The following is a 70381-nucleotide window of genomic DNA, read 5'->3' as shown; positions in this document are numbered from 1 at the left end:
ATATTCCATTTTTACTTTTTCCCCCCAGTACAAAATAATTATATTATGCTTAATGCTTTGACACAAGGAGCTACATGAAATAAGCTCACTAGTGTCTTTTCAACTTGTGTGTTTTACACTTCCATGTTTTACACTTTCATGAAACTGTCATGAACTGTGTTTCGTGTATGACTGACAATCAGCAGGGTAATTTCATAAATGGAACCCAGCTCCCCTGCTGAAGGGCCTCTCTTCAGCAGCCTTTGAAGCCTCCAAATCTCCAGCTTCTCAAGAATTGCTTCAACTTAATAAACAAATAATGAGTTCCTTAATAGGTCATTAAGGGCTCAGGTGGGAAGAACATCTTAAATGTTCTGGTCCCCAAAGATGGGAGCTGTGCCCCCCTGCTGTAGCTGACCACGAGAAATCTGATGGCACTGCCGGCCAAACTGTGATTTCATTATTTTACTGCTATGATAAATGTTCCCCTTATCTGCAATAATTTCCAATAAGAGTGTCTATCGCCACAACGCCTTAATCTTTCTCCTGACAATAGTCTGGCAATTTAAACACAAATCAAGGCTGTGTTACTAGTCAAATAGTCCATCTCATGGCTTCACACTGATGATGGAAGGACCCCACTTGAAAACCCTAATGGCAAACCCCAAACCCCCAACTCAAGACTCAGGATTATGGCTAGAACCAGTGAAGTTCTCAGCATCTCCAAGGGACTGTACCTTCATGTTCTATGCGTCAGAATTGCTGAATCTGTTTCTCAAGTACACATCTACATTTTGTGCCCTTGCAGTGCAATTTTAGCTATGCCTTTATGGTGTTGCTATCTTGAGCCATGTATTAATACTTTTATTTAATACTTACAGTAGGTTTGTAATAGCTGGGGGTGAGCTCAGTATAAGCCATGACCCAACAGTGTTGCTGTAACCATTTGACAACCTAAATTCAAGTAATAACTAATTCAATCTCAGAATCAGGACTGAAGTATGCTTTTAAAAAAAAGAACCCCTGTATATCACCCGACATCAGCCGTTCAGAGACCATTTCTAGCTGCTTGTCCATAATCCTATTTTAATCAAATAAATAAGGATTCATTATACAGTACGAGTCAAAGCGGCTGTTGTCAGTTGTTCTTCAGCCTGAATTCCTAAACTCTAATTCAAATGTCCTAGTTGTGTCAATGCCACATCTTCTCCTGAATTACTTACAGCTGTGGGCCAACAGCTGGAGCAGGTTAACATTTGTTTTAACTAGAAACACAAATGAGCACTCTGTGTGCCTTGTATGTTAGGCAACACTGGAGCTGGCACTGATATATCCTTACCTGCAGAGTGTACTGTGTAACCTTGCTCTTCCTATGCTTGTGTTTCTTAGTGCTTCTTTATTACAAGAGCAACTACAGCATTACTTTGCAATCAAACTTATTGTTTCTGTGGAAGCCATTGAAAGATATGAACAACAAATGCAATGTCTATCTTAACACTGAGGGACTGAAGTAAGGAGGACTGGAAATTGGAGAAGGTTAAGATGTCTATATCACAAAGCCCTACCCACAAAGTGAAGTAGTCCTGTAACCTCCGCTGACACATTAAAAGGATCATGAAGGACCATGGAAGCAAATACGTTCATGCCAGTTTTTTGGTTTAGTGTAGGAAGGTCTCTAAAACCTAGACATGTGAATTCCCAGTATTCCCAGCCATGGATTGCTATACAAGAGGAATATATTTATCTTGACTATAGACATGTCAGCAGCGACATGTCAGCTCAGCTCACTATGTGCTTAATAGTGTGTATTTCACATCCGGTGTCTGGTGTTCAGCAATTATGAGCAAACTTGCTGTTGTGTCAATGTATGTTTTTAGAGTAGTTGTGATGTCTGTGTTGTGTTTTTGTGATTATGTGCTGTATGTCTATGAGCTGTCCTGGCATCCCTTGAGATGAATAAAATCCTCGTGCTTGAATGCATCCTCCTTCTTTCTTCGATTTCTCCTTCGAACCCTTAGCCAAGGCCAAAAAAGCAGCTGAGAAGGAGGCTAAAGCAAAGAAGCAGAAGGCGCCCAAGCCCACCAAGAAACCCAAACCTCCCAAGCCTACCAAGAAACCCAAGTCCCCAAGGCCTTCCAAGAAACCCAAGGCCCCAAAGCCCTCCAAGAAACCCAAGGTTCCCAAGCCCACCAAGAAGCCCAAAGAGAAACCAGACAAGGGGAAGAAGGTGTTGGAGGTGGAGGAGGAGACAAAAAGGAAGGAGGAGGAAGAGCGAGTGGAGGAGCAGCCGACAAAACACCCTACTCTGGAGGAGGAAGAGGATCGTATCCTCAGAAAGTTAGGCTGGGACAACCGTAAGTACAACTGTAGATTTCCCATACACTGTGCTAGTACAATCCAACACCATGAAACAAACAAATTCCACACGGAACCTCTACAGGGAATATGCGGGAATATTTGCCATCATCATCCTGCAGTTCAGAGGTCTTATTAGTCACAGATCTCAACAGGCACAGCTTGAGAGGTTTTCTGTTACCTAGGAAACATCTCAAGTCACGTACAGCGCTGATGTGTGCTTGTTCACAAGAAAGGGCGAGGGATGACTCAGTAATGTTTTTTTTTTAAATCAAGGATTTTCTGGCTGGTATTTTTTTCCTCTTTTAAAAAAAGGCACAAACACCATGGTTAACGATGGGAGCCACTGCTCGAGCTCTGGGACAGAACAGCATTGTCAGAATGTTGCTCCTTCAGCACGAGACAGCACACACTTTGATGTAGAGGAAGGCTACATGACATAAGGAGGTTACAAAATTGCAAATACTGTGACTGTGCTGTCATTTAAGAATCTAGACACGCAGAGGTTAATTCTGAACTAAAAAAATACCGCTTCTCTTTAGTGACCCCCACAGAACCACCCACCGTGGCTGAGAGAGAGGAAATCCACACAGACCTAGGTAAGAGCTAGCTGTTCTTCTGTTTGGAACACCCCCTTGGCATTAGGGAACAATAAATAAAAAACTCATTAAAGAAAACTCAAATGCCAACCAGCTGTTTCTACATCTCCTAGACAACTACACAATTGGGGAAACTGCACTCCCTGGGACTGTATATTGAATTTAACCACAGGAATTATAAATGGGAGTCGAACTGCCAACAACTAGCAGTAAATATAAAATCACACTGATTTATTATTTGCACAAAGCAGTTAACTGTGGCAGAATTTTTGCAGAAAGCTAAAGAGATGTTTTGAGATCCTCAAACAGCTTAATTGAGGCCACTCTTCACTTGCACAAAGAGCAAGAGCAAGACCATAAATGAAATATCATACTGTAGTAAAGGACAATCACAAACACTTAGAACACAAGCACACGGTCTGCATATATGAAATCAGCCCCTGTCTGTCAACATCACACATTCTGACAGTATACTACCCTTGCATATTAGGATGGATGTCTAAAGTGTTCTAAAGTGCACAAAATAAAGATGTGTCTATTTGCCATGAGATTGGAATTAAATGTTTGTGTAAGTTTGTAAGGTGGGGTGCTTCTAAAACAATCAGCACAACAAAGCTTTAAACACAAACTCACATCGCTTTGGTGACATCTGAAGGGATGGTGCAACAAAACACTTACACTGTTGAGCAAGAAAAATGTAATGTTTCTCCTTACAGAAGAGTACTGTGTAGCATATTGGGTAAGTCTTTAGACCCCTAACTGACCAGCTGTGGGGTCAAGTCCTCATTGTGCTGTTGTTACCCTGTATGAAGCACTTCACCCCAGCTATGTGAGTGGGGACCAGCAATGCTTGGGGTAACCCTGTGATGCACTTTCCCATCTTTGGGGAGGAGTCAGGTGCTCCCTTTTCTGCTTATCACTACAAAAAACAGTTTTACTACTTAGAAGAGGGAACCTAACAGATCAAGGAATTTTACAGTCAAATCATTTTCCCTTTGGAAAGCAGAAAAGTAAAAAGGGATATCTTGTTACTAATGGTACAAATTCAATTTGAGGCTTCTAACCAAAATACACCCAGGAGGTGTATTTCACAAACTGTTCATGTACCCATTATTAACCATTGCAAACACTGCTGAACTTACTTTTTATTTTGCAGTGGATATTGTTTTGAAACCTGAAGTGCCCTTAACCCCTGATCCAATGAAAGAGACGGAGGAGAAAAAAGATGACTACTGGGATGCAAAGTGTAAGGGAGACTTATTCTGTTTTTATTTACATGCAATCTCATAAAAGAGCGAGATTTAAAAAATAAAAAATAAAATAAAATCATAAAAGAGTGAGATTTATAGGAGCCGTTTGTAAAATAAAATCTAGGAGCTAAGGCTTTGGAAAGTGCTCAGGAGCCTGTCTGTGTGGCGTTGACTGGGATGTATTTCTGTGAAGGCTGCGGTGACTCTTTCAATGTCTCTAAAGGAACATGTTGGAGCACAATATGGCTCACACAGGCACAGCAGCAAAGACACAAGACCACTTCTCTGGTGAAGCATGACCCTTTGGTACTCCAAAACCTTACAGCAGAGGGTTTCCAAGACTCAATCTGCAGGCCAGTGTTTGTACAGCTTTCCAGTCCAGCTGAGCCCTTATCAAATTTTATCAGTTTACTATTAGTATAATAGGACAAAATTACCAACAACTTCAGGCGCCTGCTGGTGAAGATACACCTGCCCTTCAGGACCAGGACTGGGAACCCCTCACTTAAAGGATTCAGAATCACAATGGCATTTATTAATCCTCAAGCCATTGCCTAACATGCTTAGAGCAGGTATCAAGCGAATTGTTTACTCATAGCTGCCCCTGTGAAGCTAGACGCAAACCATCAGGGAGAAATTCTGAGATCCCTGAACCCAGTCTGAACACTGGGAAATGAAAGGAGCCAGTTGAGCAGCAGTTAGAGGTCAGAGAAGTTTGAGGGCTGACTTCTGTCACAAAAGAAAACTCTCGCCCCATTCTGTTCCACCGCCAGTGACCTTTTTCTCCCTGACAGATGACGTTCCAGAGCCCTTGCCTGAAGAGAAAGAGATCTACCCTGGGCCCTACACTGAAGACTGGAGCCATGCAGTTACAGGTACTCATCACAGGGGAAGGGGAGTTATCACACCACTCTAATCTGAGGTCCGAGGCTCAGTTCTGAGACTGATGGAAGACAAATTCAGATTAGAACCGAGGGACTCAGTGAAAACACAGCCCAATTCAAAGGTTTGCGGTAGTACATTTGAGCTGATCTCTGTGCTAAGACCTTTGAATTGTGCTACTCACCTGTGTTGATGGCAGTAGGAGCGGTAGGTTTTTCATTGGTGTAGATGAAAGTTTTAGGCATTGGTACCGTGTATATAATAGTGTATTAAAATAATCATCCAAGGAATATGACTTAAGGGCAACAATTATTTTTTTCAGAACGGATTTTGATCGTGTTGAGCACCACATTCTTCGTGTATTAAACTGACCTTTAACTCTGCGGTTTCTTGTAATTCCGTACAATTAACGACACAGAGACTGGGGTAAAAAAGTATTCTCCTGGTTAAGAGAAAGAAGAAATTTCCAGCTAGATAAAACCGTGTGAAATCTCAAATGGAGGAAGAGAAAAGCATGAGAGCGAGCTCTCAAACATTATTTTACTGAACACTGTTGTGTTGATTTTCTGCTCTGTTCTGCCTCAGCGGAGCCGACCCCTCCTCCGTTCGAAGACGCGTGGTACGACATGTACGACTACGGAGATCGTAAGTTTCTGACAGTTCAGTCTACACATTGCCAGTAAGAAGCTCAAACAAGCTGTTGTTTGTGTCAGCTAATGTCCACACAAGAGCTTCTTAGTTTTACCCTCCCAAGAGGTTAATACTTGGATGCTCACAAAAATATCAAAGTCCATCTATTATAAAAATTCATGGCAAAATCTTTGCAAGAACGGCAAGTGAAAAGCACTCTTTTTTTTCCATGGAAGGTGCCTCCCCAGTCCGATCTGATTTTTTTTTTCACACATGCTTGAACACCTTCACATTTTCACACAACACTAATTTCTTTATTATTTAAAAAAAAGATTTGGGCACTTAAACATCAGATAAGTCGTGCTTTTGGAAATCATTGTTCAAAACTTTGCCTCACTTCTTGAGCTGCAAGGATGATGGTTGTAATATAGACTAACCGGTTGAGAAAATGACCAACAGCAGTTTTCTGCATTACTCTAACCCTGGGATTCGTATGTCTTTAGCAATCAAGAAGGTAGAGGAGAAAAAAGAAGACTCAAAAAAAGAGAAAGAAGAGAAAAGTGAGTAAATGTATTTATTCAAAGATACAATTTGCTCAATGTAGCCTGGGGCTACATTGTATCCATCTCATTCCTTTGTAATATAAAGCAGTGTCACCTGTTAGCATCTTTCTGCCTACTGTCCAGAGGTACTGTATTCTTACACACCACCTGGGTGTATATAGTACTGTATAATACTCAATGGCTCTGTAACATTGTTCAGTAACATCTCTGATCCCTGATCTCTGAGACTCTTCACACAATGAGTAACGGTAACCACATCAGAGGACACTTATGTACAATCAGTTAGTTCACATGCTGGTCCATGCGTTATTTTGAACTAAGTACAGGAAATATTTCAAATTTTTAAAAAGGCAGTATTTTGGGAAGGAATGTCGTGGGGTTGTGAATTGGAGCGTGCTGCCTTTTTTTCTACTTTATCCAGGCTGTGGAAGAGAGAGGGGAAGACAGGGAGAGAGGGAGAGAAGGGCAAAGGGAGACAGTTAATAAAAACAGCAGCTGCTGCCACATGTTGACTTCTTTGAGGACGGGGGTGAAAGGGAAGGAAGTTTTCGATTTCTCTCGACAGGCAAGGGCGGAAAGAAAGATGTCTAACGGATGACAGTGTAATGGTACAGGGTGATCATAGTTGAGTTTTACCAGATCTCAGGCAGCGGACAGTGCTGGAGGACAATCCTGTGTTAGATCAGTAACATTGAAGGATAGTAAAATGCGTGGGTCAGGCTAAAAACCCTCCCATCTTGCTATATCTCTGCACATGGCCTGGACAGAAATGAAAGGAGCACAACAATGGCGCTCTGGTATTTTGCGAACGAAATAAAACGTGGCCCCATGTTTCAGAAAACAAGCCGAAGCGAAGCTGTGCTGTTACTTAACATTTCAGGAATGCTCATGCTGTGCGGCATTTTACAAAGTTTGAATTTCTTCTCCTTCCCAGTTCTCATCTTCAGCGTAATTCTGTCCTCAAGAGTACTCATGTGGCTTCTCAGTCTGTGTTACATTTTCTGATTAAATTGCTGCTTATGAGCATCACATTCCTTGGCTCTGAAAGAACAAAACCAAATCAAAGGGATGCTGTTCTGCATTACGCTCACAGTATTACAAAACTGAGCTCTCCAGAAGCTTTTTCCCTTTCCTGAGATTACTGTCAAGGCAGTTGGTTTCAATATTACCCTACATTGTCAAATTCCCAACTTGGTATTGGCTTTTCTCCAGTGGGGCAGACAGCTCCGAAAAAAATGGCCTTCGTGCTGAAGGACTTCAACTGTCCATGTCGACAAAATAATGTTCGGATTGTCAGATTTACGCCCTCTCCACTTTTACAGAGCGTATCTATTTATAAACACAAACCTAGTTGCCGAAACCGCTGTTGACTGATGCCTGCTGCAAGGACTTCCCTTGCACATCATTTTTAAACTCCATACATAGTAAGACCAAACTTTTTTTTCACACCAAAACATATTGTACAGTACTTTCTAAGATCTTATCAAATCTGAGCCACTGAAGGATGAGCGCAGGGCTGCAGCCCAAGCCTGTATCAACAAGATCCAATAAACAGTATTATAGGTTTGAACAGGTCAGAGCTGAGGGGGTCAAACTTGAATTTTCACATGCAATACATGCAGGAATATAGTACATACTGTACAGTATGTGCCAGTTTAATGAATACTTCAGAGCTCCTGAGAGCTATGAGACCAGTACAGAATGGGAAATATGCCATACTGCGACAGCTACTGCATTTTATTCTGCTACATTGGCACTGTCATGGCTTGTTTGGAAAGGAGTCTAATCACAGGCGAGTGACATCCTGTTGTCCTCATCTTCCATTACAGACAAAGAGGAGACAAAGTGGGAGGAAGAGTGGGAGACGAAACCAAAAGAGAGAATCTACACTGAACCAAAGAGTAAGAGCTTTATGACTGTCCCTTTAGCCCTCAGGGCTGATATAAAGACTGTGAAATACAGAGGGAGCTTGTATATCAACCACTGTGTGTCCACTGTTTCTTTACTGCTCTTTGTGCTGAGTTTGTTCTTTTTAGGTGTGAGATACTGTCTGACCTATTCCCAGTCTGCTGTCTGTATGTGTGGATGAGGTGAGGTTTGGAATTGGAAATAATGTTTTATTATCCAAAAAATAGATTACAGATGGACATTCTTGAGTCAGCTTTGTGCAGTGAGTCAGACAGCTGGCTCATGCTGATATTACAATACAGCTGTTTTTCCAGGAAAAGAAAACGCACGACAATCCCTTTGAGGATTCTGCAGATATACAATTTGCAGTATTTGGAGTTCAGATGAAAAACACGGACAAGGTGACCTCAGCACCAGATCAGATAAAATGCGTAATGGTGCACAAATATCAGGATATTCTTGTAGTGATTGTCATATTCTGATCTTGTGGAGGTAAAATTATCACACCTTCAAGAAATGCTATAGGACATATGCTGTGAAAATATTAGATTCCCATAAATTTATTGTTTACGTGCTGCAGGTTCTTGTGCAATTTGCACCGTTGAAGCAAAAGCACAATGTGTCTCTCAATTATTAACTCTGTGTACATTCTCCCTCTATAGATAAATCACCAGGCACCTGGGGTTAACTTACATAAAAGCTTGCAGCTCACAAAACCTGTTCAGTGGGACTTCTGTTTGTACTTCTCCTGTGGCACAGAGCTGTGCCCTCATAAGGAGAGAAGCAACAGGTCTTTTATGCTGGAGGGACACTGGGAATTCGGTGAGGGAGGCTAACTGAAACTAACTAAAAGATGTATTTTTTGGAGTCAGTATTCACAGTTTTGTGAGTGACTTGAAACCAGTTGCGAAGAGTTAAAGACAACAGATGTTACAAGCACAGGCTTGACATTTCCTCTTCAGCCACCTCACATAAGAAACCACTGGACTGCCTGTTGAAAAACAACTGTGCTTTCCAATAACCAACACAGATCACAATTCCTGTTCCTGCAGCCAAGGTCCCAGAAGTCAGATTTTTAGGAAACAAGAGTTTGAATCCGATGGCAAAACAAAAAGAAATGGCGCTGAGAAAATAGCCTTTTGTTGGTTCAGATGGATATCTGTTTCCCACACGTTTACGAACAGGGAAACTGGAAGGGTGCTGGCAATCCCATCATAGCTGCAGGATGTAATGTCAGTCTTCAGCATTCTTCAATTAGCCAGCATCTTAGAGCAAAAACAAAAGCACGATCAATCATTGTAAATTTCAGGATCATGCTCACTTTATGTCCTGTAAAACATGATCTGGGCTGAGCTTCGCTGAATTGAATGGCAGAGAGCTCTAATGTCAACAGTGATTCTGTGCTCTTGGCGTTGACTGTGTTGTTTCTGGCAGTGCCTCCAGCCTGTTCAATGTAACTGTCTGGCACTCATTTCCAAACGGCAAACATGACTTGTTGATTACTAGATCAGAAGAGGAGTGTGGTCTATAAAATCCCAGCATACATCTAACATGTTCTCATAAGCCCTTAGCAATTTCAGAGCTCTCTGGAGATAGACCGCTACAGTGCTTTCCAAGGCAGTGCATGATAAATCATGATATCATGAAATCATGATCCCAAACACTAGTGGACTCCAAATCAGTTGTCCATTGGTCCAGGGATATGATGACATTGTTAACCTTTCTAAAAATCTATCACCTTCATTTAATGATCTACTCTTGTGCCTTAAAAAGATTTTTTAAGCTTGAATTAGTTTTCAAAGCACCAAACTTAATTGATGCTGTTTTGTACAATTTTGCTTACTTGCAGTTTTTGTCAAACTGTTTGTTAAAGATCCTGCAGATTATTTTATCCGCTTAGTTGCCATACCAATGCTAGCTTTATGCACAACACTGCTTCATTTGCAGCGCTGGTGTAATTTTACATTTGCATTTCTGATCAAAACTACTTTATTGTTTGAATATTAAGATACAATAATAATGGATCTAACTCACACACATTGGCGCTCTAACCAAGACATCTCAGTATTGCCCTTTAATAAACTGCTCTTGCTACACTGGAAAACCAGGTATACAGTAATTCATCTACAACATCTGCGGACTGTGCCAACCAAGAGGGAATATCTAGTGTTTCCAGAGAGGAATTACAGGCTCATGTCTGGTCAGGAATTAGGAGTGAGACTTACTTGAACAAGACCACGGTCATGAAAGCAGGCACAAGAGTCATGATTACTGCTAGGGACTGAGTGTCACAAAGGCTGGGGTTACAGGAAGGATTGGGGAGACCTCAGCTTGGTCACCCTGCCGAGTCACTGGGCTCGAGACGCTCCCCTGATCAACAAGCAAAAGAGGAAACCACAGCACCAGAACCTCTGCTGTACTTCTATAGACAGGAAACCGAGAGAGACGGTCCCTAGAGAATATAAAACATAAATCTCTTGCCACTCACCATCCATGGCTTGGCTCTGCTCCCAGTGTTTAAGGAAGGCAACACGTGCTTTGGAACAAAGTAGTATCCAAGTGAACAGACAGAGAGCAGCTAGGAACAGAATTTACGCTTTTCTGAAGAAAACATTCAAAATTGAAAATTTAGGTATTAATATAGAAGTTAGGGGTGTTGCTGTTCAGGAGCTAAATTGCTGGTTTTGCAAATATTATGTTCAAATACTCAAAGAATAAAAGCCAAAAAATGATGAACGATTTAATTATTAAAACAATGACAATATTAAGATATTAGTTGATTCAAAACCCAATATTCTCTTGGTCAATCGCTCTCAGACAATCCTAGTATAAAATAACATACTGTACTAGTGATTTTACATCATAGGAAGGAACATCCTGACCATAGAGTTGTGATTCATGTACAGTAAGTAGCTACAGATATGGCTACACATTGAACAGTTCTATTTTCTGTGCACTATCTACAACCACCTGGAGATGATGTAACATGGGTCCCAACATGTCTCAACTGCTTTTACTCCTAGAATGCCCCCCACTAGGCATGGAGTCCCACCGCATTGATGACGACCAGCTGCTAGCCTCTTCCAGTTTAGACCACAGCCTGGGCCCCCAGCGAGGACGGCTCAACATGCAGGTATGAAGCAGCACCTAAATCCTGTGGTTTAACACTGGGAGTTCGTAACGATAGACCGAACAGGAGGAGGTCAGTGCAAGCTCATAGCAATAGACTGAACACAGGGAGCTCAGCACAGGCTCGTAGCAATAGGCTGAATACCGGAAGCTCAGAGCAGGCTTTTAACGAACAGAGGGAGCTCAGCTCAGTCTTGTAGCAATAGAGCAAACACAGGGAACGCAGCAAAGGCTTGTAGAGACAGACTGAACACCAGGGGTTCAGCGCAGGAGCTCAGTGCAGGCTCATAGCGATAAACTGAACGCAGGAGTTCAGTGCAGTCTTGTAGGGATAGACCAAACACTGGGAGTTCAGAGGAGGCTTGTATTGATAGCCCACTGGCTGATATGGTACAGATGTTTTAACCAAACAAATACCATAAATCATGAAGATTTAGCATGACGGATACAGTTCAACATAGCTAGTGGTGCATGCAATGATGTTATGTTTGTTGCAGCAAAACTACAGTAATTAAGATGAACAAAATGAATTTCAGTGGAAAGGGAGTTCCAACTCTAAGGCCAACTACTTGTACCATCAATTTACTGGTTTTATGTGAAACTTCCACATCCTTGCAGAAGTGGACATCTGAATTCCTATATGTACACTACCATCCTGTAATGGTTGTTTATAAAAAGAGAACCTTTGTACCAGTCTTACCAGGATGTAGCAGATTAAAGAGACCTATGTCTGCTGAAGCTAAGCTTCCAGACCAGTTAAAATGATAGAATCTGTGTTGCTTTTATTGAATCAAAGAACTATGTTTTAGAAGCCTGTAGCAGAAACCAGAAAATTAGGATTGTGCGGAGAGCACAGATTATTCACTTATGTTCAGTTCACTGGACAACAAGTATTTATTTTTAAAGACACGTTTCTTAACCAATGGAAATGAGTAAATTTTGTTGGCTTTTTCGGTCCAACTAAAAACAGGAGGGACTAAGTTTAAAATGTAATCAAACGTGAAAAAGTCTTTCCCTTTTGCGGTGGAAGATAATGCTGTTTAGAATGGGCCTCTGTGGTCCAGATGGGGGAAACCATCAATACTCACTGCTCTGTGTCTCTTGGTTTCTTGTCTGACAAATGATTTCATGGCAAATGAAGTCATCCTCACAGGGTGGGGAGGATGAGACCGAAGTGTACGGGGGAGCATGGTGTGCTGAGAGCGAGGAGACACAGCACTGGTTCGAGCTGGATGCCCGCAGGGAGACAGAGTTCACAGGAGTTATCACCCAGGGCAGGGACTCCCAGATACAGTAAGGAACCTCCCATTACATCACACTGGCCAGCTGAAAGCTAGCAGTATTTAGAACAAACCAAACGCAAGCCACAGGACATCACACAAACCAACAGCAGATATCAAAGTCCCAAGTTTATGATGGACAAAACGTTTTCATTTTGCAAAACCTGTTGACTTTAACATTCGATTTATTCCACTCTTAAACTTGGGTTCATAATCTTTTGGCTTTTTAATGCATCAGTCAACTGTAATAAGGGTTGATACTGCAGGTGCATTGATTCTGGCTTCTCAATAGAGAAAAAAGAACTCCCAGTCTCAGCGCATACTGTAACTTGAGTCAGTGCCATTTCCCAAGATGACAGTTCATAGACAAGATTTGTAAATGAATTGCTAGTATTGGATCTCCCCTAGTCCTCTCTTCCTGTTATAAAGCACTGAACATCAAAAGCAGTCACTGTTGTATTAGCTATGGATATTTTACAATTTCATTTTTTTTTGGCCTCTGTGCATCAGCTGTATGTTTTCCATTCATCTCCCACCAGCAACGATTTTGTGACTTCATATTACGTGGCCTTCAGCAATGACAGCCGAGAATGGACAGTTCTCCATGATGGCTACTCCGAGTGGGTGAGTGGAGCCGAACCCCCGCCCCATTGCAGATCAACCACAGGCAGGACCCACACTGAAGAAGCCAGGAGATTTCACTCTCAGATGCATGTTTTGATGCAAAATGCAAGATGCAAGGGAAAACAAAAGAAGGAATGTGCATCCATGACACGCTGAGATAGGAATAATATTCATATGCTGTATAAAGGTGGAGAGCGTCAAGAGACAATAGCTTGTTGTTTCTCTCCCCTTCGTGCCTGAACAGATGTTCTTTGGCAATGTGGACAAAGACACGCCAGTGATGTCGCAGTTTGTCGAGCCAGTGGTCGCACGTTACATCCGGGTTCTGCCCCAGAGCTGGAACGGGAGTCTGTGCATGAGGCTGGAGTTCATGGGCTGCCCTGTGTCCAGTAAGTGACAAAGACACAGCCAAGAGATACGTTTTCTTTTACTATTACTTTTGTTTCTGATTTTGCAAAGGCACGCTCAGAGTTTGTCACTATTCTTTGTGGTAGATAGGATTGGCACCGGAGGCGTCATACAATATCTCAACCACCAGCACGACTTTTCAAGAAAAAGCTAAAACCAAGCACTAAAAAAAACTTTTATTTTTTGTACCTGACACCCAGAGTTATTTTTTCTTTTAATTTTATTGTTATTGGATATGCATAGAAATGTTTTGTTTTACTAAAAGAAAAGCAGGATGATCATAATTTTAGTTTACCAGGTGAGAAAAACTTTCCCCATTATTCTGTTCTTATGTCAAGACATATCATGAGCTATGATTATCTGAACATTCTGTTCTCAGAAAAAAAAAATGTATTAAGTGACTAAAAAAATCAGTCAGTAACATACTTGATAAACTGTATTTTTGTTGGAAGTTAAAAACAGAAGGGGAATAATAAATTCCTTTTCAAAAATGAAAATCTGCAGTAACTTCTTGTCCTCTATCTGTTTTTCTCTAGGCTTTATAGGACAGGAAACAATCCTTGATCTTTAGTCTCGGTTTCAATCATTTCTAAAGATGCTCCTTTAACAAAAGTTCTCTTTCTTTCCTCAGGGCCCAGCATATACAGCCAGAATGAAGTCACATCAACAGATGACCTGGACTTCAGGCATCACAACTACAAGGAGATGAGACAGGTAATTTTCTCATCAACGCTAAAACACCAGCCTAGCATGTTCTGTGCCTCTAGTATATGATGGTGAAGAAATGGCGGAGACTCAGACTGCACAGGACAACCCTTCCTTTACAGCACCATGTTCTGAACACAGTTCCTCCTCCTCTCTTGAAACCCAGATGATGAAAGTGATCAACGAGGAGTGTCCCTCCATTACCAGGATCTACAATATTGGCAAGAGCTCCCAGGGGCTGAAGATCTATGCCATGGAGATCTCAGACAACCCTGGGGAACATGAGACAGGTGAGGACATCGTTCAGCTCAAACCACCAGATCTCCCTTCGCTGTCAACCTGTACTGAGAGACAACTGAGTAATTCCAACACCGGCAGCCTATATCCGTACCTCTGGGTCTGGTTAGCAAATTCTCCCTATTCATCCCATTCATATTTGGTGTTCAAAATATTAGCTCTTGAGTTTTTGAGTAGGGCTGGTTTTGACATGGGATGCGAGGTTTAAGAAATGTATCACAACACTGTATACTTTACAAAACAGTAGTCACTTAAATGAAACACTGACAAAAAGAAAACTTTACCTCCCCTTACTATTAGAAGGGTAGAGGTTATATCTCTTCCTAGCCTTGTGATGAGAAATGCCAGGCGAAGCACAGACTTCAGAGCACTCTGGAGTCCAAATAACCCTGCTGTGGACCTGTTCTGTACTGTATGTACAGAGGAAGGTGCCTTGAGTGGGACCAGCCCTTAGAATCAGGCCATCTTCTACAGTTTTCTTCTCATGATTTGCAATTTCCTTGTCAGGGGAACCGGAATTCCGCTACACTGCCGGTCTCCATGGTAACGAGGCCCTAGGCCGGGAGCTGCTGCTGCTGTTGATGCAGTTCATGTGCAAGGAGTACAACGATGGCAATCCCAGAGTGCGCCGCCTAGTGGAGGGAATCCGCATTCATTTGGTGCCCTCGCTCAACCCAGATGCCTATGAACTCGCCTTTGAGATGGTTTGTGGCCTATCAGTTTGCTCGTACTGTCACTTATTCTGTGTACCTCTCTTTCCGAAATGATCTGTTTTACAATCTGGTTGCGTCTTCAAAAACTAGACATTAGTGCACAAACTCAAAATAGAACACTTCATTCTTTATTTCAACAGAAATACTGCAGTATTGTAACTATTTTGAAAATGTCACAGTGCATAGCAGAAAAGTGTAGTAGCATTGTTGTAACTCATGAAAAAGGGTAATGTGAAGACTCTGACATTAAATTTACAATTTTTCTCACATAATGACAATTTCATTATTTGAAATTTTATTATAATGAAAATCTACAGATGGAGAGGACATTACTTTCCAATTTCTCCTTAGGTATTAAGTTGAGGTAGCACAAGAAGTGAAAGACAAGTGGAACTGAAAATTCAAATGACTCAGAGTTTGAAAAATAATGCCAGACAAAATAAGAGTGGGCAGGCAAATGCAGCGGTTCTCAAAAGTCCAGCCGTCAATACATAAATTGTCTCTTTGTCTCTAAATCATCAGCTGAGTCAATGCTTGATTTTCTTACATCTCCTTCTCCCCAGGGCTCTGAGATGGGCAACTGGGGACTGGGGCACTGGACAGAAGAAGGGTATGACATCTTTCAGAATTTCCCTGACCTCAACAGCGTCTTGTGGGGTGCAGAGGACAGAGGGTGGGTCCCCCGCATAGTGCCAAATCACCATATCCCTATCCCAGAGAACTTCCTATCGGAGAACGCTTCGGTGAGTCTGAGGAACGGTCAAACATGGTCAACGGCCAGTTCAAGCGCCTAAAGGTGACAACTCCTGCAAGATTTCGGTTAAAGTAACAGTTATACAGCTTTCTCAGTGTAAATTTACTTACAACGAAGGTGGTGAACAAATAGGCACTGCATCATTTTCCGCAAAGTGCACCTTCTTTCTTACTTGTAACAGTCAACCATTCCACAGAGTACTGGTAATGGAGAAAAAAGTCTAAAAAAGTCCGAATGTTTTCTCTCTCATGCTCATCCAGTCAGGATTTAATCATTTCTTACGGCTTGCCTTCATGCCTGCAGCTTCAGTATCACATGGGGAGAAGGAGGGTTTGAAGCCCCGCTCCTCCAGACCCAGTCATTACTGGACACGCTGCAAGCTTCACGGGCCATTCCAGGACGGGCAGCACAGATCTAACTGGCATTGCTTCGAGCTTGCAGAAACCACTGCTGGACTGGGGGCAGAGAACACTGTCCAGCTAATGCCCGTCTTCAACCATCTGTGTGCCACCATTTGGGGAATTGTGATCACTGTTACGCATTGTAACTTCACTTTCCTACATTACTAGAACAGCGAAGGAAAGGAGCAGATCCATCCTCTGTGCCTAGATATATGTAATTCTGTGAAACTGAAAGCCTTCTTACTTAACACCAATTGCTGACAAGCTTTTAGAGCTTTAATGCAATTCAGCCAACTCCTAAGCAACAAGCATACCACATACTGGATATAAAAAGTGTACTACTGTATATAATTGAACTACATCATCCACTGAGCAATGGTGGGCCTACTGTTCCTTTAGCTTAGAGGGATCCTCTATATTTGTGTGTCAGGTTGCCGTGGAGACGAGAGCCATTATTTCCTGGATGGAGCGGAATCCGTTCGTCTTGGGGGCCAACATCCAGGCAGGGGAGAAGTTTGTGACCTACCCTTTCGACATGCAGCGCCCGGCTGGGAACAACGGGCGCCGGCGGGGGCGCGAGGAAGAGTACGATGAGGAGGCGTGGGCCCAGAGTCAACAGCACTACGACAGCGAGCTCCGCGAGACTCCGGACGACTCCGTGTTCCGCTGGCTAGCCGTCTCCTACGCCTCCACTCATCTCACCATGACTGAAACCTACCGGGGGGGCTGCCACACCGATGATGTCACCGCTGGCTTGGGCATCACCAACCGGGCCAGCTGGAAGCCAGTTGTGGGCAGTGAGTGCACACCGCATGTGACTGGAAAAACACTGCAGTGAGAAAATCCCACACAAATCTGTACACAGACATTCAAGAGGGGTCTGCAGCTGCTCCTGCTGAGGCACAGTTCTTCTGGGGTTATGCTTAGTTTTAAATACTGATTAAACAGAGGCCTGAAACATGTCATTTCATACAAAAAAGTAAAGAGCCCAATTTCCATCCCCAGCACAATGAGAACGTAATCCTGAAGTCAGTGCAGTTCTTCCAGACTAAAGATACAGATATGTTTTTGAGATTTTTGTACTTAATTTTTTAAAATGCAAAGTTTTCAGTAGTGTACCCAGAATAACGTTTTTGGGGCTATGTCCGACTCTTTCCAGTTCTAAATCTACACTGTCTCCATGTTCTGAACATGCATTAGGAGGACTAGCTTAGTTTCTGTTAAAATTCTGGTAGATTGCAATATAAGGTAGCCCTCTTGTGGCCTTACGGTATATTGGTTTCTTGCAGAGCCAATCAGCTTGTGCAATGAGGAATCTCAATCTTAATTGAGGCATTACAGTAAAAAAAAGAGGGAGACTAATATCCATTGAAAGCATCAACCTATCACGTAACTCACAATTTTAGTACTTCAGCATTCTGTCTGTTCTTGTTAGTCAGCTGTTAATGCCAGCTTTTCCACTGTCACTTAGGCATGAATGACTTCAGCTACCTGCACACCAACTGCTTTGAGCTCTCCATCTTTGTGGGCTGTGACAAGTTCCCTCATGAGAGCGAGCTTCCACAGGAGTGGGAGAGTAACCGAGAGGCCCTGCTGGTCTTCATGGAGCAGGTAACTGGGGCCACCAAGCCAGATAACTGTGCTGTTACCATCAGAATTCTTAATTTCACCTCTTTATGATGTCCTTACCAAACCTTGCATCGATATCATTGTTGCTCAGCTGGATCTGGTAAGGCTGGCTTCCAGTGTTCCTGTTGAAATACAGGTAATTGTGCTGAGAGATAATTAACTGTGTCTTCATCCCGCCTGGACAACAGAGCAAGTGAAAGCTCACAGCCAAAGCGATCCTCCAATTATATGGCAATAAACCAGTCTTCCAGCTGCAAAATCTTGCCAATTTAGATGCCAGATTTGAAGAAAAATAAAAATCAAGTTTGCCCACCTTTGTGCACTGATTTTACCACAAGATGACAGATGGGAAGAAGAGGCTGCCTTCTTATGGTTGTTTCACTGGTGAGCTGCTTGTGCCCAGGGCCATGATACCGAGCTCTACCAATCCGATTCACAGACTTGCCCTAACACAGGCGCGATTCTGATCTATACAGGTGCATCGTGGGATCAAGGGAGTGGTGAAAGATCGTGAAGGCAATCCCATCGCCAATGCTACCGTGTCTGTGGACGGGATCAACCACGACGTTAAGACAGGTGAGGATTTAAGGCTTTCGGGAGGCGGGTATTCTTGACAGTTGTTTGCAATCCTGTGTCGTACAGGATAAATCCTAATTGGAGTCATAACACATTAGCCTGTGTTCCAGTACATGTAATTCCAAAGCAAGCGGCTACTTTAAAGAGCCCTCAGCACAATAAGAGTATAGCGTGACCAGAGTGATGACAGAATAGTGTAATATACAGTATTACAATATTGCAATGGCCAGAAACGTTAGCATGAGGTCATAAGATGCTGAGGAATCTCATCAGTGATTAATCTCACTCGTTTAGCCGCCAACGGGGACTACTGGCGCCTGCTGAACCCCGGAGAGTATCGAGTGACGGTGCGTGCGGAGGGCTACTCCCCAGGATCCAGGTTATGCGTGGTGGGCTATGAGGTCGGGGCGACGCAGTGCAGTTTCACCCTGGTCAAGTCCAACTGGGACCGCATCCGCCAGATCATGGCCCTGAACGGGAACAGGCCCATCAGACTCATCCACAAGAACGGGAGCAGACCCGAGTCTGCGAACGGCAACGGGAAGAGGTACGGAAAGGGGAACAAGAACGGCAGACGGCGCCCGCTTTCTCGCCTATCCCGTCAGCAACTCCTCCGATTGTTGAGGCTCAAGAGGATCCGGGAGCAAAGGCTCAGAGCCAACGCCACGAGCACAGCGCCCCCTACCACTGAAATGCCCCTCACTACCACCCAGCCTCTCCCGAGCTCCACTGAGCCCACCACTCCAGAAGACATCCCCGTGGAGGGCACGCCATATGATTCTTGGTTCATCGTGGAAAGCCCAACCACACCAGCCGGAGCAGGTTCGTGGGACACGCCGGAGCCCACGGAGAACTACGAGTTCGAGTTCAAAATCGACGACGAGTACGAAAGCTAAGCGCCGCCTTTTTTTTCGTGTGCGGGCAACAGCGCAGTGGCGAAAGTCGGGAAATTCTGTAACTTCGTTAAAATCTATCTTATTTCCAGTTTTAAGATCTTCTTAGTTGGAGAAAAGCAACGCTTCACCCTGCCTCCACACACGCATGTGCACTCTTTCACTATGTTAATTACCGGCGCTTGCAGGACCTTTTCCAACTTTTTAGCGTGGCCAGTAGTGACAACTTGGTTTGAACAAATATTAACTGGGTGGGGAAGGCTTTGCGTCTCCGTTATTCGAACGCTGAGGAATGTAAGAAGAGTGGATTCTTAAGGCAGGTAAAGACTTATGTGTGAATGTATGAAATACCAATTGGTTATTTTAATTATCAGTTGGATCTGATTGTGGGAGACCTACTTTATGAGGGCAGGAACGTACAGTATGAGCATTTGAGAAAAATGTTTTGGAAAGCCTGTAAGGCTTCTGCACTCCACAACTGATGCACGCAGAATGGAATTAGCAAAATTTCCCCAAAGTTAAAGTAAATTTTTCTTAATAAAAGCACAAGAGTTAAGGTTGTGTTGGACTGATGAGTTCATTTCATTCTTTTTTGTCATTTTAAAAATGCAAGCACAAATTCTGAAAACGGGGACAAATTTCTTATTAAAAGCATTACTGGTAGGAACATAATAGGTAAGGTTCCCCAATAAATAAATAAATCTTATAAATTAATGCACTGTGTATTTCTGGTTACTTATGAATCACATAAACCAAGCATATATAGTACCAGATAATACACTTTTTTGCTTGATTCATAAGTCTTACCCTAAAACTAGAATCGTGTTCCTCCATTTATTATTTAGAAAGGATCCTTGTTTTCTAGTACCAATGATCCAACCTTTAGTACTTAAAATCAAGGTCAAAGTTTGAAAAAGTACTCTGCAAGTACAATGATCTAAATATTTACTTGAAATGTTTTGCATTTATTTTAATACATCTGAACAATCAATCATCTATCCAAGGCCAACTATCTTGAATGCAGGGTACAATCTGGGAGCAAATGACTCCCCTTCCCCAGGATGCTAATTCTTACTGACTGTTGTACTGTAAGTCTGATCATTTCTTTTTAACTGTATTAGCATGCATGTACACTGAAACACTAACACTCAATGACACTTCCACTTTCAAAGCCCATAACCATACATATGATAATGATCCCAAACATTGTCTATACGTTTATTAAAATAAAGAGTAGATTCATTTGTATCATACATTTAATCTGTTTCTTAGCAAGACCATTATCTTTGGACATTAAAAGGAACATAACTGTATCTGTCCTCATTTAACAAATATGAAATCCTTCTTCAACAAACAACTGACACTGCTATTATGGGGTTTAAACAAAACAATGTACGACAAGGTGTCTTTTAAATGCCACCTGCAAGTGGCACTTCCTCACTTGTGATCTTACATTATTGCAGGTTCGTGTTTTTTTAACCTGAGCAAGTTCTATAATATGCATTATTTCTAATAAGTTCACATCAGAGAAAAAAACACCTGACAATCCAATGCAGCAAATAGGTTGACGGAAACAGACACACTTAACTGAGTTATGGTCTCCAGCTTATTCAATTCCATAGATGTTGGAGGCAGACGCAAACTGTAAAAATAGCTAGTGTCAGATGAATGAATTCTGTGTTAATATCCAATTCAGATAAACCACAGTGAACAAGGGGTTACTTCACAAAGAAACATAGCAGGGATTCTGGTACATCATCTGGCTGTAGAGTTACTTCCACACAGCAGGAGGAATCCAAGGTTTCTGATGTCACGATGGCCTCACTCATTCTGAACACAATCACTAGATACTTGTGAGGAAACAGTCTGTGCTTGTTAGCTTTCTTTTGCCACTCTCAGTGGCTGATGTTCATTTCACTCTCCTCCTCATCCTCGGCTGAGAAAGCCGAGAAGCTGATTGGCTGACACTCCAGATTGCGTAGGTTGACCAGGCAAGCGGTTTGTGTTGTGCTGAATTCTGGGACAGCGACCAGGAGGACTTCTTGACCATCCGCTCCTAGATAAGAAAGGTGAAAAGGCAGTTAGAGTGAACAGTAGCTATTTTAAGAATTGGCATCTGCCTTTGGAATTTAATAATCTGAAAACCACTGTACAGCAGCTTACTCAATTAAGCGTGTCTGGTTCCATCAATAAAATGCACACATAACAGTCCAAAATCCAGGTGGGTACAATCTGTACAATAATAAAGAGATACTGCATAAAACCCCTCAGCCACACACTCCCTCCCTCCAGGGCCACGACTGGGAATCCGGTAGGCAGCAAAAGCTGTCTCAGGTTTTTAATAGCCAAGATATAATGACCACCTGGCAGAAGGTACTCGGAAGACTCTTCTCACCTGTGATGCGTTTCGACTGGAAGGAGGGAGCATTGCCACAGAAGTAGACGTGTGGACATTCCTCCAGAATGAAGGGATCGTTCTGGTAGAAGGGGTAGCAGCCTTTGGAAAAAACAGAACAAGTCAGCAACAGTCAGCTAAAGCCTTTGTCACATTAGAGGACTCGACACGACTTCTAGCCGGAGAGCACGTCAAACTTAACGACCGCAGTTGCTGAATCTCGCTGCCTTTGCTGTCCTAGAGGGCGTCAAATTATCCGACTAGGAATCGCAGGGGGTGACTAATTACACGATTCCCTCACAGCATTTCAGCACAGTTCCAAATCTCGGAAAAGTACCGTGAGGTTGCCTAATTTCGGCAGCCAATCAACGTGGAGCACACTGGAATAGGAGGAGGAGCACCGCATGAAATAAACAAACACTAAACATCAAACAGACGCCTGTGCTGGCTCAAAGTTCAAAGAGCCTCTCCTCCGTTCGCACAGTCCAAAACACTCGCTTTCCTGCTTTCCTTGCAGCTGCATCGTATGCATTGTACTTCCGGCTCAGCTCTCATTGGCTGTTGACTGTCGCAGACACAAGAGCCCACCCCAGAGACTTGCGACTCGCTACGAGAGAATCAAACCTGTTCGATTTTATCCTAGCGAGTCGCAGAGAGTCGTAGGGGCTGTTAAGAGGGCTATGACTGAGTCCCACTGCACATTTGACGGTAACGGGCATGGGCTGCGACTCTTTACAACTCGCTGCGATTTTCTTATGATTATGTAAATGAAGGCTACGGCTGAAAATCCTAGGAAAAGTTGTGTAGTGTGACGCCGGCATAACAGACGAGATTAGCTGACTTTACAAAGTTTAAAGCTTCAAGCAAACGATTCACTTCCGGTCACGGTCGTGGATTGGTATTTACGCTGCAAAATGCCAGAATGTCTCCCTGGAGCTGCTCAACAATTTATCTGTCCCCCTCAGGCAAAAAAAAAAAGCACAAATCTCTCCATGTCTTTCTCTTACAAAAAGTTCCTTTACCACGAGCCTACTCTTGCAACATCCTAACAAAATATCCACCAAAAGTATCTACTTTGGTTCCTACACACATTGTTTCTCAGTTCTCAACCCAAGACATATCTCCCAGCTATGAGGCTACACTGCTGCCCCTTGCACTCAAAAGGACTTCTCTAGTCGACAGACCCCTTACACAAATTTGCCTTTCTACCTGTTCTCACGCTCTCTCTGTACAGAGGCTCCTTTTCACTTTTCTGCTGGAAGCAGAGCAGCGTTCCACCTGCCCAAACCCCTGTGACCAGCTGCTTACCCAGTGTGTCAGGTGCAGTGGGCGCAAGGTGGGAGAGTCTCAGTGTGGTCTCCAGGATGTCCAGGTGTTTGTCCATACTGCTATATTTGAAGATGTCATTTACATTCTGCCCGGAGGTCCCCAAAAATCTACAACACATAATCAGCAACAACACCCATCACCAGTCCAGTTCTCATAATAAAACACAAAAGAAACCCAAGATGGGAAACGTTAATTAGTAGTATTCATGCATTGTATCCCTCACAATAAACCCCCCAATACATCACATTCTTAATAAAGCCAGCGTGGCTTTGAAATATGAGTCAGGGAGGAAGATAAGAACACTCAAATCTACAAGCAGGCCCGGGCCAGAAAAAAGGCCATTTCTTAGACATTTATTTCTTAGCATTTATTATGAAGACGGCTACGCCACAGTGAAGTACACAGGAAAAAAGGAACACAGACACTTTTGTGGCCTTGGAAAGGAGACAAAAATGTCTGTAGCCATCCAACCTCCCCCCCCTGCTCACCGGACCCCGTTGATTTCGGCCTGGAAGGGGTTGCTGACAAGATGCAGGGTAGGGTAGGCCCGGGACAGGGGGAACATGCAGCGGTGCAGAGGCTGCTGGGGTAGAGTGTAGTTGGTTGGGTCGTACTCTCCTGGCATCAGGTCCACAGGCACAGAGGCCTAGGGAAAACAGAAAGGGCAGTCTTCCATTTCAGGAGCAAGCGAAGGAGGAGAATTCAACTTGACAACGTGGAATAAAAGCAAGACTCTCGCGTTTTATCACTGCACACTGCTTCCACCTCAGGTTGTGAATTCCTGCCAGGTCTTGCCGGCAAAAAACACTGCAATATTATGCAGCTTTCCAAAAAGAACAACTAGGTTATTTTTACATATTTACGAGCTCTTCATTTAGCACATCACAGACACAAGCAGTAAAAAACAAAGGCAGAGCAAGAAAGCAAGCAAGCCCTGCTATCGAAGAGGAAAACGCCCATCCGCTGAAGGCATCCTCACTCACCACCAGCTGCACGAGCACTTCATCCAGCATGCGGATCGCCTCCACGCTGCCTGCCTGTGTCTTCTTGGTTAGGTACTTAGCCTGTAGAAAGGGAAGATGGTTCAGCTAGAGCTGAATCAGTCTTGGGTAAGGTAGTGGCTGCTTAAGGTACTCACTGTATCCCTACAAAGAGCAGGGGGGAAATAAAATATACAGTGCAAAAACGGAACTTCTCTATTTTATGACTTGCAAAAGCGATGCACACCATGCACCGGTTCAAATATCCATACTCCTACATCAAGTTTTATTCAACCGTCTCATGCTGACGATTCTCAACTCCATGTCATCACCGGCAGATCTGTGTCCGCGCCATTCTGTGCTTTGTAGCTTTATTAGCTGTGAAACTGTAGTGCAACAGAGCCCTGCGTGAGTGGCCTGTACGCCGCACGTGCACAACCCTTCCCCGACTCTCTTGTGCTCTAACGCCGCACTAGCAGAGCGGCGCTGGGAGCCTCTCTCGCCTTGTTGATGGAGTCCTTGCCCTGGGTGCTCTGGCTCAGCAGGTTGCCAGCGAGCAGGACGCGGGAGATGCGGGCCGCGCCGCTCTGCTCGCCCTCGTCGCCCAGCTGTCCGGTCACCATGTCGATGAGCAGCTGCAGCCCCAGGAGGCTGTCTGCACTGCCGCCCCCCAGCCCCAGCCCGGAGGCCAGAAGAACGTACCTGCAGGAGGAAGAAAAGGAACATGAAGTTACACAAAAACATTGGACATAGAAACCCTGATATATAAAAAGTTGTATATAAAGTAGTTTACATGTGCATTTTAAAGCAGGAGGGGATATTACAATACAGTATTGAATTACTGCACAATAGCCGGCTCAGGATGAAGTCACTTGGTTTACTTGTGTCCCTTTGGAGGATGTGAAAGGCTGATTGATACAGGGCTTTGGATCAATCAGTCAATATCAACATCAATATCAAATTAAAATTTGATATTTTAAGAAATCGTACTTTTAAATACAAATACACAAGAAGAGGTGACAAAATGGATCAAAATCTATTCATTTTACATGAAAAGAATATCACTGCTTTGGTATAACATCAAGGAAGCCATTCTTCCCAGTGCTTTAAAAAACACCAGGAATCACGGATAGATGATAGTCTGAGCTTACTGGTCAGCATCTAAATCTTTCCTGGGGGGTTGGCAAGGGAGGTCAGCCGTGCAGTAGCTTTCCACCGTGAATTTTCCATCGTTCTTCTCTGCACCAAACACAGCAACCACGCTGCCTACAGCACCAGGACAAATCAGAACAGCCAAGAGCCTTTAGAGCATTCTCCATCAACAAACCGAACCATCAATCAGGACAAACTCACTAGAAACCCACTCTCGTTGTGAATAACACTACAGATATTGCCACAGCACATGTATAGTTAAAGACACTAAAAATGCATGCTAAAAAGGGTAATTCAATGACTACCAGAGAACTGGCCAAAATACACTGTGAAGAACAGGGTTACTGGTTTACCCAGTTCATAACTGTATTCAATCCCCAAGCCATGACTATACAATAGAATATGAAATTATTAAGTCTTAATATGAGAATGCTAAGAACCCGAAAAACGAATGTGTTTTTTAATGGACACCATGTAAAATAAATGTATATATATTGTAATGTGAACTGGATGAACTGTTTTTTTTTATAGTGAAAGTGGCTGTACACACATAGACAATACATGAACATGTAGATACTGTTTATGAGACTGAAAGATTTAACATTTTAAACAAGTTACTGAAACATTCCCTCCTGAAGCACCATCCTGTCCAATTGTAGAGTGTACCCAGCAGGACAGAGTGCACACAAAAAGTCCTGCTCACCTGTAACAAGCTTCTGTGTGTCAATGTTGCCTTCCAGTTTTATTCTCTGCAGTTCATCCTCCAGAATGAGCTCATCTGACTGGCATATGTACTTGGCCCGAGGAGGCTGGGGTAGGAGATTGTGCTAAAACAATCACAGACAAAACAATGAAAATTAATGACTGAATCCCTAGTGATGTTGGGATTCCAGGCTTGATGCAATAATGCATAATATAAAAATACATTATATTAGGCCTAAACATTATTTAGAAAAGAGTTACTGTTGTAAAGGGATTCAGAGATTCCAATGCTCTGTATAAGGTTGCTGGTTCACATCCTGTGGCTGGCAGAGGAATCCTACTCCGTTGTGCCCTTGAGCAAGGCCCTTAACCCCAACTGCTCCAGGGGTGCTGTATAAATGGCTGACCCTGCGCTCCGACCCCAGGCTTCTCTCCCTGTCTGTGTGTCTCATGGAGAGCAAGTTGGGGTATGTGAAAAGACAAATTCCTAAAACAAGAAACTGTATATGGCCAATAACATGATCTTATCTCTATCTTATCTTATAGGTGGATCGGAAAAGGACACTTAGTTTGGATTAATGTTTTTTGCTGTTATTCTAATGAGAACCAATTAATGCACTAATTTTATTTTTATTGCTATACTATAGCTTGTGCTTTGTGTTTCCTTTCTGTATGCTAACGCTGAGATCACTCATCACGGCCTGTAAAATAAGACAGTGGGAATAAAAACTCCTCCACTTGCCTCCTCGCTGATCTCTCGCAGGATGGATGGCTGGAGCTCCATGTGCTTAAAGATGGTTCCCACAATGCAACACTGCTCCCCCATTTGGATTTCACACAGCTTCCTGATAGGCACACCTGCACCTACAAGGAATTTCCATGGTTTCATTCATATTTGCAGAAAAACAGTTTAAAAAATAACTAAATCTCAGTTCAAGAAAGATCATGGATCTTGTCATTCAATCTATGGCCAATCAAAATGTACTCTTCCTGTTGATCACAAAAATATGCTTTGGATAGGAAGCACGTTGTTTGATTTTCATATGCCCAGTATTACTGATACTTTCAGCACATTATACCAAAGCCCATACTATACACAGGGCAAAACAAATAGAGAACATGACAAATAGTACTGTGAAATGCAACTAAGGGCACTCTACGAGGCGAACAGCACTTTTAATCCATGGGACCAATGCACAGGACAAACTGGACAATCTTCTATATCAGAAGTGATACCTTTGATCATAAGTCACCCCCCCACCCAGCACTAAACAATTAAAGAGTGTTCTTAAAATGCCTGAAAAATGATTTGAAGGGCAAAAATCGCTCCTCAACTTTCAGGATAACCAGAACACATAAAAAAGAGTGCCCACCCCACTTCTGCTGGGCTCGCTTAACGAGGACGGGGCTCATCTGCACGAGGCGGGTGGCGTAGATGTGGGCGTACTGGCGGTTGAAGCTGCGCTCCCCCAGTTTGAAGCGCTCGGAACAGCTGACGTACGACGGGCGCACTCTTTCAAACACCGGCCCCTCGGAGGCAGGGGGGCCCAGCAGGGTTCCCTCCTTCGGGACCGTCAGATCAGAGAACATCCCTGGCGGCAGACGAGAGGGAGGAGAAACGAAAGGAGTTGAGACTTTCCTGCAAAAGAAAACAGAAATACTGCTGATGAGCCCCAGCGATTTCCTGGGTCTCACCCTGCTTTTAAACCTACCTGGACAGGCTTATCAGGAGCTCCAGACCCCAAATTTACACGATCTTCCTTAGTTTTCTAATAGGACCCAGAGGACATGGAAACCCATAAAATCATAACTTATTGAACCGTTTCCATTTTTAAAGTAGGGCGTGCACTGCAACAAGAGCTACAGTAGTTTGGGAGAAAGGATTAACAACACATAACTTTTTGATAGGATTTTAAAAACGATCTGCCTTTATTTATCGCGAAGACATCCTGTGCAGCTCTAGCAAACGAACAATTCACTGAGTTAGATGATTAATATGTGGCATGTCATCGGAAACTGGTAGGCATGTCTTTATACAGCGCAAACCAGCGTTCCAAAATCAAAATACCCAATTAGCAGTTTAAACTGTTTTATAGTTCATACTGAACAGTTTTAGCTGATTTTAAAAATATATATTTTATCTGATTACCATTGAATTTAACAACATAGTTATAAACATAGCGCCAGATAGTGTAAACAAAACCTTATGTATATTACGACTCATTTAATAACTGTATCAATAGCGAGTATATGAATATATGAACAAATACTTCACAGACGCGGCTAGAGCATAACACCAACCAACAAAATCAGATTACAAATCATGCGCCGTGACAGTTTTTAATTCTCTCCTCCAAATATTTATAAACGCCTTCCCTCTGTTGTGCTTTAATAACAACAAGCATTTATTCCCATCATTTGCTCTTACCTTTATAATTTTATTACACAGTATCTCGAAGTAGACACGGTGTTAAATGCTCCTTTTTCTTTTAATTCAATTTATCACGTCTACCGACTCAAGGGACAACATTTGCGAACTCCCGCGCCAGCAAGCTCTCGAACTATGCCCTCTCACCTTTCACCTCAATGTCACGGTAACATGCGACGCCATATTGAGAAGGTCGGCGTGTAATACAGAACTAAGGCTGTTTTTTTTATAACTGTGTGTGCACCACAATCCCGCGTTTATATTTATGTAAATAGTAGGAATGACAGATTATGTGAGAGGCTATCATAAAATGTTATTTGTAGGGACTGCTGAGCTCAAATTAGAAGTAATGAACATGGTTCAGCATTTGGGATGGTGGGCATAACTGCACTAAATTTTATTGCCTATGTACATGTATGAATTGTTATTCTTGTCGTTCTCTCTGGACGTCCACAGTACAACACACAACACAACATAATGTAGTCTGCAAAGGAACAAGTAATAGGTTTTGTTCCATGCTGAAAAGAGAAGAGAGAAAACACAACTGTTTCCCCTGTGAAGCCTTCTTCAAGTGTGAAAAAGACAGGGCAGGCAGCAATGCACATGTAAACTACTTTATATACAACTTTTTATATATCAGGGTTTCTATGTCCAATGTTTATGTGTAACTTCATGTTCCTTTTCTTCCTCCTGCAGGTACGTTCTTCTGGCCTCCGGGCTGGGGCTGGGGGGCAGCAGTGCAGACAGTCTCCTGGGGCTGCAGCTGCTCATCGACATGGTGACCGGACAGCTGGGCGACGAGGGCGAGCAGAGCGGCGCGGCCCGCATCTCCCGCGTCCTGCTCGCTGGCAACCTGCTGAGCCAGAGCACCCAGGGCAAGGACTCCATCAACAAGGCGAGAGAGGCTCCCAGCGCTGCTCTGCTAGTGCGGCGTTAGAGCACAAGAGAGTCGGGGAAGGGTTGTGCACGTGCGGCGTACAGGCCACTCACACAGGGCTCTGTTGCACTACAGTTTCACAGCTAATAAAGCTACAAAGCACAGAATGGCGCGGACACAGATCTGCCAGTGATGACATGGAGTTGAGAATCGTCAGCATGAGACAGTTGAAAAAGAAAGTGGTTGAATAAAACTTGATGTAGGTGTATGAATATTTTAAACGGTGCATGGTGTGCATCGCTTTTGCACTGTATATTTTATTTCCACCCTGCTCTTTGCAGGGATACAGTGAGTACCTTAAGCAGCCACTACCTTACCCAAGACTGATTCAGCTCTAGCTGAACCATCTTTGCTGTCTGCCCTGTCTTTCTCAGACATTAAGAAGCTTCACAGCCGAAACGTTGTGTTTTCTCTCTTCTCTTTTCAGCATGGACAAAACCTATTACTTGTTTCTTTGCAGACTAAGCATGCTGACGCAGCTACCCACCTGAAATAACGTAGACAGTACATTAAAAAACACTACAGTAGTGATAGTATGTACAGTCAATAAACAACCAGAACTACAGTGAACAAAACTACATGGAAGTCCAAGTCAAAACTGCTGAGGTATTGCACAGCTAACTGTTTATAATGCACACTGCCGTTGGGTAGAAGCTGTTCTTAAACCTAGTCGTCTGTGTTTTAATGGTGCGGTATCGCTTGCCAGTGGGTAGGGGGGAGAACAGTTTGTAGTCCTAAATTTATTACTTAATAATATTTAATTTAAAATTAAGAAGACCCCAGCAGATTTTCATTTGTTTATTCATTGGTTGATTGTGTGTTACATTAATGGTTGTCTGCGGTTCCACTGTGAGGGACTCCTGCTCCTGATGTGAAGATCTGAGGAGCACAGAAAGTGCTGACATCATCACGGCAATGTCTCACTGGGCGTGGCCTTCTCAAGACTCCTCCTTCTCGTCTCCGTGGGTGATGATGTAACAGAGGGACTTGTAGTCGATGTTGCCACTGACATCAATGGGTGCAAGGGAGAAAGCTTGCTCAACCTGGAGAGAAGTGAATGGATACTGGTTTATCCATATTTCTTCATAGATCTATTTGTCCATTATGCCATAGACAGTATAGAGAGGGTGTACAATGATAAACTGTAAGATGTTTGTTATGTCATTTCCCACTGAGGTTGAGAAAATCTTATGACACAACCCAAGACCCATTACACAAAATAATATGTTCATGAGCCATAAATGGATGGTTACTCCTATATTGTCGTATGAAGCAGAGAAATCTTGGAAGAAGATTACATAGCAGTGCAGCACTGGGAATTCATTTGTAATGACTTAAGACCATGTGGAGTGGATTTTCCTGGCTATAAAGATTTGAAACTTATTTTGTTTTATTTCGTTCCTTTTTATGAGAACTGGGACCTCATGTGTTACTCACGTGGGACCTCATGTGGTCCTCATGTGGGACTGCAGTGTTAGGGAAACCACTAATCACGGATGTAGAACTAAGAAAAATCAGTGAACACTCACTTCTTCTTCTGTGAATTTGTCGGCTTGGGTCAGCAGCAACCTTCTAAACCTGGCAGGCAGAAACAAACCAAGAAACAATGTTAAAAAAACCATCCAAGCGATGAATGAACAATACGTTTGCCCCTCTAAATGTTCTCAAACGTGGCAGCTGATTTGGAATAAAAGGGTAGAAAAGATCATTTCTGTCATGTATGATATCACGCAGAAGGTCTGTAAAATCCTACAAAAGATTTTGGACGACCATAGACGAGGTCAAAAAATATTTTATACTCCTATCAATTTTTTACTCCTAAGTTTTATTCATTTGCCAGCTCTTGAGTGTTTGGGGGAAGTTCTAGAAATGCCAATTTAAATCACAAACGTCACAGATTCCAGGTGTTGCCGTGCTTTCACCTCCATTGTTCATGGTATTAGTGCAGGTCTACATCAGCCAAGTAGGCCACAGTCTCTCTTCCAGTGCATACTCACTCATCCTTGTTTACAAAGCCTGTGGCACTGGGGTCAAAAAGCTTGAAGGCAGCAAGGATAGTGTCTTCTGGGTCAGTGCCTGTGAAAGCAGTGCAGTTGTGAGTGAATTTTGTTGTGAGAAATAACAGAAGCTTCCATTGTTGATAATCAAAGGCCAACTTACAGAGGGCTCTGGGCTTCTCAGAGTACCCATACTGGAATTTCTGAAACATTTGTGAAGGTACTGGAAATTATTTTCCTCTAGGACATTAACTTAGAATAATTAAACTTTTCTGGCTTTGCTTTGTCATTTACCAGTTACGTTCAATTATTTGCACGTTTTTCTTTGGGGTTGTCCCTTAGGAAGGAATATCTGCACCATTCCACAGATGAATAACAATAAAAAGAAATTAACAATAACAACAGTACAACAGTACTTCATCAATTTCCCTATGGGATTAATAAAGTCTTATCTATCTATCTAACTTCCATGGTGTGTTAATATTTGTCATAGCTTTACGAGGGCTGAGATTTAGGAGACCACGCTCAAATAATGAAAAGCCAACTTCAAAATAATGTTTATGTACACGCAAATCCACATTATTTATCTGTGTGATTTTAAAAGAGGAATAAAGAAATAACACAGTATACAATTTTTATTTCTTCAAGAATTACTCAGCTTTGAGTGTTAGGGATGTGACCTTTAGAGAAAATAAACAAAAGCAAAAGACCAGCTGTGGACAAAAAGAAGCTGGTGGCACCCCTCCAGCTCTTCATTAATTAAAACCTGTCAGAGCCATGTGGTTTCAATATACCAAATAGCCAGCAGTCAGAGGCACACAAGCAATAATCATGCCACCTACCATTAAGCTTCTCCCCAAAGAGAGTGAGGAAAACAGTAAAGTTGATTGGCCCTTTCCCCTCCTGTAGCATCGCCTCCAGTTCTTCATCTGACACATTCAGCTTGCCTGCAATCCCACAAGCACATGGGTTACCTTCCAGGCTGCCTTGAAAACCCAGATTATACAGGTAGCAACAATGATTCCCCAACAGACATTAGCTGAAACTAGGCATCGCCTAAAAAATCTGACACTTCACTGGTAAAAGCTGAGATAAATATTTGCAAGGTTCCTTAGAATGTTGATACACTGTGACAAAGGTAAGGAGTTAGAAGAAATCGTATTCATGCAAAAGTTCATTTCATGGGGAAATGGAATGTTGATTTCATGGAATAATAAGGGATGACAGTAACTATGCTGAAATAAAACATATAAAAGCAGTACCCAGCTGTGAGTAGGTCTCTTTTAGGTCTTCTTTTTTAATGATACCATCTCGGTCTTGATCAATACAGCTAAAGGCCTGCAGAAGAGAGAAAAATCCAGCTTATTCATAATTTGCTTAAAGGACTATGTTATACGCAGCATGCATGACAACATTCTGTGGTACTGATAGTGAGAGACAATGTGTAGTTTCTTACCATATTTGCAACCTACCGTCTAAAACATAATTAACATTTAGTAGCTGCATAAAATCTATGGATTTCAAAGATCACATAAACAGTACTTAGTTAAAAGTACCTTTTTGGGTATTTTATGTATTTCCAAGAAGAACATGCACTTATATGAATTTCTAACATGACAAAGGAACAGGTAGATTAACAGCAATATGGTAAATCTTTGTATTTTGTAACATTAATGGCAGGTTAAGGCGCAGCCATCCGACTCGCCCATCTTATTTCTAGCAAATGAGCAGTCTCCCACAGGGAGAAATAGAAACTAAAAGATACAGGGCTTCTTAGAACACGTTGTTCAACATGACAACATGAAGATGAGCATGTGATTGATATGCGGCACACTGGCGTACCTCCTTAAACTCCTGGATCTGGGACTGCTCGAACATGGAGAAGACATTGGAGGACCCGCGCTGGCTGCGTTTGGCTGCAGCTTTGCTCTTTGTTGCTGCTTTCCTGCTCGCCTGGGCCACATTTCACACACTGTTATATTTACATAGAAGTCACCTATTCTAGCTTAGCACAACCCATTTCTTACACACCTACTGTATATTATTTTCTGGGGATGTTGACAAAAGAACAACTGCAAAATGTGTACAGTAGAAGCAAACACTGGGATTCTTCAGAAAGATCTGATTGCTTTTCAGATTCAAATAAACAATTGACTCAAAGTGCTATAAAGTTGTTTGGTTGCTCGCTTGCTGGGAAACTGTTATGTCATCCCCCTTGAGTGGTTGGCGTAGTTTTATGTTTCCGAAACAAAGCTGCTTTCACACATAAAAGTCAGTAATTTTGAATAAATAACCAACGCCTGGGAAATTGCAACATCTGTTATTCCAGCACGGAATGGTTATGTACAAACAAATGCATGGAAAAACGATTTTTAAGGACGGTCCCACAACAGTTCAATTTTCTTTAAAAATCCTAATGCGCTTTCTTTTGTGTATATTACAATTCAAGCTATGTTTGCCATGAATCACTGGTCACCACTTTTATCTAGTGTAATCCTTGGTTCATCATCATCTGAATTCAATATGATGGAAAAAATCAAGACCATGATTTGAAACCTCCAGTCATCCACATTTAGGAAATTTAGAAATGTAAGAAAGCAGATTGAAGCGTCAGCACATACACGTGTACAGTATTGCATCTAGCACAGGAATTTCCATCAGTCTGATTTGAAACGACGCAGTATAACTGTGCCTAAGAGGAGTATTCCAGCCTAGCCTGATCTTTCTTTATGAGTCTCAGTCATCCGTTCTGCCTTGAAGCAAGATACAAGACAAAGCATTGAGGCTTGAAAAGGTGGCCGGTGTCATACTCACCATGTCTGCTCTGTGTGGGTATGTCAGAGGTCCCAGCCTGGCAGATCGCTGTGCTGGGTTATATGACATGCCTTATCTGCTGGCCTCCTATAATAAGAGCTGAGGGATTGCAGTTCCTTACATGGCAATGCCCAGTTCTGAGTTCCAAGTGGTACAGATAAACTCCCAATTCCTTGGATTCCTCAGCAATTGGGAAAGATAGGGAGCAAGAGAGGGACAATGCATGCCGGATAGCAGACACCTTGCTCTGATGAGCCGGAGAATGAAAGAGTGAGCTCGGCACTGGCAGCGCAGTGAAGCAAAGTAGCAGGTACACCAAAAAATAAACGTGGGCACCTCAGACTCTAGTAGACCAACATGAATCCCAGTGGAAGACATATAATTCTAGACAGGATGAACGTATGGAGCAAAATCAACTTAAGTAATCGTGTTCCTTCTTTACAGTTTAAGTTCTAGAGTACTTTAGTTTGATGCTCCTTTGGATGAAAAGGATGTTGTACTGTAGATTCCACAGAGAAGGAGCACAGGGTAGGTGCCACCATAGACAAACTCTAATACAGCTTTAAAGTAACAGATAACACACAGCAATTATATTAATGAACAATTCCTTTATGCAATTGAGGCATTATGGTTTTAATTATTGCTGATTAAATCTGACATTAATTTATGCATGAAGAAGTGCAATGAGCAATGAACCACTTCATTTATGCATGAAGTTGTTGATTTCCTCACACAACGAAATGATTTTGAGTTAGAATACACTACTTACTGTAGCTTATACTCTGCAACATTGAAGGTAAAACTGCTCATGCCAATAAAATATTCAGTTTTCTGTTGGGTAATCTTTTCAAACAGCTTTAAAAATATTTACGTACGTTACATTTAGTACATCTTTAGATTGATATTTACCTTAATTATTTGTCAATCAGATAAACATTATTTATCTAGTGTACAGTGTTATCCAATGAGCAACATTCTTTTCAATGATGGTCATTTTTAAGTATCTACTTGTTATGTGAATTTAAATATTTTAAATATTCTAAAAAATAATAATCAAATAAAAATAACATTTACTTTCTGTTGTAGTGGTACAGTATGTATACCATGATTACAGCCTCCATATGTTATCTCCATCGGCTAATGAGGCGGCACAAACTATTTCCTTAGTATCAGTGTTTGAACACTTTCTAAAGTGACACAGTTCCCCATCTTTAAACATGGATTGAAGAGCTGAGTCTGCTGGAACAGCAAGGCACTTTGCTGAAGGTACAGCATTAGGCTCCTGACCTGGGACTTGAACCCAAAACCTCCCCCTAAAGCTCTAAACCCTGCTCCACGCTGTCACTCATAATTAATTCTGTATTTACTTTGGCATTACGAATGAATTGTTTGCCAGCAGCTGAAGGTCAGAGTTTACTCTCAGAATGACTTCTGCTATGTTTGAACTAGGAAAATATTTCCAGGGACTCCTCTGATCATGGCTATTTACATCTAATACATCAAGCAGCACATATTAATAATATGGCTGGTTTCACTGTTGATTTAACAAGAGTAACAGATGACTGGTGTGTGTTCTCAACACTGGTAATGAAATTAGGTTAAGTACTGGTGTCACAGCAGTCAATAGTCAGCAAATGTCATTGGACCACACAGCTCTAATTATAATTTGAAATAGAAGACATTGATTGGACCTTTGCTGTGCAGAATTATAAGAAAGCTATGAATTTGTGATGGGTTGTCTAGGCAACTGTTTAGTGAACTATCTGTCGCAAACAGACCCAGAGGACATAATGACAGTACCAGTTCTGTAATCAAATATAAGAATTTATTGTTTGCAGTGTATTACTTTACATAGAATTGAATTCACTTAAAAGAATCACATCCAACCGATGTCTGCACACACATTTCCCTGATAAGATGCGGCTATGCACCAAGTGACTGCCTGAGTGACACACTCAAGAAAAATGTTCTGTCCTTTCTTCCCCAAGCAATGCAGTCTGGAACATTTCAAAACACATGACCAGGACCAATGCCATCGGTTAGCATGGACAGAACAAAATTGCAGTATTTCAACACGAGCAGCTAGTCACCTAGTCAAATCCTACTTTCAGATGACAGATCTCACAAATTGTTATATATAACATGTATAAAATAGATTTTGTAATTCAACAATCATCCAGGTGGGGGCTACACATTGGTGGTGGAGAAGAGTCCCTATTATCTCTAAAGCACTGTGAGTGGAGTGTCCAGAAAAGCACAGTTTAAGTGTGTATACTACAGTATAGTATAAGTGTAGGGAATTATTATTATTATTATTATTATTATTATTATTATTATTATTAATTCTTATAATCAAGAGAACATGGGATAAAATGTTTTCATTTTACAAACATAAGAAACAACACAAAATCAACCAGAACCTGTATCTATCAGCTTTTAGATTTGATTTAGTTAATACTAACAAAAAACTATTTTAGGGCTCTATTTGGCTAAACAATGCAGACTTTTTTTTGTTACTGTTTAATTTGGATGATCAGGCAATTTCATTCCTGGTGTAACACACAGATGTGTTTTCAGTTCTTGTGAAACAGATAAGATAGGTTTTTGAAGTGAACCAGAACTGGAAATTGAGATTTTAAAAAGAAATGGTGCAGTACAGAAGAATAGCAATTTAAAGCAAAGAAAGAAGCTCTATACTATATCATAAGTGTCTAGCTCAGCTTTACAGTCCCCTACACTGCACAGCCTTTAACAAACACTGCAGCAGCCACAAGTCTACTATAATATTTACAAGGATCTATTATTTTTACATGTACAAGGCACTACTTGTTTACAAATTATATGGAATTTGCCACAGATAATTTATCAGAGTTTATCCTGCAATAACCCATGAAGAGATTCGTTATATTTTCACTTTGGCATGTAAACAACACTGGGAAAACAGACAAAAACATAATCGTGGCTATTAAAAACAAAACAAAAACAAAAATGGCTATTATACCACTACAATAAATGAATTCAGCTTTTGTACAATCTGGATGCTGCCGGCAACTTTAACAGAGTGCACATCAGTGGTCTACAAGACGACTGACTGATCAATGACTTTAAAATAAATAAATAAAAAAAAATATTCCACTACTTCAGAAAACCAGGCTGGTTTTATTTTAGCCTGTGTTTTGATGAGCAAAGGCCTGCTTCTAATGGTGACACAGAGAGGTTATTGCAGGAATGACAAGAGAAGACTGCTCGTTAGTTTTTGGTATTTCATTTCTATGGCTTTTGCCAGACAAAGTATGTATGTTTTGTCTATACTTCATGATTCAGGCCATACCTTGCTTAAAGTTTGTCTTGAAGCAGGCAACAGCCGACTCTGATGTGTTAACTAGTGAAGTGTCTGGTCTGACTGCCTACCAAAGCTTTGGAAAAAGCTTTGGCCTAGAGCTACATTTGCATGTTTTTCATTGATAATAATCCCCTGTGCTGTCCTCAGTATGACCCAGGCGTCTCCTCCCCCAGACGAGTCATCCCTTCATGGCATTCTGGATGAGTGGTGCAGGAGGGGAATTATCCTGGCGGGAGACATCCCTTCTTGGCACAAGGAAGGTGATGGAGAAGTGGTCCAGTGCTTTATGGTCAAATGTTGCAGAGCAAGGTTTCCTCCTAGTGGCGGGAGGCTGCAGGACACCCTCATTGGCTCAGCATGCACGCCATCTTGCACGCCACGGCTGAAATTAGGGCCGCCCCCCTCCCGCTCCCTTCTTCGGATTGGATGAAGGTGATGTCGCAGCGAGGTGTCAATTCCCGCACCACTTTGTGGAATTTTTCTTGGAAACTGGCCAGCGAACAAAGGAAGACAATACAGACACCACTTATAGAAGGCAAAGATGTCAAATTGGAGATTCATTATTAAACCTGAACTTGTGCATGTACTAAACCTTTATTTTTATCATTCTATTTACAAGTGGAAAATGTAAGGTAAAAGCAGTGTAAGTTTGAAGACATTATTAACATACAGTATCTATAGTTCATAGGACTGTAATGCACTATGAGTTCAGCCTCCTTTGAATTACCTGCAACTGCAACATGTACAATAGGAAATAGAAAAAGGATTTGTCTCAAATTATCTTCCATCTAAGCAGTTAATTACATGCTTTGGAAATGTAGAATTTTAAACACGCCCTCCCAACTTCCTTCCAGTTCACCCTTCCCGCCACTCTGTCCTGTCCCTCTTACTCACCAGGGGTGCAGCTTGTAGACGGAGCCGTCCACCCCCACCGTGATCTTGAGCGTGTCCGCGCTGCGGCGCTCCCTCATGCGGTTGATGACCCCGGCCAGCCCCGCGCCACACATGTGGGCGGCCCGCGTGGACACGCCCTCGCAGGCCAGCCGCACGATGTCGCAGTCCAGCTCGGAGGGCAGCACGCCCAGGGTGGTCAGGATGTTGTAGATCTGCTTGCGGTCCCCAGTATCGCTGCAAGACAAGAGCCAGAGGTTGAGTAAAAAGGCCAAGGAAGGAACTCGGTGCTCCAAAGAAAGCCCCCATAACTTGTTCCACTTATCTTGCTTAGACCAAGATTTTTACCACAGTTTAATTTGTCACTCCATTGTCCATCCATCCATTTTCTAACCGCTTCTTTCAATTCAGGGTCACAGGGGAGTCCCAAGCAACGGGACATCCAGGACAGGACACCAGTCCATCACAGGACCACACGGACATAGATACTGACACACAAACACTCACAGAAGCCAGCTTTCCCCAAAGCCAATCACCCAACAAGTATGTCTTAGGACTGTGGGAGGAAACCAGAACCCTTTGTGGAAACACGGGGAGAACATACAAACTCATGCAGATAGCACCCCAGGTGCAGAAGTGAACCCAGGACCCTAGAACTGCAGAACTGCAATGCAAACCACTGTGCCACCATGCTGTTAATTGGACTCATTTTTTCACACTTTTACTCTCAGACCTTGATTCAGAGATCCCCTGAATCAGAGAGCCCTGAGGGACTTCAATCCTAGATAACAGGAATTATATTGCACACAAAGGGCATCAGACACAAAGTGAAACAGTTTCCATGCCCTTCTTTCCTCTGTGAACCCCAGCAGATGCCAGTTTGGTCTTGGACAGCGGCAGGTATCTATGATCGCTCGTACCTCTCAATCTGGGAGACGAAGCGAGTCTCGAAGCTCCCCCTAGTCTTCAGGATGTCAGAAGCTTCGCCGTTGAACAGCAGGTTCTCATTGACCAGCTTCAGCAGCACCAGCCTCACCAGCTCACCCATGTACTTCCCACTGATGATCTTCTCATAGCTGGTGTTGGGAAAAGAAGAGGACAATTGGTTTACATTAAACACTACTACTAAACACGTCCTACCTATTCCTGAACAAGCTCCATAACTGCTCCTACGTTTCCTGCTTCACAACTGCTCCTGCTTAATCCCTGGATTAAGAATACCGAGAATGAGCTGTTTCTAAATTTAAAAAGTTCAAATGAAGGGGTGGTAAATTAATTTTTTTTCCAATTAACCAGTTTGTTCCCCAATTTCCAGACCAATCCTGATCCATTCAACTGCTGTCATATCAGAGTGAGCTAAAGGTTTTTTTATAGTCAATCTGTGGCAACAAAAGAAGAGTCAAATCTTCAATAAAGCCGACCCACAGCATGTGTTTTTCCTATTTAATGTCTAAACTGAGAACCGACCAACGCTCATTGTCAGACGCGCGAGTCTGCCGCCTCAGCTGAGAGCAGTGTGGCCGCCATGAGGCGCTGAGAGTAAACAGCCATTAGCAGCGCAGGGCTAATGGAGGTCAGAGTGAGCCGGCGCCATTACATCGCATTAGCCTGTGTCCAGAGGCAAGATTGATGTGCGCTTGATGGGGCCAATTTCACTGTGCTCTGCACAAAAACAAGACATTGACAGGGAAACCACACAGAGAGGCAGGTGAGCAGCAGGTGAGTGAATGAGAGAGTAGCACACTTTCCACCTTCACATTTCAGTCACCTCGGGCACCTGACTGGATAACCTGGTTCTCCATCCTCTCTATAGTGTATCCTGAATGTACAGTACACACAACGCGTATCCAGCCACAGTTATCCTGTCTGGCTCGTTCCTGAGGTTTCCTCATTTTATTACTTTTAACTTTTTTATGGGAATGGAATTTTCAATCTCATGCATACACACATCAGGTGCAAATTAAGAAAAGCTTTTAAGAAAGAACTCTCTTTTGGTTGTATGTATTTCCAAAAACATGTGCCAGACATACAGTACTGTATGCGCCCAGCTCTCTGGATCATTGAAATCCTCTCCTATGTGTGACCTGGAGCTTGTTTTGGCGCAGAAGGACACGCCGCCCTTTATCAGGTCAGTCCTGGCACAAAGTCACGCTGTTCACTGCTTTTCTTTTTACTCAAGCATGTCCTTCATCACCTGGGGAGACTAATACTTCTCCCAGCCCCCCCTGCACATACGACTGCGCTGACCTCAGCGTGTCTCCCTGCCAAGTGCCCGGTGAGGAATCCGCAATTCGGAAGTACATTTCCTGCTGTACCCGTTCCCTAGTTGTAGAGGGATTGTGCAGCGGGAAAGGAGAGGTGTCACTCACAGCTGCTGTCCGGGGTTGAGAGAAGTCTCGTCCACCACGCGGTCGTACTCCAGCCGGAATTCCTCCAGCTCGCCTGTGTCCCCGAAGGCTCCCCATTCGGTGTTCACACACATCCGCCCCTCTTCCCCCTCCACCAGCTCCACCGTGCGCATCTCCTCCATGTAACAGGCATTGCAGCCTGTGCCTGCGAGAGGCACCCGGAGAGAGAAGAGAGTAAGAAAGGGAACATCGGTCTCCATAAACCCCTGAGATGTCTAAGCAGGAAACAATATGACATCATTAGTACCTGTCACTGTTTTTGCTTTATTAAATAAGACGTACTTAAGAGTTTTTCACACAACAACATCCAAAAATAAGTCTTGCCCTGCTGGTATCAAAACTAAGGATAACCTTAAAGCAAGCATTATGATCCTGTTAATACAGCCTCCTCAAAAGCAGGGAATAGGAGAGTAAACAATGAGCAGAGACAGCAGAGAATTGTGGGCAACAGGCCTTAACTTCAAAGAAAACCTACTGTATGAGAAGACTAAACATTTCAAAATGTTGAGTTACAGTAGCTATTGAGTCTTAGCACCATTGGTTCAGTTTGTAGTTACGAAGCAGCTCCAGTGAAAGTTTTGAAAAAGAACAAGGAGGCAAAATGAGAGAAATGTGTTCCAAACAGGGAAAAATGTTCCTATACTTTTGAGCTGGGGTCGAGAGTCACTCTTTGGTGATGTTTTTAATTACTGAATACTACTGTACAAACAAACATGGCACTTTCTAGAAACATTGCAAACATATCATAGAAGAAATTCGAACGGGACTCAGCAGGGGCCTTCCTCTTACCCACAATCATCCCCACTTCGCAGCTGCGGTCTTCGTAGTAGCACGAGATCATGGTGGCCACTGTGTCATTCACCATGGCAACCACATCCATTTCAAAGTCCTAAGGAACACAGCGTTACAACATCATGTTACGTTTTCTAGTTGCACTAGACGTGCGCTGTGCAATTAGTGCAAGCCATGCCAGAATGATCTGGAATAAAATACACTAAATAAACATAAAACTTTAATTGCTGAGAGTTATATAAATACTTCAAGTCAGTGCCATGAAGGTTTTAGAAGAGAGGAGACATCTCTGTGCTTGATTAAAATACAGTACATACACTGCCCAGCCAAAATAAACAGGCCTAAGCCTGACCTAGCTAGGTCTCCTTTATCTTTGATTTATAAGTGTAGGTGATTGTAGTTCCCCCAGGTTTAAACCTGATATGAAATGTGCTTGTAAGGCTTATTTCTCTTCACGTATATAGAGGGAAAACAAGAAAAAGGAACAAAGACAGATAGGAGTGAGACTCACCCCTCTCCTCTTAATGGCATCACGGAGCAGGCCCACCACATTGTTGCCTTCAGCCCCTGAGGCCTTGAAGCCCTTCGTCCAGTTCAGCAGGATGCCCTGCGTTGAGTGGAAGATGAGGTGGGAGGAAACAAGAATATATCAACGACCAGCTCTTGAAACACTAGGACTGTAAAGTAGACGAGCAACCAATTGAAATATCTATCTTAACCACCAAATGTTTTTTTGTTTCCCTATTTAAGAAGTACATACAGTACGGATCTGCAAAGAAAACCCTCAGAATAAGCCCACTACGATATTAGGAAAAAAGCAAAAAGCTTTTCTTTCTAACTTAACCAATATCTTCAAGAAAATGTGACCTCATTATTAATTGTTTTTAATTTGTTAGATATTATACATACTTCCTCATAAGGTTTGCTATTTTATCTGCGTCTGATGAAGCCCTGCTGTGTGGCAGTCAACATTAGTAGAAGGCATTCTAAATTTAATTGGGCATGAGATAGCAGCCTGCAGTGGCTTGTGGAGATAAGTGCAAGTACAGTATGCGCCAGTGGCTTCACGTGTGAGGTGACGGCCCGCAGCCTGGCCCGGGTCTGTCTCTCACCTTGTCAATGTCCTCATGTCGCACTGGGAAGGAGAAGGTGAAACCCAGAGGGAGCTTCTTGTGTTTCATGTTGTGCTTGTCCAGGAAGTCTGAGATGCACTCGGAAATGTAGTCAAAGAGCTGGAAGACACAGTGAGAGACAGAAAGAGAAAACTCAACCAAACTGATTTACAGACCAATATGTTAATGGTATATATTTTTTCACACAAATAGTTTTTTCTATCCATGGAGAACTTAACAGAAAACAATCCTCAGGTTGCTCTTTAGTGTATTAAGACTGATGTAATCTTAAATTCAAAGCCCATTCCTTTTAAAGCTGTCATCTTATGCCCACATTGGAGTCACTGTAGTCGCTTCAGCTCACAGAAGGATACAGAGCCGGCCTCCCTTACCATCTCGGCGGTGCCTGTCATGGCGTCCTCGGGGATAGAGTACATCTGGTACTTGGTCTCCACCTTCCAGCCTCGATCGTCATCCTCTCCCACCTTCACCAGCATCACCCGGAAGTTTGTTCCCCCCAGGTCCAGGGCCAAGAAGTCCCCCACCTCTGACAGAAGCAATGGAAAGAAGACTCAGCGGCTCAGTGCAAGCAGGGCTCAGTGTGTTGAGTGAGTCACCACTCCCTCTCTGAAATCTAGACAGTGTAAAACTCCACCATGTCAGAGGATTGATCCTGAGTTCATTGCTTTCTCAGGAGAGACGCTGTGCGTGCCTCAAATCGCAGCAGGGGCAGGGAGAGCTTCATCACAAATATACTTTTTAACTTAATGAAACAGCCATTAGACCTAACAGGCCCAGAAAAGTATCTCTCGGCATCAAGATAAATTATTGGCTGCACTGCTTGCTTTCAAGAGAGCATTTGGGACCAATTTTCACATGATAAAAAAGAAGACATTAGGAATTTTTGGAAACGTTCTGAAATTAAATTGCAGGTTTGTCTTGGAATTACAATTTATGACTAAAAATCAGATCACTTTTTTCCAATATCTTCTCGCTCATTTCTGCTTGTGAGTTTCTGTTTAGTTTGCTAAGGGTCAGAGCCTTGCGAAACACAGAGGTGATCAGCAAGGGGACCCCTTGGACCTGGCTGTCCGTACAGGAACACATCTATTCATCCATCCAAATTTCTAACCTCTTCATCCAATTGAGGGTACTGGAGGAACTGGAGCCTCTTCTGACAAGCAAAATTCACAAGGCAGGATCCACCCTGTACAGAATGCTAGTCCATTGTAGGGCGCAAGTACAGTATAAACTTTGTGAGGGAAAACTATTGTTAATATGATTGTCATTTTTTTATGGGGGGATGGTCTCTGAGTTTTGTAGATTTTGTGTGTAAAACATACTGAAATATCACGGCTCATGCACAAGATTAATACACATAATGTTTCAATGCAAATCCTTATCCACTAACAATCTCGGACACAGGCACTGTTCTCTCGCCCAGCAGGGATACCCTGGTCATTCTGCCGGTGTGTATGGCTGTGGGCGATCAACTTACCAGAGCCCTCTGGGGTGGAGCGCACGTAGGTGGGTAGCATCTTGACGCTGGCCTCGTCGTGCGTTTCCAGGTGCAGCCCCCGATCCATTTCACGCTGCATCCTCCTCATGATCTCCTTCAGCTCCTCTTTTTTCAGACGGAACTCTGAAAGGATCTGATCCACCTGAGAAGAAGTTGCAGGGGTGGGGGGACGACACAATGAAAAGTCAATATATCGATACCTTCTCTCTCCAGATCTGGTGGGGTTTCCATCAGGTTCCTAGCGCAGCATTAACAAAGCCCTGGGCGAAGGACAATCTTTAACAACGAGCATAACTCAAGTGCTTATTACTCAAGCCATGGGATTGACTTTTGCAGAAGACATTTTCCCTGTTTCCCTGTATTGGGTTTTTATTTTATTTTCTTGTGGTTGTATCTTGATCCGCAACAATAAGGGTTATCGGTGTATTCACAGCCGATCTCCAAAAAAAAGGACTAATAGTTTAATTTAATAATCATCCAGTAAGGAGAGCTATAACAATCTGAAGAAAAGCATCCTTACCCTAAGGATTTTCTCAAAAATAGAGCTGCGCCTCCGGAATTGCCTCATCTTCTCTGTCTGTCTAGAACGCATGTTCTGGTGATTTCTGGAAGACTGTCTGCAAGAGTGTGTGTGCGCGCTTGTTCAGCACGATCTGAAGAGCACTGTCTGTTTGGAAGCAGAACTGCTTTTATACCGGAGTGAGGCGGGCTGGATAGTCTGTCAGACTCAAGACCCCACATACAGTACACACATCGATCCAAGGCCTGTAAGTCAGGGACAGTTCCTCTCTTATCTCTGAACTGTTACTAAACTTGATTGCACCCGACATGGCTGCAGGTGAAGGCCATATGTCCATAGCTGATAATTTTAGAAATTCTTTGTTATTGCCTTTTTTTGGAAACTAAATATTTGTTTTATTAATGACAGAGCCATTGACCCAAATCACTGCAAACAGAGTGGCTTAGAATCTTTGCTGTGAGAAGATAGTCTATTGAAAACAATGTGTTCAGCAATGCAGGCTTTTTCACTTTGTTTTTATTTTATACCAATGATAGCACCTTAGACAATTTTCAAACCTTAATATAGAACTAATTTTCCTGGATTAAAAAATGAGACTCTTGAAAATAAAATGCTCCCATTTTGTACTGATTCATACAATTGCCTGCCTATATTCCTTTACTAATAGTCAGAATTGTTGAAAAGCACTCACTCCACAAACACATACTGTTTACATATTAATAAATGCTGTAGAACTTCAAGCTTTTAGTAAATCAAAATTGCCTTTCTTAACCTTCTTTGGTCAACAACTTGTGCCTACAAAGAGGTCTTCAAATGTGTCTAAATGCAAAAGCAAATACAAACTTCTGTTTCACATTTTATGTACAAATGCCACAAAAACTTCACGAAGTGCATCCGATACCAACACATTCAGACATAAACACATAGGATGCAGTACATAAATTAGAGATGATTTGTTGGTCTAGAATTATAATGAGAAAGCATCTTGTGGATTCACATTCCATACAGAGCACTGCTATTGTACCCTTGAAGAATATAATATATACATTTTGCTTCAGTAATGTTCTCAACTGTATAAATGGGTACAGATTTAATCACTTTGGAACAGTGTTAGTATAATAAATTATCTTCTGATTTTCATTCTCGTATGCTTCTCATTGATGTGTTTTCTGTTACCTATCTGAATAACTCAGTGGTTTCATTATACATGCTCTTCCTAGTGTACTTGTTAGACCACTCAAATGCATTTGAAATTGATCGGCTTCATCTACTCAAAACCAAATAATTTACAATGCAAATACAGCTTTGAGCATAGTGCGTGGTTCTTTCTCAAATGTATTTACATTCAAAAGCACTTGCATCTGAACTCCACTTTATATCATGTCAGTCAACAAAACGTGTTAGATTTTGGGTACAATAAATAAGATGTATATTTAGTTCAGGTGGGTGGCTGTCAGCGTGCGTAGGCTGCAAAGGCACAAGTTATAGGTTTATTCCATGGTGAAAAGAGAAGAAAGAAAACACAATGGAGCTCACACCCGAAGAAGGTTCAACATCCGAAACGTTGTGTTTTCTTTCTTCTCTCTTCAGCATGGAATAAAGATGTATATTTGTCTAACAGAATTGAATTCTGAAAATATACAGTTGCCACGATTAACAGCATTGTTTTTGTTACTGGCATTTTGCACGAAGTTAAATGACAATGTAAAGTCTGTAAATAAATCAACAATAAAAAAGGTTATGAATTATGAAGCTTCTTTATATAATGCAACACCACTTAATCATTAAGCAGTCAGGAAAATGTGTATCTTACTGTCATTTCAAAGTACAGTATGTGCAATAACAGTGGATGATAAAGTACAGTATTCACTGGTGTGATATGGCACAGATTAGGGTAGTCATACAATTAAAAGACACTGGGTAAAGAACTATCACACTAGAATTTTTACTGCTCAGGCTGCTATTATAGTAATATAAAATATAAAATGCAGCATCTAAACAGCCATCTACAATATGCAGCCATTGTTAACAATATATCATCTGTTCAATGCTGTTTCTTAAAATCTATGATGCTTCAGTAGATAGCTTACTTGTATTTGAAGAAACATTTATGACTGAAAGGGACACTAAGCCAGGCACTATAAAACTTCGTTAAAAAAGTATAATCCATTACACTATAATATATATATATATTTATTTATTTATTTCACCTTTCCAGTAAATTGATTCAGTCAATTTTTAAGAATATCTGTCAATTTAAAAATCCCAACCTAAAATATGCATTTCACAATGAAACAAAAGTGTTAAACTTTAAACAAATAGTTCTGATAAAGAACTTGCTTGCACCAATGCAATGGCCAGTTCCAATGACGGCAAAGGCTATTTGATTATTTGATTTATTTTCATGTGCAGAAAACTATTTTTCTCACGTGAAGCACTTTCAGCTGATTTCAGCTTTTCTGCATCTTATTGGTTTAAGGAGAACATATTTAAGAGTAAAATACAAAACAAGAAAAGTGCTTCATGTGTTTTTTTATTTTCTAATTAATCTAATCAATACGAAAAGCCAATGAGCCAAGATGATGACCTTAGCAGAGGTTGGTGTTTACATCCTTTTCGGAGCCTGACTTTGGTGTAAAACAACAGGGGTTAACGTGTTAAGATGGGGGTCTTTCAGAGAGTAATACAGTAATACAGCAACACCATCTGCCACCCCACCACGCACCTGTTCTCAAACTGCCACATCAAATCCCTTGATTCCATGTGATGCAGTCAGTTTGCGCACAAACATACATGAAAACACTTCTCACCTCACTGCATGATGTGACAACGATAAGAGAAAACCTTGTTTACACTCACTGTCAGGAGAACTAGTGTGTTTACAGCCAGCCAACATATCCCCCTGCATCTCACAACTCATACCCCAAGCTCAGCTCAGCAGGTGTGAACCTTGTCAGTATCTAGATGGGAGACCTCCTGGGAAAGCTGACGTTGCTGCTAGAAGAGGTGTTAGTGGGACCAGTAGGGGGTGCTCACCCTGCGGTCTGTGTGGATCCTAATGCCTCAGTATAGTGACGGGGACTCTATACTGTAAAAAAGGTGCCATCCTTCAGATGAGGTCCTGACTCTTTGTGGTCATTAAAAATCCCAGGGCATCTCTCAAAAAAAGAAGGGGTGTTGCCCTGGTGTCCTGGCCAAATTTCCCCCTGGTCTTTATTAATCATAGCCTAATAATAATCCCCATCTATGAACTGGCTTCATCACTCTGGTCTCCTCCCCATGGATAGCCGATTTGTGGAAAAGTACTGGCGCACTTTGACTGCCATTGCTTCATCCAAGTGGGAGCTACACATTGCTGGTGGTGGAGGGGAGTCCCCATTACCTGTTAAAATGCTATTTAAGCATAAGGAACTGTTAAAGTTAAAGAACTATTATTATTATTATTGCAATGAAAATTCTACCTTTCACAACCACTTGAAAGGTTGTCACAGATGCAAATGATTTACTGGCAAGTTGGGTCATCCAGCAATCCATTCATCTTGCCTTAATATTTAACTTCAGTGATTGATTAACAGGCATCTTAGCTTTTTATGTATCACTAGTCTGATGTCTATTGCATAGCACATTAATGTGTGTGTGTGCTATACATTTTTGATCCATGAAAAAACACTTCAAATTTTCAAATATTTTGATAACCAAAAATGGAAATGTTTCATTGCTCTCTGCTATTACATGCAGTAATTATACTCTAACCTGAACATAAGATGAAATACTAGACTCTAAAATAAAGATTTAAAATATTACGCTGTATTGCAAATTGATCTCAATGAGCTGCAAGACATCCTTGCTTTAAAGAACAGAAAAAGATAACAAGAAACCCAAGAAAAATAACAATAACAATCTCTGAAGATGTAGGGATATATTGTGTTGTTCATACAGTATGTCTTTGCACCTTTTTAGGGCAAAGAATGAAAATGAAGCTAACATTAGCTAACCATTAGTGATAATAATATCTTAGCTATCTAAGTCTAACAATGTCTAATAATGAGCCAGTCTGGCTGGTTAATTTGGAGGAATAGTGGTTTTAATTGTCATTACATTGTGAAAAAAGGATCTATTTAATATGCAGAGTACAAAAGGCACATCTGCAATGTTGACCACAAACTCTACAATATTAAAAAAGGATACTTTACCCTACCAGCAATGTTTGAATAGTCTACCAAAATACATAATACCCTAAAAATATGGAGTTTTCAGTTTTCCAGCTTCCAAATGAAAATCCTTTTTCAATATATCAGTATTAGTATTAGCAAAGAAGAGAAACAACTCAGCCAAATATTTCAAAAGAACAGAGAAAGTGAAAAAATCACATTTGATAGTTTTCCACTTCTTTTGTAATATTAAGGATTCATTTTAGTCACAAAGCCTACCCTTGACCTCTAATCTGTAGCTATAAACAGACCAATGTGTATGCAAGGATAAGCCATTGCCCTTCAGAAAACAGATCATCATAGGATGGTAAGAGATGAGCTGTGTCTTGCAAGCATGGTCACTGTGTTTGTTGATCTTGGCTGGGGATACATGAGCTTGGGTTTTTGCAATGTAAGGACACATTAGCACTTACTGTGCCTTTCATGTCACAATTCTGTAGCTTTAAAGTTCTGGGGAGAAAGAAACAGCAAGGCAAACAAACCTTTTCTTTAATTCACTGAGACAGTCAGATTGTAAATAATAGTTTGATCTAATCTATCTCATACATATCTATAATCATATATATAATTTCATACATACATTATCCAGTGATAGTGATACACAGTGACTTATATTTAAAAAAAATAAGAGAAACAAGTTTTTACCTGACTCATTCACTACACTCACTAGAAAAGGGTTTCTGAAACTCACTTTTACAGATTCTGCAAAAAGGTTTTATTCAGACCAGGCTGAGATTTTCTGAGCTGAGCTCCATCCTCCTCAGTTCACATGTCTGGCTACAACCACGTGCAGATCACCAGAATGATTAGATGGTTCTCTCAAGATACGGCTGTCAGTACTTACTGGTTACCACAGGGTTGCATTTTTTGGTGATGCGGAGACTGAAGTACTTACAGAAGATTCTTGCATCTCCGTAGAGGGATAAAAAGTTAAGAAGGGGAGCCATATTAGACCAGGAAACCCACTAAGCTGTAGTCAAACTCTTTGAGATTTCATAGAGGGTCAATGAAATTAAATTTGATTTCTTGCTATTTGAAAGAATATAATTAATTATTCCAAACCAGAGAGAGAAGTTAAGATAAAAAATGTCACATGTCTAGTATTAATAGTATTAGGACAACTAATATTAATGCACATAGAAATACAATAATAAAATTATCCTGTACTTCAGTCAACCCCTCATTAAGGCGGACTAGAGGTGTGATGCGCACACTGGAGTGAGCTTTACTGGAGTAACTCCCCTGGCAGAGGAGACCTACAGCCTGCCTGCGAGGAAGGGGCTGTCAGAACCCCCCTTTCATGCAGAACGAGCCAGGGAGCTGGAGCAAGAGTGAAGTTGGGGCGGAAGGAGGGAGGTGAAAACAACAAGAGCAAGTAAACAAGAAGTGCGATGTTTAGAAGTGGGTGGGCAGAAGTGTACAAGATAATCCCTCCCAGACATCTGTTTAAGACTCCATTGATCATCAACATCTAAATTTTAATCGTAAACAATAATGTTATTCATCTGCTGTACATATTTTCCTTCTAATCTGGAATCACACGCTGTCAACCTTTGTATCTGAGAGCAAATATGAGGACAATAGAAGCTTTGTCCTCCATTTGGTGGATAATTGTGTCAAAAGGAAGCTTGATGCCACTCTCAGTGAAATGCTGCAAGATCACAGATGCCTACAACACCTGTGAGGTCTTTGGTATACAGCAAGTGGAGGATGCCCTTTCTCACTTTAACCCATTTAAATCGGTTGGTTGATTGTTCTATTTTCCAAGCAATGAATCAGCCATGTCTTCAACACAGAGTCGTGTGTATTTAGCTGTGTAGAAATGAAGCAATGAAGAACATAACCTTTACTGAAAAACGTGGCTATTACATTTTTCATCTACTTCCTTCACACCACATCTATATCCTATCAGTTTAAATGTAGCTATAACTTATCCTATCTATTTCCTTCATGCCCCATCTATATCCTATCAGTATTCCCAACAGCATCCCCTAGTTGTTATTCTAAAGCAAATCAAATACAAAGTGAACACAACATAGGGCTTAATCTGAGGTTCTCTCTAGCCCTGTACTGGCTGAGACATTTGGCAGGCCACTCCATCTTCACTGTTCTTAAATGTTTTATAGGTTGTAAAGCAATTATTTCATACGGCAGTTTACGAACACAAAGCATGTGACATAGTGTACTGGTTAGGAACGTGGTTGCAAAGGTACATCAGCTATTCTACATCAGTTCTGGACACCCTAGACTCTGAATATCACATCCAAACCGTGGAATGAGCTGAGGTGAACAGGGTTGTAGGCTGAGACCCCTGAATCACTGTTTGTGGCTCTATGCCAAAGGTTACTGTGTGAAACTATTCCAGCTCATCAATACAAACACAAGTTTATATTTAGAACTGACCCTCTCTTTCAAGGGTAGTCTTTCTGGGTCAATAGCTCCACAGTAGCTGTGTTGAAATATTGTCATTTCAAACCAGAAAAAAAAACCCAACATTGCAGGTATTGCAGCGCAGCCAGTAAGTTAAACACGTGCAACCCAAAGAACCATTATTTTCTGGAAGAATCTTGTTGTACAGGATTCCTCTCACTAACCTTAGCTCTTCTTCTTCACAGGCCAGAACAGAGAGAGCTGGCCATATGTGATATTAATGCAGAAAATGCAGTACTGAGAAGCGTTCCCTGTTGAAGATCATCAAGGTGGTTTGGAATGGCTCTGAGAGGATGAATAGGAACATGAGGGTAAGGTATCCACTACTCAGATACTCCTGAAACTCTGACTGTGGACAATGTGAGCTACAGTAGGTTAAATACTCCAAGGATACCATCTTCCATCATGAGGATGGGCTGCAGTGTGATGGACCACGACGTTGATCCCATCCATGTTATGCAGAAATGAGGGTGACTTCACAAAATATGATCCCACATTGATATTGGGTCATTGCTACTGTATGAATAGCAGGGATAACAATAGCCCTTTATGGACAACACAGGAATGTTAATTGCTTATCTTTGTTTGAGTTCTGCAAGTCACAGCAATAATTACTTAACACTTAAAATTTATTTGCATAACTTTAAGAGCCTCATTCTTGCTTAGGACAACAGCTTTGTCAAAATTTACAAAGTACCAATGTATATTTGATCAGCACGTATGAATGATCAGAATGGCATCCTGCATCTCTCTGTTCTTGTTTGTGTGTGCAGGAGAAAGAAAAGAAACAAGGCAGAGAAGGAACACTATGCTGATGACTATTTTGTTGGTTTATGAAACTGAGTGAAACACAGTAAATACTTGTACATTCGACTTTGGTGCTGGCATGACACTTTCGGAGCCTGCAAGGATTTGAAGTCATAAGCACATAAAACACAGAGTGAAGATGTGGATCTGAATTATTGTCCAGCCACCTCTTCAAAGTTCCCAGGTTTTGGGTCTCAGCTATCTGGGTGTTCTAGTTAATCACAACTCTGTGTAAAAAAGTGTTTCTCTGTCTCTGTCCTAAATGAATTGCCTTTCAGTTTCCAGTTATAAGCCTTTGTGTTGTCACTGTCTTAAAAGGTCCTCTGGGTTGATTAGGCCATTTAATATATACTTAACCATAAAGTTTAACAACAATGATTTGTACTCTGCAGGAAAGGGGGCTTTTGATATCTAATGCAATTAAACCTTGACGATGGAATAATACTGAAAATGAACTGCAATAATAAAAAACATATTTTTTCATGAATGGTTTAGTTCTCTTCCCAGAGTGATCTGCTCTCAAGGAAGAAGAAGCTGTTAGTATGCACATGTAAATTTTATTTAATGCATAATACTATTTAATTGGTGCACAGTCGCTCCATAAATATATGTATGATATTTTTTGGACAGCCCTGATTGCTCCAAACCTTAAGTAAATTCAGTCCAGACTAGGCCATCTAGTTTATCTGTGTGTCACCTCAGTGTGGTTATTCCTGACTGCTCTCAGTGCCCTTTGACCGAAGTGGGAAATGAAGGATGAAATTAGCACAAGCAAAAAAAAAAGGCTAAAAAGAAGAAAAGCAAAAAAATATGGTTGAGCCATTCTTGCTCGACCACGCCATTAGCTGCATAAACCTTTCTTAGTATTTGATTAGTGACACACACCAAATAAGGATCTCAGTTGAGTTTGTGCCAAGTGCATCGACAGAGGTGATTTGCACGAGTTATTAAACACAATTAGACTGCTCTTACTGTACTGTTTACGTAGACTGTCTATTGAGTTACCTCATGAGCATATACTGCAGCATTCAAGGAGGAGACTGGGAAACCTGTACAGTATACAGGCAGACTTTACACCTTTGCAGCCATCTAGTCCACATTCAAACATTGTTGCTTGCACATACACATGTACAGATATATATATACAGTGCCTTGCAAAAGCATTCAGACCCTTTGGCTGGTGTATGGTGTGATGTGTTTTCTAAAACTTAATGTTCTATTCAACACAAATGCTCATACTGAAAGACTTGTAAGGGTAAGATAAGTTAAATAAATTGTCAACAAACACAAAAAAGGACATGAATAATGTAAGTAAAGTATGGAGTATAGTACAGTATAAAAAGACCTATGAACTCAATAGTTGGTGAAAGTAACTTCAGTATCACTTAGGTGCTTTGTTGCAATCCCCTTGAGGGACTTGAGATGTACTGTATTTTTTCCCAGTTCCATACAAGCCCCCTCTGTTGACCCATGGGCATTTTCTCCCATCTCAACCACTTAAGTCTGTTAGTCTTTCAAAATCACAGCTTGCCTCACGGTGGCCTCCCTCACCTGTTTCCTCCTTGCCTGGCTGCTGAGTTTGGAGGGACCTGTTCAAGGCAGTGTCTGGGTGCCTTCCATTGCTTAATGATTGCCTTCTCTATACTCAAAGAAATATTTAAGGATTTCAAAATGTTTTTGCATGCTATATATAGCCTGATCTTTATACTTTATACACCCTTTTCTCTCAGATATTTTGAAAGCTCATTGGTCTTTGAAATGTGAAATTAACTACCTGACTAAGGGACCTTACAGCAATAAGTATATTTATTCTGAACTCATGTGAACCACTAACATCGTACACACAGACGGAGGCCACCCAACTAATTGTGTGGCACATTAAGGTAATTTTATACAATTAAATTAATTTCGGCTTGTCACAAAAAAGGGCTTGATTACTCATGCAATTATGACAAAATCATTGCACTTCTGCGTCACGCTGAGCACATACTGTGGCAAAAGAAGTAATAGCCTTTCAAGGCTAGGGTACCACACCATGTGGTGCTTGCAAAGAATTGTGGGAATAAATATTAACTAGCTCTTCATCCAATCACTGCGTCACAGAAGACAGTCTTATTGTCTTATCATTCTAATCAAAGATATTATTCTACCTTTTCACACTTACTATATAAAATTAAAAGTGGCAGCTCTTTGACTTAACAGTATATGCACAAGCATTATTACATATACAGAAATGTACATAAAAATTTAAAAACAAGGAAATAAGCAAAATCAGCAAATGAGACCAAAGCTCACTGTCCTGGAATAAGACATTCTTTGGTAATTCAATTGTAATACATTCTTCTTGACAAATAAGACTTATGTTGTTCATATAACCTCTAAAATGATAGACATTTGTAGTGCCTCTAATAGCCCAAAAGATTTCTAAATCTTTTTAGAAAGTTACAAAATGAAAGGAAAATCAAGAAATATGTCAGAAAGTTAAGTTTCCTTTTCTCGTTGCCTTCTTTGTGAGTCACCTGTGTAGCCAAATCTACTGTACTTTCTAGGAATCCTTGAAAGACAAAAAATTGTCTACAAAAGCAGTTTGCAAAACAATTCAAAACTAAAAACGACAAAGTAAACTCAAGAACACTGTTATTTATGTATTGTCCTGCAAAATATAAATGACAAGCCAAATGTATTTCATTGAACAAAACACCACAGACTTAAGTATACAATTTATCAAACGAATTATGCAACTAAAAAAATAGATGTACAATATAGCAAACTGTCATATATCACACTAATATAATTTAGTAAATGTCATAAACAGTACCTATTTCAAATAATTTCAGTGTAGCAAGGTAGATACTAAATACAGCAAGCTAAATATTAAGCTCATAATACATAATATACATATATAGGTACTGTACATATATGGTTTGTTGCTGCAGTTGTATAATATAGAGATCTAATTTTGATTTGAATGGGCATTCGCGTGTATCATCTTATATATTATCCACAAGTGTTTTTTACAGTGTCTTTTTTATTTAGTCGGCAACGTTAAATTGGTTATTATTCACAAATAACTACAGCAATAAAATTTGCTGATGACATGATCATAATCTGATAACCTGTTCTCACCCAGCAAAGGTACAATGCTGCTGAACAACCCAAGAAGTTGGTTTATGATTAAAATCACATTTTGAGGATCAACAAAGTTTAAAGCGGGAAACAAACATATATAAATGTACTCTTAAGCAGTTATGAGGAAACACTCTAAGTGAAGGTAATTGAAGTTAATTAAGAAATATACTAAGTGAAGGTAATTACGTTTTGGGCTGTTTTACAAAATAGGAACTTCGGAAGGTGACGTCAGGGATTTATATACCCTCTCATTGGGCGTATCAGTTAATCGCCGTTATCAGGCTAAATATTTTGAAATAACAAGCAATTCAAGGGGAAGACTGATTTAATCTTACCTTCTCCATAATATGAGGATCCATCGTACTTCCCCCACCGGTCATGAGTGCTACTGTCCAGGGGCTCGCTTGCGTCTAGTCGGGCGACCACTCCGGGTGAACAATGAGGCTGGGTGCCGTTGACAGATGGATACCTTCCCCGAAAATAACTACACCAAAAGGCTCATAATTAAAGCTGTTTTTGTAAGGAGGGATATGGACATGGAGTTTAATCAGAGCTCCAATTTCCGTTTGTCACGATAGTCTATTATTACATTTCCCCCAGTTTTTTTTAGAAAATGTTGATTACCTGTTTATCCCTGCTTCCGAAAACTACCCTTCCTCCTTAGTCTATCTGCCAAGATGGGCAAATTCACCTTGCATTTTGTATAAGGCTTCGCTGAGTTGGAAGTGATACAGTACAACAGCGGGAATATCCATGTGTTTATTCATGTTCACCAACCCTAAGTACTTTCACCAATTTGTACCCTTCCAAGCTTCTCAGAAAAGTGAGCCTTTCTTTAAGGATTAGTTTTAGTGTCCATGTTCAAAGCACTTCTGTTCTTTTATACTGTATGTGGTGCGTAAGCATCTTAGTGTTTTGTAAAGCAAAAAGTTTCCTACAGTATTAGAACTGCGCTCTACAACACCTTGAAAGCGCAAGTTTAAATTCAAGACCCCAGTGTCTTAAATACGGGACGGGAAGTTGTCGTCTGAGTAAAAGTCATCCTTTCCGTTGCCTCTCAAAGATCATTTTAATCGCATTCCATACTCGTGCCAGTCGAGACATTGGGCTTCATCGTGGTAGCAGAATATTTCAAAAAGTTTTTTTAAAAAATTTTAATTTAACCAAGACAACTTGGCATCTCTCTCCAGAGTGCAAAAACACCAACAATTCAACTCCAACTCGACATCGTTTATTTTCACCCTAAGATTTTCAAGGAAATATTAAAAAAAATCAAATTGAACTAAGATGTATTATTAAAAATCTAAACGAAAAGAAAGCGAGCATTGATCATTTTAGTCCCGTGATAGTTGCGCGCTTTAAACACGGGTGATCAATTTAACAATTCTTAGAATCCTTTCACGTGGCATATTACTCTATCTTTAAGTTCTTCTTGTTTAAATTAGCAATATATTTCCACCCTAATTTTATAAGTCCCAAGAGGGACGTACTTGCATTGATTTGATTTTAATTGGTCAGAAAGCGCGCAGACAGGACACGGTTATCCATCATCCCTCCCGTTTCCCCGGTTCTTCATTCTGTTTCCCTGGCAATCGAGAAATAAAAAACGACCCTATTGGTCTCTACTAAAAGCACTCGCACTGCCATTGCTGCCACAACCACCAGGTGCTTTACAGAGCAGTCATCCTTCCCGTTGCCTTGGCGACAACATTCTGAATCCGTTGCCCTGGAAATCTCTCCATATATGCTCACCTCTGGTATGGAAAACACTTATCAATGAAGCGAGTGGACAGTAGGAAATTGTTAAATGGGGCAAAATTACTTAGGAAAACATTGGCTTAGCTGCAAAGTCCTCAATTGCGTGGCTCCCACTCAAGCTTGACTGTTCATCAGTAAAGGACACGGAGCGATCAATACAGCGAAAGGCTGAGATCATTTCGCTCCGGCAATTTTGGGCATCGCAAAAGCTGGCAGAGGTATTAGGCTCTGGGATTGGGTGGGAGAAGTGAGAGGAGGAACTGCAGCTTTGTCAAAAAGTTGATTTCTACACGGCCAGACCCTGAATACTCGTCATCAGCGGAGCAATTCGGAGATAAGATCAAAAATCCAGCAGCCATATCACCCTGCAACTCACAACTGGCAACCCACTGAAGCTAAGCAGGTGTGAGCCTGGTCAGTACCTGGATGGGAGACCTCCTGGGAAAAACTAAGGTTTCTGCTGGAAGAGGTGTTAGTGGGGCCAGCAGGGGGCACTCACCCTGCGGTCCATGTGGGTGCTAATGCCCCGGTATAGTGACGGGGACACTATACTGTAAACAGGCGCCGTCCTTCGGATGAGACGTAAAACCGAGGTCCTGACTCTCTGTGGTCATTAAAAATCCCAGGGCGCTTTTCGAAAAGAGTAGGGGTGTAACCCCGGTGTCCTGGCCAAATTTCCCCCCTGGCCTTTACCCCATCATGGCCTCCTAATAATCCCCCTCTATGAATTGGCTACATTACTCTGCTCTCCTCCCCACTGATAGCTGATGTGTGGTGAGCGTTCTGGCGCACTATGGCTGCCGTCGCATCATCCAGGTGGATGCTGCACATTGGTGGTGGTGGAGGGGAGACCCCATTACCTGTAAAGCGCTTTGAGTGGAGTGTCCAGAAAAGCGCTATATAAGTGTAAGCAATTATTATTATTATTATTATTATTAAAAACAACTCTAAGATCCTCCCGCTTCTACATAAAAACCCTGCTGCTTATATCACGTGTTTTCCCCATATTCTACAGAGGATGAACAAGGAAACCTAATTTAGGATAATACATAACATAAGCCTATTAAAATTCACTAAACACATTCTCAATTCTAAAAGTCACAAGCAGATTTTCTGACATATTAATCTATTGACTAAAAATGAATCGGAACGTGTATGAACGAACCTATTGATAAACAACAACCTTTGGTCACACTAGGACACCGACATTATGGTAAAATCTGCTAAAGCTGTTGACATCAAACTATGATCAGAAAACGTGATTGAGTTATTAACGTACTGCAGTCTTTCGAGTTTGATCAAATCAAACAAGTACATTTTCAGATAGACTTAGTAAATAAAAAAATATTCTGCAAATCTTTAAAAACGTTGTGCATGTTTGAACTATCTGGGAAATATTCTCGATTTTCACAAATGTTGCAATGTTTCCTGTTATCCCTGGTGAGCCGAATTAAGAAGTGTCACAAATCTTTACGATTCTTTACGATACAGCGCCATCTAGTGACATAGCACTCGGTATTTGCTTGCACTGGAAAAATAAGCCATTCTGTTTTATTATTTTGTTTTAAGAAAGGGAAAGCTCAAATATGAAAGGACAACAGGCGTGTTACAAAGCTTTCTCAATAAAGAGGGTTAATTGTCAATATTCAATTTTTCCAAACGAGTCCAATTATAATTTCAGAATTATTTCACATCATAATACATTCCGATATTCTACAACGAGTTTAATTCGGAATTGCTTGTATGACTTTATTTTAAGTCGAAATTTATAATGGATGGACAGGCGCAACAAAGCGAATACTTTATTTGTAAAACTCCCTATAAAATCCAGTGTTTTGCAACATTCAAAACGAAAATACGATTCCCAAGGCCAGTTCTCGTTGAAGTAAAATCATTTCTTTCAGATGTACATATTAGGTATTATAAGAAGAAATTACTTTTGTAAAAGCAAAGCATAACGTTCATTTTCGAAGGGTCCTGAAAATTGATGCGTCTTCCCTGAGGTGCAGACCCACTTAACTCTAGGCACGGATCATGAGAGGCTCGTGTTGCACGCCGGGGGTGTTTGAAGGTAGGACCTAATTCCGCCGGAGTTGAGTGACGTGGTTCGGGGGAAGAAAGAGAAAGGGAGTTTCTTTCGGTGTTGTCTGGATCTCAGTCTCCTTTCGGAGGGTAGCTTTACAGTTCGGATTCGTCATTACGTTCAGTGCTATTTTTCTTTTTCCTCCATACCTTCAGTAGAGGAATCGACACATTTCTGCCTTGACGTGGCTGTTGGAGCTATAATACGAGTGGTCTCTAATCGTCTGAAGAGAAGCAACAGAGTAATTGGTAAGAGGAACTAAACTAATCCTTCCCCAAAACAGTAGTGTTAATAGGGAGAAACAGATGCCCGAGATTAAATCGGAGACAATAAGATGATTAAATAGTGGCAGTATTAAGTATTCCCTATGAATATATACTTATATCGCCGCTTGATCAAGACCAACTGAGTGTGTTCAGTAGTAAGTCGATGCCGTTAATAAGTATTGTTGAGAGTAAATCTAAAACACGAGACTCTGGTAACACGGAAATAACAGCCCCATTTCATATCCTTGAACTTTTGCCATTTAACGTAATGTAATGATAATTTAAATTGGACGTTATTGGTCAGGAAAATGTTGGGAGACGTAATCGTTTTATTTGTGAGAAAGTCCGTGGCTATTTTGTCTTTTGCATTTGCCGTTTAATACCACAAGGACAGCTGGTGCAAAGAGCAAATACCTGCAGCATCTCATACGCTTGTTTTAAGTCAGGAAAGGTGACGTTTCGTGAGCAGCCTGGAAGCGTAACAGTCCGACTGCGACATCACCGGTAAAACAATAATTGTAAAAAAAATTGATTACATCTTTCAGTGAAAAGCAGTGATGAATACCACTCTCAATACAACACAACACCGTAGTTCACGGTAAATAAGTGGTCAGTATCAGTGCATTCGGATTAAGAAGTTCGCTTTTCTGAAAGGACTTTCCCAATCAGCTCATGGCGTGCCTTGCAGCAAAGAAAAAAACTTCCCATGAAATTGACATTGATATTTCACTGGTGTGGCCGACAAGCAGCACCTCTTTAGTGTCATTGCAACTTTGTTTTACTATGATTGTTTACAATATATTTAAAAAGAATGTACATCTATGGGAGTATTGTGACTCTTTTATGTTTGGTCTTCTTGGCTGAAATAGACTGTTGCTCTCCAGATGAAGGAAACGTAGTCTTTCTGGTGGTGGTGGGGATTACTGGTCAGTGAGGGAAGACGTGCTGCTCTGTACTGGTTTGCTGTGTCTCGGTGTGTTTCAGAGCTTCTGGGACGCCCAGGTGATTCCAAGTGTGAGTCATAATGAAGCTTTACAGCCTGAGTGTCCTCTATAAAGGGGCAACCAAAGCCAACCTGCTCAAAGGTGCCTATGATTTATCCTCCTTCAGCTTCTTCCAGAGGTCCAGGTAAGTTCGTGCCTTTTCCCAGCGGCGTTTTGCTGTAGTGATTGAATGAAAAAATTGGCAGTCCAGTTACTGTGAATATGTCCTTCCAAACCATGTGACCTCTGTCTCACTCATGTTGTCAGTGTAAACTGACAGAGAGTCACAGGCCAAGATATAATGTGAGTTTCTCTTCTGGAGCCAGGTTCTTGTAATTCCTGGTTCAGGGAAATCGACGGTTTCACTTGAAGGGTCTAAAGCAATTGGACCCTTCCAATTAAAATAATTTTAAATGAGTTCAAGCCCAATAGTTTTGCAATTTTATCTTAAGCAATCAATTTTATTGGTGAATTTAAAAAGGCCACATGCAAAAATCCTATCTTGAGAATTAGTCTAGGAAGAATGTGATTCTGGGAGAACATATGAAATCAGTTTTTTTGTATGCTTATGTAATGGGTAGGACATTCCTACATATTGTTTGTAACTGCACAGTTTAGCATTGAACAGGAAATAAGGCAGAAAAAAAACATAATATCCATTCAGAATGTAATGCAAGATTAATCACATTCTTTATTTGTGTTGTAGCAGCAAAAGATTTGTGTACAGCAAATGTGGACCAGCGGGTATGGTTTGAAATTTCTGACACTGTAGGGCATTGAATAAAAAAAAACCCTTAAGGGGTTAAGGTTTTGCACTTAATCCAACTCATTGCTTGGTTTCTATGGAAACGAAGCTGAGTGAGAATCCCACAGCTTCAGCTTCAACAGCTGTTTCACACATCACACATTAGCAGACACGTGTTGTCACTCAACAAAAACAGTCATACACTCGAGCAGTCTGCGATTTCTATATGTAAAAAATATCTAAGAAAGGCATGAGTTCATTTTCATACTGAACAACCTAGAGATAATTATGTGTCTGTGTGTATGTTAATCCTGGCTTGGTTTGATGCGTAAAATACTCAACAGTCTGAAATCTTAATTTCATAGTTGTTCTGTTGTGATTTAGCATCTACGTTTCAGCTAGCAAACACTTTCTCAATTTCTTAAGCAATAACAAGTTACAAACTACTGACTGAAGAGAAAAATAATTTTTAGTTTTATTTTCATGAAACGGAGCTAAACTTGAATGTGACTGATTCTTGAAAGGGATTTGGTGGGTGAGAAGAACCAAGCTAATAGTGTTGTAGATTATGTGGGAACAACATAAGGGTACTGACAGTCAGCAGAAGCCTAAATTAGTCAGCACGAAGTAAACAAAATAAGTTTCCTTCTTTCCTTCTGATTTTGCTTCATATTTCGTTTTCTGATTTATTATTTGGTGTTTAGAATTTGATTTTGCAATAGTTTATTTTATGGCTATAGTTTAACAGCAATTCTCAAAGATGACCTTTGCAAAGCAAAGATTGTGGGATTAATGACTTGAACTACTGATAAAACAGTACACAACCACAGATTTGCAAATGTATCTTAAACAATCACATTTATTGGAAAGTTTAAAAAGGCCACATGCAGAAGTGCTATCTTGAGAATTACTCTAGGAAGAATGTGGTTTTGGGAGAACATATCAAATCATTTTTTTGTATACCTATGCAATGGGTAACACATTTCTAAGAATTGTTTGTAATTGTTATAACCAAGTTATTTCAAGTGTTATACTGAAACTGTCCTTGACTTACAAATGGCTTAAGGAAGTTTGTTTTATTTTAAATGGCTCATAACAGATTTCAGAGAGCAAAAGTGTGTAATAACCCTTGCTCATTACAGCATCTTATATCCAAATCTTTACTGTAACAGAGAGCTCTCTCTGATTTTTAGACATTTCAATAAATGTCATGCTGGCTTGATTTCATTCTGGCCTTTCGTAAGTACTTGTAGCCAATCCTGGATGTGTGCCAGCACATAAATTATCTTCACACTGCCTGTGCTTTTACCATTTTCTTTTTTTCTTTTTGTCTTTTCGCTGCTGCATTCAGACCAGTTAAAAATCTAATTAATGGTCTTCTACTGAGGTCTGCCAGGCGCCCAGCTACACACAGCTGACAGATGTCTTGTGTTTTTTTTCTCAGCTTACAGGAGTTCATGACATTCACCAGTGCCCTTATTGTGGAGCGCTCTTCTAAAGGCAGCAGAGCATCAGTCAAAGAGCAAGGTAAGAGCAATTTCGATTGTCCACTTGTATTCAACTAGGGATTGGCAGTTTCAGAACCAGCCTGTAAAGAACTAAAGTACTACTCACCTGAAGAAAGAAATGTGCATGCAAACTCATAGATGTATCCTATTATTTGTCACCACCAGTTTTTGGCTTTTTCACAATGCGCTCTGGATTGGGAGCAATGCGATGTGAGAGTGAGTTTTAATTAAGGGAGCTTAAATCACTTGTTCCTGAAAATCAGAACCTAGTTTTCTCCTAATTACATGTTAGTTTTGACCTTGTATTCATAAAATCTTAATGTCAGATTTAACTACCATTTTATAGGGTTAACGTGACCACTGGTTTTCTTTTTTTCCTTTGGATTCAACAAGACCATATTTTTGCCTAAAGGACTTGGATATTCATTCAGATTGTCCAGTTAAGCTTTGTGGCTAAGCTATGTATAACATGACATACAAGAGGCAAAATATAATTTGTAGGCAATTTTTGCATATGTGACTAACTTTATTTTTTATAATCTTAAAATATTAGTGTTGCTGCTGTTGGTACTGTAAAAGCTCAATTAACATGTAGGCACAGCTTGCAAGTAAAGAAGGTTACTGTTTTTTTTATTGAAACCCTTCGGTCTTGAAATTAAAGAACTTTTGTGAAGATCTGTTGTGAGAGTCGAGTAACAACTAACTACCAAGGGGTTAGGTGAGCCAGATGGCATCCTTCCATTTGTTCTTGTGTTCTTAAAACGGGGAATTAAATCCTTTAGTTCCTCAACGTTTATCTTACAGCATAAAAGTGGTGTTACACTCCATTTTAATGGTGTCGGGGTGTAAGCATGCACTGAGTGCCATGCTAAAATAATTTCTTTTTAATATTTGAGTGCTTCTCAATATTGAAACCACCTTAGATTAGAGTTGATATTATGGACATCCATTTTCTAATCCTCTTATCCAGTGCAGGATCGTGGGGGAAGCCAGATCCTAACCTGGCAAGCAACGAGCACGAGGCAAGATACACCCTGGATGGGACGCCAGTCCATTACAGGGCACACAGACTCACATCAGAGCCAATTTTATAGAGGCCAATTAACCTGCGAGTATGTCCTGGACTGTGGGAGGAAACCCATGCAAACATTGGGGGGGAAAAACATGCAAACACCATGCAGATATCACTCCAGGAACTGAACCCAGGACCCCAGCTCTGTGAATCAGCAATGCTAACCACTGCGCCATTGTGCTGCCCACTATGCATATCCAACATTTCCAAAACCTAGAACTTTTAAAATCTGAAATGATTATTTTTTCATTGCTGCAAAACACTGGCTGTACTGACGTCGTACCAGGTGAAGCTGTCTCAGTTATTCACAAAACCTTGCCGCATCCTGTTCTCTTTCAGATTGTGGAGGATTGTTAATGGTGTTCAGTCTGGAGGGCCATGACATAAACTTCATGGCTTCTCTGCTTTCTACCTGGTTGTGCACATCAATGAATGTGTAGTAAAGTTTTTTTTTTTTGCAGAAAAAAGCTTTGCACACAGCAGTGTAATATTTTCTAAAATAATTTTAAAGACATGATGTTGGTAATAAAAATGGGGGGAAGCAGGAAAGTAACAAGTCTGTGTCTCTGCTCTCTGCTTCGCCTGCAGATTACTTGTGTCACGTGTACGTGCGTAATGACTCTCTGAGCGCGGTGGTGATCGCTGACAACGAGTATCCCTCCAGAGTCTGCTTCACACTCCTTGATAAGGTGAGCCTTCACAGCTCCTCCCGCCCGCTGCAGTCGGATGAAGTTCCAAGCTCTGTCTGTATGGTGGCACAATTTGTGTGTGAGATTTGTGTTCATAAAACTAAAAACAAATCCAACTTTCATCATATAAACAAAACAGGTAAAACCTGTAGTATAAGTGATCAAGCATAATTATGAAGAAAAAACTTGCTATCACATACAGTATTCATTCTGTTTAAGCTTGAAGTATGCACACTCAGAGTGTGAGGTGTATATGAAATATTTCCATAGGGAGCTCTGTTCTAGCACCTAGAATCCCTAGCAATCCCTGTACCCTAGTTTATCAGCCACGTCTTCGGTAGCCTTTCAGACAGAGAGAATATTTGTAAAAGCCAGAGAGTCCTAAAAAAGGTGAGAAAGTTTCCTAATAGAGTGCATGTGCTGTCCAGTTACTTCCTGATGTTTATTATTTGAGATTTTGACCAGATGTTTTAAAGCAGCTGGAATCCTCCCCTCCACCACCAGGAATTCATACTGGAGTCAATGTTTGAGTTTTTCCTACATCATTTTACATGGCATATCATATTGTTTTAGGATAGCAGGGGTCAGACAGTGTTGCATCACACAGCACAGCCAGGACACACTGTTTTGCAACAGATTTTCCCTGTCACACCAGAGATTCAGGAAATACGGAACAATATCATGGAGTGGTGTTTTTTTGTGCTGCAATCTTTCTTGCAGGTGTTAGATGAGTTCTCCAGACAAGTGGATAGCATAGACTGGCCCTCTGGCTCTCCTGCTACAATCAACTACACTGCTCTGGACAGCTACCTTGCCAAATATCAAGTGAGAGAGCGTATGACTAAAGTTTCACAGCTAGACCCCTCTGCTGTTTTCGTGAATTTGTTTATTTACTTCTATTTCACTTCTATTTGCAGGTAATACCTGCTAAGTGATTTTTGTTGAAGTCAGTAGAAGTAATCGTTTTTCATTAGATTTTGGTTTTGGACCTGAACATCTGCAGTGAAGAAAAAAAGAAAAATACAGGAAAAGCACATTTTTGGAAGTGCTTTATGAGTATGAATAAGTATTCATCACATGTAGAAGCAGGATGTAATAGGTGCTTTTTTTGGAAAAATGTAGTGTTGTAAAATGATTTTCAGAAACCACTGATTATTTCAGCAGCTTGCTTCAGTGCAATGCAAGAGAAAGGGATCTGGTGAAGTTCCTTTGTTTTAGCCTTTTCTTCAGTTGACACCAGTGGAGAGAACTTTTGTATTTGGTCCTTTTTTAGAACCCTAGGGAGGCAGACGCTATGTCCAAAGTTCAGGCTGAGCTGGACGAAACCAAAATTATTCTGGTGAGTACTGTACAGCTGCACTTTCAGTTGTAGATTCTGTAATCTACGTGACTTGGTCTTCAGTATCTCTTTAGAACTGTTTCAGGCTTCTGCTCTACCCAGACTTGTAAAGCCAGTGGAAATGTAATAAGCTCTCCAGGTGTCCCACAGGAATTCAGTCTAATCCAGAACCACGTTATAAGATAAGATCATTTTATTGGCCATATACAATTGTTTTGCATTTTAGGTGGCTCAGTATTTTCATCAAAGTGTAGTGTCAGCTAGCATGTCCATGTCTTTTCGTTATTTCCTCCTCTAATTCTTTCTTGTAGTACTATTATTAAAAAGTACTGAAAAAATGATGAACCCCATTTTTGTTCACTACTGATGAAATTGTTTTTTTTAATTGTGGAGTCAGGTAGTGGAAAAGTAGCTGCTAATGCAGTCTTGTGGTAGAATGTCAATCCATCTGTTTTTTTATTTGTAACAGATTTAATATTTTCTCTTAGAAATGCTGATAGCTGGCATGACTACTTTTTAGAAACCAGAAAACTAGGGATTATAAGCAAAAGAATCTCAGCAGGAATCGTGGACAGTAGTAATTTTTCCTCCTAAAAAACTTTATACCAAATACTGACTCCCCGCCTTTAACGCTAAGGTTTATTTGAAACTTAAAACTTTAAATAAAAGCCAGCAACAAAAGCCAACAGCAGCAAAGGAAAACTTATATTTATGCAGGTATTATAATGTACACAATTAAAAAAATAATAAGTATGAGCTCCTTTATTCTAAGAGAAATGTGGCTGTGGTAATCTTTGAAGATAAAGAAAGTACAGCAAATTACTGTACTTTAATACTTCTGGAGAAGCTAGCAGAAGGTGTTCAATTTCAGAAGCGCAGGGGATAAATGTTTGTGTTGAGGATTTGCTCTGAATGGCTCTTGCATATTTACAGCACAACACAATGGAGTCCTTGTTGGAGAGAGGAGAGAAGCTGGATGACTTAGTGCAGAAGTCGGAACACTTGGGAAACCAATCCAAAGCCTTTTACAAGACTGTAAGTGTCTGAATCGCAGCACAGAGCTTTGCATATGCCAACTGTGTCTCTGAGAGTTTTTCCTTTCCAGTTTAAAAAGCCTTTCTGCCCTTTGAAAAGTAGGGCATTTAAACAGTCTGGATAATTTCAGCTTCGTTGCAATGGCACAACAATGGATTTAATTTACAAGTGTCGTAGATTGCAGCCTTGTTCATGTTACTAGCTGACTGTGACTGGGATTTCCAAAGGAATCTGAGGGTAGGTGGGAAATTCGTCAGCCAGGGCTCTCTAAGACACAGGGACTCCTGCTGGCTCCCTGTTGCTTCCAGGCTGGTGGTGCTGTCTGGAAGGGACATGCCTTTTCTCCAGCTGGTGCTAAACCTACAGTATGTGACAGCATCGCCCATGATGTGTCAATAGCCAAATAACTTGAAAGTGGGCTAGTCAGGGGAGTCACTTGTCTATTAACTTCCTTGTTCTCCCCCGTGTGCGATCACAGGGTTCAGAGCCATCAACCGAGATATAATAGACACATAACTGGTAATTCCAAATTTTTAACAAGAAATAAAATAAATAATAAAATATTTAATCTTATGTAACCAAATGAAACATAAATGGTAGTTATTGTGCTTAAATTTTTCCCATATCAGTTCTTTGGTCAGGACCTCAAAGCTTTAGCCTTTCACTTTCCAAAATCTTCCCAATGTGAATATAGTGTTTTTGTTCACATTTATTATCATTATTTCTGGAAAATGGCCACTAATCATTTTTCTTTAAATTGGACCAAGATGTAACCTTTGCCAGCCAAATATTGTTTTATATACCTGGTTAATTACCTGTAATCCATGTGGAATTCCTTGATTATTAGAAATATTTAAAAAAAGACTGCTTGTAAAACAATTTCAGCAATAATTCAAGAATCCTTGTTTTGTTCATTGTAATTTTACATATTTTCACAACTTTTCAATATCTGTATGTGTATATAATTACAAATCATGTTAATTTTTAAAAATACAAGTCTGCCTCTGGTATAACACAAGAAGATCAGCTAAGATCCTAGAAAAGGCACCTTTTTAATGTAAATAGCTTCAGAAAAAACTATAGTGTAAGATCTCTTTATTTATTTTAGGAGCTTCTTTTTGGGAGTTTTAGGAGTGTTTGTTTATTTTACTTGAACATGGTGCCAGTGGTTATCGCAGTACCAGGATGTGGGCTGCCTAGTCGGTATTCAGACCGTTTTTATGACGGCTGCAATCAAAGTTCTCCAACTAGCACCCCCCATAGTAGATGGTAATGACAGCTTTATCAGGAGGCCTGCATCATTATAAATATGCAAAACATCGGACCATCGGTCATCTGCAGTTCTCTTGCCAACTTGCAGGGCTTTTTTGAAATGGAACAGGCTTGGTGGCTATAAAACGGTTGGGGGAGGCAGACGCTCTCAGTCCTGTTCTCCCTGTCTCTTTCCCAGGCCCGGAAACAGAACTCCTGCTGTGAGCTGATGTGATGGCGTGGGACAGGGCTGCAGGACCTGCCTCTCCTGGATGTCTCTGGCCTTCATGCCCTGCCCTCCGGCACAGCAGACACAGAAGCTCTGACCTGTCCTCTGGGTGGGCCAGAGGGCTTTGGGTGGGGGTGGAGGAGGAACAGAGCTCTGGGGGGGGGTGAACTCTCAGTTTGTTTCCCATTTCATAAAGCTTTACCCCCCGCCCCCAAGAAAAACAGACTTGACATACTGAGGCAGAGGCCCTAGAGGCATTAATGAAAGTCGGACTTTTTTTTTTGTTTGTTTGATTTAACTCAGTCTGGCAAAAGTGGTTTTAAATGGATCGGATAGAGAAAAGGTGGCTCATTTGTAGGACTGTGCCACATTCCATTTTTTTAAAAACAATTGTGTGCGCCTTCTCTGAAAGTCTGGTATTTACAGTCTACATCTGAGTCTGCAAGGCTGGAATTGAGTTGATTGAAAGCACTGTTCTTGGCAGAGCTAAGACAACACTTGTGTCCCATTCATTAAAAAAAATGAATGTTTTGTGCCCAAACATTCATACAAAGCTGCATGTGCTTGTTGTTTCATACACTAACACGGAGGTGGCCGACCCTGGTCCTGGAGAGCCAAAATCCAAGTCACCAATTTCAAAATGCTTGAAGAATTGATAAACGTGACTTGTTCAGTTAAAGATCATTTGAAATATATATAGTAACACGGTAGCTCACAAGTGCCACATTTGGTCATTTCTGACTGAGCTGAATTAACTTAATAAATTGATCCAAACTCACAAGTCTTTATGAATTAATGAGATCTGCAGGGCTCAGCTCTCTAGGGCCAGGGGTGGTCTGGGACCTTTGTGTTTTAGCTATACATCCGCTTCCAGTTAAAGCTCTTGATCTGTAGGTTTTTGTATTACATATGCTTAAACATCCAGTCAGAATGGGTACAAGTCAGAGATTGTCTTTATATTTGAAGGGTAAGATTGGAATTAAAATAATCTCATGATTTCTGAACAAATTTAAAAAAATTGCTAAATTCATAACTAATTTTTGCTCCAAAAAGCCTGTGCTTTAACCTGACTGGGTTCTTCTTATACAGGCAATTAATTGACAATGTAAGAGCTAGGGGTGGAAATTTATACTTAAGTAATTTAAAAATATCTAGGACTTCAGAGAGCACAGACCAGCTTGGATATTTTTCCCCAAGCAGAAAAAAAATTCAGTAGCATTATGTTGTTGAGGCACAGCTCAAAATGTAATTCTGAAGTATGGCTGAGGATTGTCTTTGTGGTGTCCAATACTGAGCCTTCTTTTAGTAGTACATGATGGAGAAAGGACAATGCTTTTAAAACCACAAAGCCTCTTACTTTTCAAGAGAGCACTTTCAGCCTTTTCTTTTGTTTTGTGTGTTACCAATAATGACCACTAGGTGACTCTGTTTCCTAGTCTTCAAACCATGTTATCAAAGTTGAAGGTGTTCCATCCAGGCCTTGATTTACATAATTGCTCTGTCACCTTTTTGTGAACAGTGGAGCATCAAGGAAACACATCAGCTTCTCCTGTCCAAATCTCTCCTCCATTATTACCTATGTCATGGTTATTTGGAGTGGGAGGTTGAGGTGTCAGGGGCTAGACATGTTTCTAATAAAACTTTGTCGAAAAAGATTCTAGTGTAATGCTTAAACATATTGCTTCCGTGTAACATGCTAAACAAGGTTTAATTTTTAGGAAAGGAAGTGTCCTTTTAAATAGCTGAATGGCTTCAGAGCATTCAGAGCAGTAGAAAAAGCTAGCAGGTTTTGGTTCTTTTTCCTCAATCTTTTGTATAAACTAGTAGAGCTGTATTTTGGAAACATTCCTAGATGCCTTTAACAATTTAACTATTGAGAATAAATGGTAGAAACTGATTATTTAATAGAGCTCTCTTATTAAACAAAAGGACAAAACAGTTAGATTTACAAA

The 70381-nt window shown here is 41.1% G+C and overlaps 5 protein-coding genes across 8 annotated transcripts in view; 2 read left to right on the top strand and 3 right to left on the bottom strand.

Moving 5' to 3' along the window:
- The window catches only part of aebp1a (AE binding protein 1a), a 29335-nt gene extending 9199 nt beyond the window's left edge, over nt 1-20136 (top strand). The window contains exons 2-20 of the mRNA XM_015340200.2: nt 1998-2333; nt 2877-2933; nt 4090-4179; nt 4978-5058; nt 5651-5710; nt 6199-6255; nt 8088-8159; nt 11190-11299; nt 12437-12588; nt 13115-13199; nt 13444-13588; nt 14239-14321; nt 14479-14602; nt 15117-15313; nt 15886-16065; nt 16908-17274; nt 17949-18088; nt 18583-18682; nt 18977-20136. Of these exons, the coding sequence (XP_015195686.2) occupies nt 1998-2333; nt 2877-2933; nt 4090-4179; nt 4978-5058; nt 5651-5710; nt 6199-6255; nt 8088-8159; nt 11190-11299; nt 12437-12588; nt 13115-13199; nt 13444-13588; nt 14239-14321; nt 14479-14602; nt 15117-15313; nt 15886-16065; nt 16908-17274; nt 17949-18088; nt 18583-18682; nt 18977-19578 (3038 nt within the window). The 3' untranslated portion in view covers nt 19579-20136. The remainder of the gene's footprint in view (nt 1-1997; nt 2334-2876; nt 2934-4089; nt 4180-4977; nt 5059-5650; nt 5711-6198; nt 6256-8087; nt 8160-11189; nt 11300-12436; nt 12589-13114; nt 13200-13443; nt 13589-14238; nt 14322-14478; nt 14603-15116; nt 15314-15885; nt 16066-16907; nt 17275-17948; nt 18089-18582; nt 18683-18976) is intronic.
- Nucleotides 20137-20503: 367 nt separating this feature from the next.
- Nucleotides 20504-28681, bottom strand: pold2 (polymerase (DNA directed), delta 2, regulatory subunit). 2 transcript variants are annotated; one of them, XM_015340211.2, is made up of 11 exons: nt 28562-28681; nt 27507-27772; nt 26876-26997; nt 26135-26258; nt 25431-25545; nt 24783-24981; nt 24283-24363; nt 23788-23945; nt 23279-23406; nt 21971-22072; nt 20504-21631 (listed from the first exon to the last, which is right to left on the bottom strand). In XM_015340211.2, the coding sequence occupies exons 2-11, from the start codon at nt 27721-27723 to the stop codon at nt 21471-21473; spliced, it is 1407 nt and encodes a 468-aa protein (XP_015195697.1). In that variant the 5' UTR covers nt 27724-27772; nt 28562-28681; the 3' UTR covers nt 20504-21470. The 2 variants fall into 2 exon arrangements, with proteins under 2 accessions (XP_015195697.1, XP_006625387.1); XM_006625324.3 differs by having other exon boundaries at nt 27507-27725.
- A 1600-nt stretch (nt 28682-30281) lies between these two features.
- Nucleotides 30282-34414, bottom strand: myl7 (myosin, light chain 7, regulatory). 2 transcript variants are annotated; one of them, XM_006625512.3, is made up of 7 exons: nt 34310-34414; nt 33338-33448; nt 32758-32833; nt 32338-32442; nt 31496-31574; nt 31028-31076; nt 30282-30541 (listed from the first exon to the last, which is right to left on the bottom strand). In XM_006625512.3, the coding sequence occupies exons 1-7, from the start codon at nt 34376-34378 to the stop codon at nt 30437-30439; spliced, it is 594 nt and encodes a 197-aa protein (XP_006625575.1). In that variant the 5' UTR covers nt 34379-34414; the 3' UTR covers nt 30282-30436. The 2 variants fall into 2 exon arrangements, with proteins under 2 accessions (XP_006625575.1, XP_069038513.1); XM_069182412.1 differs by lacking the exon at nt 33338-33448 and having other exon boundaries at nt 34310-34393.
- Nucleotides 34415-36112: 1698 nt separating this feature from the next.
- On the bottom strand, nt 36113-57131 carry gck (glucokinase (hexokinase 4)). 2 transcript variants are annotated; one of them, XM_006625325.3, is made up of 10 exons: nt 55807-57131; nt 44354-44516; nt 43248-43402; nt 42856-42975; nt 42255-42350; nt 41741-41840; nt 40913-41096; nt 39464-39619; nt 38547-38780; nt 36113-38141 (listed from the first exon to the last, which is right to left on the bottom strand). In XM_006625325.3, exons 1-10 carry the CDS (start codon nt 55849-55851, stop codon nt 37997-37999), a joined length of 1398 nt encoding a protein of 465 aa, XP_006625388.3. In that variant the 5' UTR covers nt 55852-57131; the 3' UTR covers nt 36113-37996. The 2 variants fall into 2 exon arrangements, with proteins under 2 accessions (XP_006625388.3, XP_015200788.1); XM_015345302.2 differs by lacking the exon at nt 55807-57131 and adding an exon at nt 44895-45115.
- Nucleotides 57132-59318: 2187 nt separating this feature from the next.
- Nucleotides 59319-70084, top strand: ykt6 (YKT6 v-SNARE homolog (S. cerevisiae)). The gene is made up of 8 exons (XM_006625326.3): nt 59319-59560; nt 60563-60706; nt 62751-62833; nt 64475-64575; nt 65296-65400; nt 65849-65914; nt 66848-66949; nt 68400-70084. The coding sequence occupies exons 2-8, from the start codon at nt 60603-60605 to the stop codon at nt 68433-68435; spliced, it is 597 nt and encodes a 198-aa protein (XP_006625389.1). The 5' UTR covers nt 59319-59560; nt 60563-60602; the 3' UTR covers nt 68436-70084.
- The last annotated feature ends 297 nt before the right edge of the window (nt 70085-70381 follow it).

Source organism: Lepisosteus oculatus, chromosome 2 (genome assembly GCF_040954835.1).
Source record: "Lepisosteus oculatus isolate fLepOcu1 chromosome 2, fLepOcu1.hap2, whole genome shotgun sequence".
In the NCBI taxonomy this organism is placed as follows: Eukaryota; Metazoa; Chordata; class Actinopteri; order Semionotiformes; family Lepisosteidae; genus Lepisosteus; species Lepisosteus oculatus.
This window is presented reverse-complemented; position numbering and strand designations above follow the sequence as displayed.

Excerpts from the sequence above, each read along its gene's own strand:
- pold2 (XM_015340211.2), bottom strand. The coding sequence starts at position 27,723 with ATGTTCTCTGATCTGACGGTCCCGAAGGAGGGAACCCTGCTGGGCCCC. Across the intron at positions 25,546-26,134 it reads CACACAGAAGCTTGTTACAG|GCAGCGTGGTTGCTGTGTTT; the intron begins GTGAGCAGGACT and ends CTGGTGCTGTAG. Across the intron at positions 23,946-24,282 it reads AAGTGCTCGTGCAGCTGGTG|GCCTCTGTGCCTGTGGACCT; the intron begins GTGAGTGAGGAT and ends TGTTTTCCCTAG.
- myl7 (XM_006625512.3), bottom strand. The coding sequence starts at position 34,378 with ATGTCATATAACCCAGCACAGCGATCTGCCAGGCTGGGACCTCTGACA. Across the intron at positions 33,449-34,309 it reads ACCCACACAGAGCAGACATG|GCGAGCAGGAAAGCAGCAAC; the intron begins GTGAGTATGACA and ends AATGTGGCCCAG. Across the intron at positions 31,077-31,495 it reads GGCTTTGTAAACAAGGATGA|GTTTAGAAGGTTGCTGCTGA; the intron begins GTGAGTATGCAC and ends TCTGCCTGCCAG.
- ykt6 (XM_006625326.3), top strand. The coding sequence starts at position 60,603 with ATGAAGCTTTACAGCCTGAGTGTCCTCTATAAAGGGGCAACCAAAGCC. Across the intron at positions 62,834-64,474 it reads AGCATCAGTCAAAGAGCAAG|ATTACTTGTGTCACGTGTAC; the intron begins GTAAGAGCAATT and ends CTTCGCCTGCAG. Across the intron at positions 65,915-66,847 it reads ACGAAACCAAAATTATTCTG|CACAACACAATGGAGTCCTT; the intron begins GTGAGTACTGTA and ends GCATATTTACAG.
- gck (XM_015345302.2), bottom strand. The coding sequence starts at position 44,966 with ATGCGTTCTAGACAGACAGAGAAGATGAGGCAATTCCGGAGGCGCAGC. Across the intron at positions 41,097-41,740 it reads CGAAGTGGGGATGATTGTGG|GCACAGGCTGCAATGCCTGT; the intron begins GTAAGAGGAAGG and ends TGCCTCTCGCAG. Across the intron at positions 38,781-39,463 it reads TTCGTCTCCCAGATTGAGAG|CGATACTGGGGACCGCAAGC; the intron begins GTACGAGCGATC and ends CTTGTCTTGCAG.